This window comes from Gossypium arboreum, chromosome 11, assembly GCF_025698485.1.
Source record: "Gossypium arboreum isolate Shixiya-1 chromosome 11, ASM2569848v2, whole genome shotgun sequence".
In the NCBI taxonomy this organism is placed as follows: domain Eukaryota; kingdom Viridiplantae; phylum Streptophyta; class Magnoliopsida; order Malvales; family Malvaceae; genus Gossypium; species Gossypium arboreum.
This window is the reverse complement of record NC_069080.1, coordinates 135,237,300-135,309,388: the sequence shown is the minus strand read 5'-3', so window position 1 is coordinate 135,309,388 and position 72,089 is coordinate 135,237,300. Positions and strand designations below refer to the sequence as shown.

The 72,089-nt window shown below is 31.2% G+C and overlaps 2 protein-coding genes and 3 long non-coding RNA genes across 6 annotated transcripts; 3 read left to right on the top strand and 2 right to left on the bottom strand.

Moving 5' to 3' along the window:
- Positions 1 to 4,930: 4,930 nt before the first annotated feature.
- Positions 4,931 to 13,759, top strand: LOC128283992 (uncharacterized). The gene is made up of 4 exons (XM_053021443.1): positions 4,931 to 5,177; positions 5,293 to 5,318; positions 11,792 to 12,543; positions 13,303 to 13,759. Exons 1-4 carry the CDS (start codon positions 4,931 to 4,933, stop codon positions 13,757 to 13,759), a joined length of 1,482 nt encoding a protein of 493 aa, XP_052877403.1.
- A 9,179-nt stretch (positions 13,760 to 22,938) lies between these two features.
- On the top strand, positions 22,939 to 26,057 carry LOC108471391 (UPF0481 protein At3g47200-like). Its single transcript, XM_017773019.1, has 2 exons — positions 22,939 to 23,579; positions 25,346 to 26,057. Exons 1-2 carry the CDS (start codon positions 22,939 to 22,941, stop codon positions 26,055 to 26,057), a joined length of 1,353 nt encoding a protein of 450 aa, XP_017628508.1.
- Positions 26,058 to 42,097: 16,040 nt separating this feature from the next.
- On the top strand, positions 42,098 to 44,341 carry LOC128284080 (uncharacterized). The gene is made up of 3 exons (XR_008274395.1): positions 42,098 to 42,286; positions 43,203 to 43,244; positions 44,127 to 44,341. It is a non-coding gene; the product is annotated as an uncharacterized LOC128284080 (long non-coding RNA).
- A 6,552-nt stretch (positions 44,342 to 50,893) lies between these two features.
- LOC128284083 (uncharacterized) lies at positions 50,894 to 53,083 on the bottom strand. 2 transcript variants are annotated; one of them, XR_008274399.1, is made up of 3 exons: positions 52,944 to 53,083; positions 51,985 to 52,026; positions 50,894 to 51,101 (listed from the first exon to the last, which is right to left on the bottom strand). It is a non-coding gene; the product is annotated as an uncharacterized LOC128284083 (long non-coding RNA). The 2 variants fall into 2 exon arrangements; XR_008274398.1 differs by lacking the exon at positions 51,985 to 52,026.
- A 12,150-nt stretch (positions 53,084 to 65,233) lies between these two features.
- LOC128284082 (uncharacterized) lies at positions 65,234 to 66,641 on the bottom strand. Its single transcript, XR_008274397.1, has 3 exons — positions 66,548 to 66,641; positions 65,651 to 65,715; positions 65,234 to 65,553 (listed from the first exon to the last, which is right to left on the bottom strand). It is a non-coding gene; the product is annotated as an uncharacterized LOC128284082 (long non-coding RNA).
- Positions 66,642 to 72,089: the final 5,448 nt, after the last annotated feature.

Genomic DNA, 72,089 nt, shown 5'->3' with positions numbered 1-72,089 from the left:
AAATATTAATCAATTATATAAATATTCATAGATAAACTTCACAAACAAAAATCATCATTCATCAAATCTAAAAGAAAAAAACAACAACCAATACATTAAACAAAAACTTATCCATAACATTATTTTAAAGAATCCAGATAATCTTGTACTAAAAAATTAAAGTTTAATAAAAGCGTACACCTGAATGTGTGTTGATTAAGCTTTTAGAGATTTTATATTTTATATATTTTTAATATCATTCATATACTAACCGGATAATTAATATAGATTAGAATTTTTATTAGTGCGGAAATAGGGGTGAAGTTAGAAATCTTTTTGAGGATTGAAATTAAGTTTTAAATTTTAATAAGAGTTAAAACATAATTTTACCATTATCTTAATTAATATCTTCATAATTTTTAAATTACTAAATTAAAGTATTGTGATTTATGAGATTAAAGTATAATTTTACTATTATAATTTATACTTTTATACATTTAAAAATAAAACGATTTTCCAATTGTACGCCTGCGTTGCTCTTGGGCGGGTAATAAAATTAATTGTTTTGATTTCTTGTTGAAATAATATGTACTGATATGATTGAAATCGATACAAAATTAATCACATTTTTATCTCATTAAAAAAATAGTGTGTTGGAGCAGCCAATAGAACTGAATCCTTTGAGAAAGTGATGAGAGTGGCTCCTACCAGAGAAAAAGAAAAGTAAGACCAAATACCAAACTTAGTGACTTGACAAAGTACAATTATCATTAGTATTATAAAAATATATATTATACTTTAGACATGTTAAAGGTTGAATTAAATGTAAGAGCTTTATTCTCGACACCATATGATGTTATTGATGCTGATTCAGTTGAATTAGGAGCAATAATTATAACATTGGATGTAATAATTGAGATAGAGTGGAAGGGAACTGGTTTGATTAGGAACAATATTTTTTTAATGATGTTAAATATTTTGTAACAGAACGATAATTTAAATACTAAAGTAAATCAAAATAACTTCAGTAATAAAATGAAAAACAAATATATTTGAAGAGTTAGTATTAAGCGTATGAAATCTGGGAAGGTTAATGCGAAGGTTTTAAACCTTTGAGTATTTAGGTTCTATATTATTATTCTCAATCGTGATGTGTGAGTTTCACTCTCATCATATGCATATATCTTGTATGGATCTTATCTAGTTCTTTTTAGATTAATCTCAACATATATTTGTACTTAAACCTATATTGTATTTGTATAAGTGAAACTTTAAAAAATGACATAATGATAAATTTAGCCATTGACATTTCTTGTCAAATTGGCCTTTATTCTTTTATTATGATTATTATTTGAGTTAAATTTAGCCATTAACCTTTTAAAAAAGAGTCAAATTGCTTTTCTTTAACAGAAATGTTGACTAAAATATTAAATAGTTAACGGTGTTGGTGTCACAACTTGTGTGGCAATTCATGTGCACTTCATGTTAACATAACACTGCTTTTCTTATATGTCATGCTAACAAATAAATAAAAAAAACATACGTGAATTGTCATTTGAGTTCTCATATTTAAAATTTTATATTTTAGTCACTATTTTCGTTACAAAACATTAATTCGACTATTTTCTAAAAGATCAGTAGTCAAATTTGACACTTTCAAAAGGTAGAGGATCAAATTTAACTAAAAAGAATAAGAATCAAATTGAAAAAATTATAAATATTAAGGGCTAAATTTGATATTACACAAAAATAATATTTTCCATATGTTTATTATTTAAGCTATAGAAACATTGTAGCCATTTTGCCACCTTTTCTCCAACATCACTCACTCAGCCAAAAACAGTTTACAAAATCACGAGTTAATTACTTCGAACCGCTCAGCCTTAAAATGTCGTCCACGGAAGAAGGAGGCGGCGCCGTCGGAGCTCCCGGAGGAGTAGTTTCCACTGATCAAACAATCATAAACAACAACACCAACAACAATCCCCTACAGACTATCATTCCAATACCGGGTACGGACTTCACTCGCAGCAATGGCGAATTACGGAATCTCCGGTCATTAGACGAAGCTTTCGACGGCGACCATCTCGACCCCACAGCCCAACCATTGATACAAAGAGTCCCATCAACCCTTCGCCGTCACGAAGATTTCGGGAAATATTACAAGCCGAAAGTGATCTCAATCGGCCCACTCCACCACGATGATCCCACCCTCCATGAGTCCGAGAAGCTCAAGCTCAAATTAGCAGCACATTTCGTCAAAAAAATTGACGTCGATAAGGATACCTTGTACAACAATATGAAGACAGAGATGGATGGCTTGAAGAAATGCTATGATCCAAAGGAATTAGAGAAGTATAGTAACGATAACGAAAAACTGGCTTGGATGTTCTTCGTTGACGGCTGCGCAATTTTACAAGCGGTTTATATGCGTTACGGCCAAGATTATCATCGTAAGTCGAACGAATTGTTTATTAAAAACGATTTGCTGACATTTGTGTACTCGGATCTGTTCTTGTTGGAAAACCAATTACCTTTTCGTGTTCTTGAATTGCTTACAAGCTCGGGGGATGGCCAAAACTTCGTAGATTCAATCAAAAGGTTCATCGACGACATTGTTATCGACCCAGCCGAGGTGAAAGAGCCACAATCACATCAGCAGGACAGGTAATTTAAGGAATTTAAAAAAGAATCATTTTGTAGAGTTTATAAATATTAAAGAATTTTTATAAGTAGATTGGTGATTCAATCAATTAGAATCCCATTTTTGGATGATTAATTTATTAGGTTGAATTAAATAAATTTTAAAAAATTAAAAATCTATTTAATCACTCAATTCAATTGATTTAATATCTTATTCTAGAGTAATATTGTGCTCGATTCTTCATTCAACTAGCTCGATCAACAAGTTCAATTTGATTCTTAAAATAAAATTTCATGTATTAATTTACGATTTCGTCATTTTAAAAAAGTTAAACAAATTTTATTTTCATGTATTAATGGCTAAATGTAATTTTATTATATAAATTTATAATTAGATTAAATATAATATTTCATTTTTGATAACCTGTGTCCCTTTGAATTGGTACAATTTTTAGAAAACAATTATGATTTCAAATCCAAATTTTCAAAATGAAAAATTTATAGTTTAATATCTTTAAAAATGATAATAAAAATTGTATTTTAATTAATATTGTTTGAATTAGATTGGATTGAAAATTAATTGAAGTATTAGTCTAGAAAAGTTATTAAACTAGTTGACTTACTAGTTGACTTGAGAATCTATAAGAACAAGTTGAAAGAAAAAAAAACTAATTAAATCTGATAATAGATAAAAATTTTTAATGATTTATTTAATTAAACAGGTGGAATGTGAAAAATTCAGTTCACCTACTGAATCTACTACGAGTAAGACTCCTTTTCGACAAAGAAAAAATAAGAAAAACCATGGAGGAATTGTCTGCTCACGCTGCATCTACAAACAGAACAAAATGGCACCATTCACACACCTTTCGTAACGTAAGAGAGCTTAAAAAGGCCGGGATATGGTTAAAAGCAAGCGAAACCAGTTGTTTAACCGACATCAGTTTCAACCGTATCTTCTTCGTAGGAAAATTACGTTTACCGCCGATCACCGTCGATGATTCAACCGTATCTTTTTTTCATGTTTTGTGGGATGTTCAACATCAAAGTTGCCTATTGCAATAAGCTCCTTTCCTTCCTTAGATGCTTCCTTTTGTTAATTAATTCTATGAAATGATCTAAAACAAAGAACAAAACCCTAAAATTTTCCTTTCCATTAACTCATCCTTTGGAACTCTTCCTTTCTTCCACCATGTTTCTATCGCTTTCACTCATACACTCTTTCAAAACCCACCTCAAAACACTCATCCATTACCCCAACACCCACCTCTGCCACTGTAATTGATGCTGATTCAGTTGAATTAAGAGCAATAATTACAGCGTTAGATATAATAATTGAGATAGAGTGGAGGGGAATTAGTTTGATTAGGAGCAATATTTTTTTAATGATGTTAAATATTTTGAACAAATCGTGTAACAGAACAATAATTTAAATACTAAAGTAAATCAAAATAACTTCAGTAATAAAATGAAAAACGAATATATTTGAAGAGCTAGTATTAATATATTTGAAGAGCTAGTATTAAGCATATGAAATCTGGGAAGATTAATGCGAAGTTTTTAAGTCTTTGAGTATTTAGATTCTATATTATTATTCTTAATCGTGATGTGTGGGTTTCACTCTCATTATATGCATATATCATGTATGGATCTTACCTAATTCTTTTTAGATTAATCCCGACATATATTTGTACTTAAGCCTATATTGTATTTGTATAAGTGAAACTTAAAAAAAATGACATAATGATAAATGTAGTCATTGACAATTCTTGTCAAATTGGCCTTTATTCTTTTATTATGATTATTATTTGAGTTAAATTTAGCCATTAACTTTTTAAAAAATAGTCAAATTACTTTTCTTTAACAGAAATGTTTACTAAAACATTAAATATTTAACGTTGTTGGTGTCACAACTCGTGTGTCAATCCATGTGCACTTCATGTTAACATAACACTGCTTTTCTTATATATCATGTCAACAAAAAAATTAAAAAAAAAACATACGTGGATTGTCATTTGAGTTCTCATATTTAAAATTTACAAAACATTAATTCGACTATTTTCTAAAAGATCAATAGTCAAATTTGACACTTTCAAAAGGTAGAGAATTAAATTTAACTAAAAAGAATAAGAATCAAATTGGTAAAATTATAAATTTTAAGGGCTAAATTTGATATTACACAAAAATATTAAAGGCCGGGATATGGTTAAAAGCAAGCGGAACCAGTAGTTTAACCGATGTCAGTTTCAACCGTATCTTCTTCGTCGGAAAATTGCGTTTACCGCCAATCACCGTCGATGATTCGACCATGAACTTGATAGCTTATGATATGTGTCTGGATTTCAAAATCGATTTCACTGTCACTTCATATATGTGTTTCCTTGATTTATTGATCGATGAAGCCGAAGACGTTAAAGACCTGAGAGACGCCGGCATACTATACAACGGGTTGAGGAGTGATGAAGAAGTGGCTAGGCTTTTCAATAAGATGAACACTGATTTGGTTCCTAGTCCGATGATTTACGGTGGGGTTAAACGGAAAATACATAATCATTGTAAGAAAATGTGTATTAAGCATGCAGCTCAAGCTTATCATACTTATTTTAGAGTCCTTGGACGTTTTTGGCATTTGTGGGTGCCATTACTGCACTTTTGCTTGGTGCTTTGCAGACTTATTATGCCATACAGCAACCAAAGTAAGTGTTGTTTACTAGTCGTTTTGTAAACTCTTGTTTTTTGTCCGAATTTTGTTTGACGTATATTTTATCATCGAAGCATAGGAGCCAAAAGCCCCAACAAAACATACTTCACATCACAAGACACACAAAACAAGACACACTCAAAAGAACTAAACTTGTACCACATCAATAGGACCATGATACATACACTAAAAACAAAGATAGGTGCCTCTAACAATCTTAAAAGGCGCTTTCCTTCTTTATATAATAAAACCCTAAATCGTAATTTTTTTATACCATTCCTTACATCGAAAACACAGTCACATACCCACATACAACAATCTTTCAATATTAAAATTTTAAAACCCAAAAAACTCATTCACTACATCTTCGATTCTTCCATACAACACCAACAATAACTGAGCTTCGTTGTTACATCCATGACCTAAAAAAAAATACCCTTATCTTTCTTTTCTACTAATTTTTATTTGAACTTCTTTCAAATCCTCAATTTTATTTTAACTTAATTTTATTTTGGTATGAATTATATTTGAATCAACATATATGGCGTTTAGAAATCCTTTATTTTTTCAACCTAATCGCTTTTTTGATTTCGGAAAAAAATATGTTTTCTTTATTAATATATTGCTTCTTCTACACATTCATGGCTAACCCATAAAGGGAATGCCTAATAATAATAATTAAGACTCATAAAAAAATCGATAATTTACTCATGAGAAAAACCTTTACCACATTAGGCATTAATTTCTTTTTAACATTTAATTAGATTAGGTAATCATTCAAATTGAGAACAGAAGCTCGTTACTTTTTGTTTCCCTATAATTGAGGCCGTAGAGCTCTATCCATTTATTCACTCGACCCAACTTTGAATTCAATTTATTTTTTTTGTTCCGCACCAAAAATTCAAAAACAAATTTTTTTTTGGAATGATACCGAAAAAAAGGATATCTATATAATTGTTAGAATTTAGCACAATTGTCTTGAATTGAATTGAATCATAAATATTAGTTGTTTGGAAGTATTACAAAGTCAGCTTGTGTGAGCATTTCACAAAGTCAGCACGTGTTAACAATTCTATTATAAAGTTAGCTTGTGTGAGCAATTATTACAAAGTCAACTTGTGTGAACAATTCTAATATAAAGTCAACTTGTGTGAGCAAGTTTGTTAAAGTGTCAGCAAAATATTCCCATGTACCTAGGTCTTTTTTACCATAGTTCCATCAGAGGATGATTAAATGGTTGGAAATGGAATTAAATCTTGAATTGAAAATGAATTGATGAAATTTGATATATAGATTGCTATGTGATTATGTTTTAAATGTTGACGGGATTATGATTCAACATTGTATTTAACACTTTTGACTTGAAATGTTGTTACATGTACTATATGTAAGTGACAAGGAAAAATTAATTCGATAGCTTATTGAGTAATTTTTTATGTTCAATTGATCTAGGTAAGTTTTAGTTTCCATATGAGCTTACTAAGCATATCATATACTTATCCCGTTGTTTCTTTTTTTTTTTTCTACTAGGTTGTTACCTTGTAGAACACCTCTGTTGGATCGTTCGAAGCTTAAACTATTTTATCGTCAATTTGGTAGTTTTTTTTTCTCATTTTGAGTCAAGGATTGCGACATGTATATAAAAGTTTGTAGTAACCTTTGGTTGTGTAAAAGTTTTGTTGAGTTAAATGTGGTATATAATGAATTTGCATGTGGGTTCTTGGCATGATCTTTGTTAGTACATGAATATGAAATATTTGTTGCATTTAGAAAGTTGGAATGTGATCTATTTAAGTTGGTTTGCATATGTTGACTAAAAAAGAAAAATAAAAGAACTAATGTGATGATTGTTTGAAATGGAATGATTCATTATGGCATGATAAAGGTAATGGTAGATGTTTGTTGATATTTAGTTTAAGTTATTGAAAAGTTGAATACAATTGATGAAATGGTAATATATATTGCTATGGATTGAAATGATATGTTTGAACTTACTTAGCATGTTTTAGGTAAGTTTTAAGTAATTTAGAAATGGCATGTAATGTATTTTCTTGCATAATTTTAGTTGGAACGTTGAATTAGATACCAAATTGTACATTTTTACCAAATATAGGGTCCATGTTGCAGTTACGAATCTTGACGTTGCGGCATTGCCAAGCTAGAGAGTCCCGTCGCGACGAGCATAGGCTTGTTGTTGCAACATGACATACTGAAATCGTCATGTTGCAACGAGAAAATGTTGAAGCCATGATGTTGCTTCGAACTTTTCAAATTTTTACAGTTTGGTCCTAATTCTTTTTCGGACTACCAAACAAGCTTTCGTAAACTCGATTAAAGCTCATAATTAATGTATTACTGCAATTGAATTGTGATTGATGTTTAAATGAAAATTATCTTATCGTAATTCTGACTGTAGTTGCTTTGAAAATGACTGTAGCATCTTGTAGATCGGACCCAATGATCGAATCCAATGAAAAGTGTTACAAGAAGCATGGTTACATGTGAAAGCTTATAAGTATAATAACTTCAATAAAAAAAAAGTGGTTGGCTGGCATGCGAATAATATGTTGTTGCAAATTTGAAAATTTTCATGAGGTACAACAATAAATGCAATTAATATATGTAAAGTAGCATGGTTATATGTGAAAGCTTATAAGTATAATGACTTCAATAAAACAAATTGGTTGGCATGTGAATAATAAATTGGTTGTTTGGAATAATAAATTGGTTGTTTGGCATGTGAATAATAAATTGCAAATTTGAGATTTTTCATAAGTTAGGTAGAATAACAAATGCAATTACTATATGTAACGAAGCACGGTTACAATGTTAAATATTTGAATAGCTATTATTAAGCTAATGAAATTTAAGAAGTGTTGTAGATATAAAATTCTCCCTCTGATAGGGTCTTAGTTTCTTGGTTAAGGCGAAGGTTTTGGGTTGTTGAGTATTTAGGTTCTATAATATTATTCTCAATTGTGATGTGTGAGTCTCACTCTCATTACACGCATACATCATGTGTGGCTTTTGTCTAGTTCTTTCTAGATTAATCGAGACATATATTTGTACTTGAACCTATATTGTATTTCTATAAGTGAAACTTAAAAAAAGAAGACATAATGATTCAACATTGTATTTAACATTTTTGACTTGAAATGTTGGTACGTGTACAATATCTAAGTGCCATGGAAAAATAAATTTGATAGATTATTGAGTAATTGTTTATGTTCAATTAATCTAGGTAAGTTTTAGATTACATATGAGTTTACTAAGAATATCATATGCTTACCCCATTGTTTTCTTTTTCCTTTTAGGTTGTTACATTGTGGAACACGTCGGTTGGATCGTTAGTAGCTTACACTATTCTATTGCCAATTTGGTTTTTTTATTTATTTATCATTTGAGTCAAGGATTGTGACATGCAAATAAATATTTGCGGTAATCTTTGGTTGTGTAAAAGTCTTGTTGAGTTAAATGTGGTATATAATGACTTTGCATGTGGGTTCTTGGCATGATCTTATATTAGTACATGAATATGAAATATTTGATGCATTTGGAAAGTTGGAATGTGATCTATTTAAGTTGGTTTGCATATGTTGACTTAAAAAGAAAAAAAAGAACTAATGTGATGATTGTTTGAAATGGAATGATTCATTATGGCATGATAAACGTAATGGTAGATGTTGATATAACTTGATATTTAGTGTAAGTTACTGAAAAGTTGAATATAAATGATGAAATGGTAATATGAATTGTTATGGAATTGAAATGATATGTTTGTACTTACTTAGCATGTTTTAGGTAAGTTTTAAGTCATTTAGAAATGGCATGTAATGTATTTTTCTTGCATGATTTTAGTTGGAGCATTGAATTAGGTACCAAATTGTATATTTTTGCCAAATATAGGGTCCACGTCAGGACTAAAAATCTTGACATTGTGACATTGCCAAGTCAGAGAGTCTGCCGGGACGAGCATAGGCTTTTCGTTATGATGTGACATACTGAGATAGTCATGTTGCGATGAGAAAAAGCTGAAGTCGCGAAGTCACTCTAAACTTTTCAAATCTTTATAGTTTGGTCCTAATTCTTGCTTGGACTGCCAAAAAAGCTTTCGTAAGCTCGATTAAAGCTCATAATTGATGTATTACTGTAATTGCATCATGATTGATGTTTAAATAAAAATTATCTTTTCATAATTCTGACTGTAGTTGCTCCGACAATGACTATAGTGTCCTGTAGATCGAATCGAACATAGAGTGTTACAAGAAGCATAAAGCTTATAAGTATAATAACTTCAAAAATAAAAGTGGTTGGTTGGCATGTAAATAATATTTTGTTGCAAATTTGAGATTTTTCATGAGTGAGATACAACAATAAATGCAATTAACATATCTAAAGAAGTATGGTTATATGTGAAAGCTTATAAGTTCAATAACTTCAATAAAAAAAAAAATTAGTTGGTTGGCATATGAATAATGTGTGGTTGCAAAATTGAGATTTTTCTTGAGTTAGGTAGAGAATAACAAATGCAATTATTATAACAAGTGTTGTAAATGTAAAATTCTCCCTATGATAGGGTCTTAGCTTCTTAAGGAGTAGGTTTTGGGTTGTTCAATATTTAGGTTTTATAATATTATTCTTAATTGTGATGTGTGGGTCTCGGTCTCATTATATATATATCATGTGTGAATTTTGTCTAGTTCTTTTCGGATTAGTCGAGACATATATTTATATTTGAACTTATATTGTATTTGTATAAGTGAAACTTTAAAAAAATGATACAATGATAAATTTAGCCCTCAATTTTTATGTTTTTTTGTCAAATTAACTTTTATTCTTTTGTTATTTGAGTTAAATTTAGCCATTAATCTTTCAAAAAAAGTCAAATTACTTTTATTTAACAAAAATGGTAACTAAAACATTAAATTTTTAATGATACTGGTGTCACAATTAGGGGTGAGTAAAACTCGATTTGACTCGAAAAAATTGAAAAAAAATTGAATTTTGAGTTAAATGAATTGAGTTATTCGAGTCAATTCGAATTTTTTTTCGAATTTCGAGTTCGAATCGAGTTGAGTTTTTGAATTTGAATAACTTGAATAATTTGAATAAATCAAATATCAAACTATAATATTTTACATTTTTACCCCAAACTCCCAAACCTTTTTATTTTTCTCTCAAAACTTTTACTCTTTTCCACTTTCCCCCCAAAACTTTTACTCCCCTCCCATCCCTACCCCCATCTACCAAAATCCATTTCCCACCAAAATTTTACTCTTCCATTTACTTTTCCTCAAAATTTTTTATTTTCCCCCAAAATTTTTACTCCCTCCCACTTTCCCCCTAAAACTTTTACTCCTTCCCATCCCACCCCCATCTACTCTCTAGTAAAAATAAAAATGATCCAAAAATACCCTAAACATAAATAGTAATAATTTTATTTATATCTACTATTTATATCACTAAATTAAATTTCACATTTTATATTATTTATATTATTGAATTGTTTAGTCATATTGAATATTTATATTCAAATTGAATTATTAATAATGTCATAAATTATTCGTGTTAAAATTTTATATTGGTATCAATTTCACATTTTATCTTTAAAATTACTTTTATTAAAAAATCACATTTTTACATTTAATATATTTTTAATTCCAAAATACATAGTGAAAAGAATTTGAAGATAATTGAAACAACTAAACAAGTAAAGAAGCTAACCCGTATATAAAAGATTAATAAATAAATTATGAGGTGATGAAATTTAATAAAAAATTTGATTACGATGGACAAATTTTATTATGGTGGGTGACAGTGGTTATAAGGACCCAAAATTATTTTTTAAAATTTAACTCGAACAAATATATTCGATTTGATTCAATTCGATTTGAATTCCATCTAACTCGATTCGATTCAAGAAAATTTCAAATTAAATTAGGATGATAAAATATGATTCGTCAACTTGATTAATTCGAAATTTTTTCATTCGATTCAGTCGAACGCTCACCCCTAGTCACAATCGTGTGGCAATCCATATACACTTCATGGTTCATGCTAACATAACATTATTTTTCTTATTGTCACGTCAATAAATAATTTAAAAATATTTAAAATAAAAATTAAAAAAAAATGTACATGTGAATTGCCTTATGAATTCTCTCGTTTAAAATTTTAATATTTGTCACTATTTTTGTTAAAAAACATTAATTGAACTTTTCTTTTTTAAGATGGATAGTGATTGACTCTTTCAAAAGAGAATTAAATTTAATTAAAAATAAAAATTATAACTATAAACACGAATTACACCTTAAGTATTTCCCATATATGGTTATTATGTAAGCTATAAAATATTTGTCATCATCGTAGCCATTTTGCCACCTTTTCTCCAACATCACTCACTCTGCCAAAAACAGTTTACAAAATCACCTTCTTTATTACTTCCAACCGCTCAGCCTGAAAATGTAGTCCACGGAGGAAGGAGACCGCGCCGTCGGAGGAGTTTCCACTGATCAAACAATCATCAACAACAACACCAACAACGATTCCGTGAGCATTGATATAGAGTGTACGGACGTCGCTCTCAGCAGTGGCGAATTAGCGAATCTCCGGTCATTAGACAAAGCTTTGGACGGCGGCCAACCCACCCTCAGAGACAAACCATTGATACGAAAAGTCCCGTCTACCCTTCGCCGTAAGGAAGGTTTCAAGAAGTATTTCAAGCCGAAAGTGATCTCAATCGGCCCACTCCACCACGATGATCCCACCCTCCATGAATCCAAGGAGCTCAAGCTCAAATTAGCAGCAAATTTCTTCAACAACATTGACGTTCATAAGGTTTCCTTGTACAGCAACATGAAGAAAGAGATCGATAGCTTAAAGAAATGCTATGATCCACAGGAATTAGAGAAGTATAGCGACGATGACGAGAAACTGGCTTGGATGTTCTTCGTTGACGGCTGCGCAATTTTACAAGCAGTTTATTTGCGTTACAGCCATGATTGTGATCGTAAGTCGAAATTGTTTATTAAAAACGATTTGCTGACATTTGTGTACTCGGATCTGTTCTTGTTGGAAAACCAATTACCTTTTCGTGTTCTTGAATTGCTTACAAACTCGGGGGATGGCAAAAAGTTCATGTATGCAATCATAAGGTTCATCGAGGATACTGTTATCAACCCAGCAGAGATGAAAGAGCCACAACCACATCAGCAGGACAGGTAATTTGAGGAATTTAAAAAAGAACAATTTTGTGGAGTTTATAAATAAAGATTTTTATTCGATTAGACTTTCATTTTTTACTGATTAGTTTATTCAGTTGAATTATATAAATTTTAAAAATATTAAAGATATATTAAAAATATAAAAAAATCGATTTGACTATTCAATTTAATTGGTCTCATTTCTTATTTTGAATAAGTATTCATTATACCAATTAACTTGAGAATCTATACTGAATAGGTTGAACCGACAAAAACAATTAATTGAATTGGACAATTAAACCGAAATTTCTAATAATTTATTTAATTAAATAGGATGAATTGATCTGACCAATTAAATTTATAGATAGGTCTCTTGACTGGTTTAATTATAATTTTAAAAACCTTAATTTTAGCTTCGATAAAAAAATTGCTCCCGACTGACAGATTTTACTCTAGTAAATGGTGGAAGCTGAAAAATCCAGTTCACTTACTGAATCTACTACGAGTAAGACTCCTTCTCGACAAAGAAAAAATAAGAAAAACCATGGAGGAATTGTCTACTAACTCACAAAAAATAAGAAAAACCGAGGAGGAATTGTCTAACTCAGAAAAAATAAGAAAAACCGTGGAGGAATTGTCTGCTGACGCTGGATCTACCATCAGCAAGCAAACAAGAACAAGATGGCGCCATTCACACTCCTTTCGTAACGTAAAAGAGCTTAAAAAGGCCTAGATATGGTTAAAAGCAAGCGAAACAAGTTGTTTAACCGACATCAGTTTCAAACATATCTTCTTCGTCGGGAAATTACGGTTACCGCCGATCACCGTTGATGATTCAACCATGAACTTAATAGCTTACGAAATGTGTCCGGATTTCGACAACGATTTCACCGTCACTTCATATATGTGTTTCCTTGATTCATTGATCGATGGAGCCGAAGATGTTAGAAAACTGAGCGACGCCGGCATACTGTACAATGGATTGGGGAGTGATGAAGAAGTGGCTAAGCTTTTCAATAAGATGAACACTGATTTGATTCCTAATCCGATGATTTACGGTGGGGTTAAACGGAAAATACATAATCATTGTAAGAATATGTGGATTAATCATGCAGCTCGAGCTTATAATACTTATTTTAGTATTCGTTGGACGTTTTTGGCATTTGTGGGTGCCATTGCTTCACTTTTTCTTAGTGCTTTGCAGGCTTATTATACCATACATCAACGAAAGTAAGTGTTGTTTACTTGTCTTTTTGTAAACTCTTGTTATTTATGAGAATTTTGTAACTTCTGGATTTTCGGTTAGTCTATTTAATTTGTTGCATCCCTATTGTCTTCTTAAACAATCTTTGGATTAGTTGTTAAATAAATTTTTTCTACTTAAGATATTAAAGTTTCTACTTTAACTAGTTAAAGTTTAAAGTTGGTAAAAGAAATAGTATTTATATATATATATTTTAATGTAATTCATATACCCGTTAGTGCATAATGTTTTGGTCGGTGCAATTGACACGGATTAGATTTTCTACTAGTGTGGAAATGGTGAAGCCATAAATTTTGAAAAGAGTTAAAATGTAATTTAACCATTGTATTAGCTAATATCTTTATAATTTTCTAAAAGACTAAATTAAAGCCTTGTTATTTTTGGGAGAGTAAAAAGTACAATTTTACCCTTATAATTTATAATTTTATACATTTAAAGGGTAAAAAACAAAATTTCAATTTTAGAGGAGTCAAGGCCCCTTTTTGCCCCTTCCTTCTGTCTTTGTGCAAAAAATAAAGTTTATCTTTTCGATTTATTATTGAAACAATGTGTACTAATCAATATAATTGGGATCAATGCGAAATTGACTATATTAATTTTATCTCATTAAAAAAAGGGTGTGTTGGAGCAACCAATGGAACAAAATCCTTTGATAAAGTCATTAGAGTGGCAAGTGCACCTATCGATAAATATTATAGTTATGGTGAGTAAAGATATCATATCCACGAGGACTAAAATTACTAGTAATTACTGTTTTCTTATTATTTAACCGAAAAATTGGAGTGCTTGGTTTAAACTAAATTAATTAACTAAAGTACTCAACAAAGAATAAACCAAGAAGACAATTGAGTAATAATCAAGAAGCGAACAATACTCAGGAAATAATTCACCTAGACTTCATCTATCATTATGAATATGAATTAAACGATTTATTCACTTGGTACCTTGATCCGTAGAAATCCCTAAATTATGTTAATATCCTTTTTGAGACTACGAGTAACTGACTCTAGATTAATTAATTGAAATTTCTTTCTAATTAAAACCTCTATTATTGCATTAACTCGATCTATGGATTCCCCTATTAGATTTGACTCTAATCCGATAAACTTATGTTGTCCTATTTCTAGGATTGCATGCAACTCCACTTAATTATGCTAGATCTACTCTTAAACAGGATTTTCCTCCTCTAATTTAAGCACATTAAACATGAATTAATATTTGGGAAATATTAAAATAAGAGATAAGCACACATAATTGAGAATAAGATTCAAGTATTTATCGTGTAAAACAGAAATCAAATAATAGAATTCATCATAGGGTTCAAAATATTAAAGTTTCTACTTTAATTTAGTTAAAGTTTAAAATTGGTAAAAGAAATAGTATTTTATATATATTTTTAATATCTTTTATATACCAATCAATGCATAATGTTTTGACCAGTGCAATCGATATAGATTAGAATTTTTACTAGTGCAGAAATAAGGGTGAAGTTAGAAATTTTTTTGAGGAACCGAAATTAAGGTATAAATTTTGATAGGAGTTAAGAGCCAATTTCATCATTGTATTAGTTAATATCTTTATAATTTTTAAAGGACTATATTAAAATCTTGTGATTTATGCGAGGCCAAAGTATAATTTTACCATTATAATTAAAAATTTTATACATTTAAAAGATAAAAAGCAATTTTCCAATCCTTACCTGCCCCTTTTCCCATTGCTCTTGTGCAGAAAATGAAATTGATCGTTTCGATTTTTTATTCAAACAACATTTGCCAACAGATAGGATTGAAATGATACCAAACACTACAGCAAAATAGACTTTTAGAGGCACTTTCAGTGGCATTTGGAGAAAAAAAGCCGCAAAAGATGTACATTAGTGGCGCTTGAAGAAAAATGCTGCTAAAGGTTAGAGCTATAGTGGCACTTGTCAAAAGACCGCAGCAAAAGATCACTATTAGTGGCGCTTATGTAACAAACGCCACAAAAAATCAAGCATTAGTGGCGTTTGTTTAAAAACACCGCCATATGTGAAGCATTAGCGGCTGTTGTCTAAAAACGCCGCAAAAGTGTTAAGCAAAACGACGCCGTCTATTGGTGAGCTATAAAGGCATTAGCGGTGTTTTTTTAAAACGCTGCAATATATCGAGAATTAGCGGCATTTTTTCTAAAATGCCTCAATAGGTGAAGCATTAGCGGCTGTTGTTTAAAAACGCTGCAAAAGTGTTGAGCAAAATGACGATGTCTATTTATTAGCTATAGAGGCATTAGCGGAGTTTTTTGTAAAGATCCGCAATATATTGAGAATTAGCGGTGTTTGTTCTAAAACACCGCAAAATGTGAATCATTAGCGGTGTATAAAAACGCCGCAAAAAATTATGTTATTTTAAGGTTTAAAGTTATGAATTTTAGGTTTAATGTCTATGGTTAATTTAGAGTTTTAGGGTTTATGATATAATGTTTATTATTTTGGGTTATGGGTTTATGTTTTAGAGTTTGAGTTTGGGGTTTACTGTGTTTTAGGTATCAGGGTCGAATAATATTAATGTTCATGGTTTTAGGGGTTATGCTATTAGGGATTAAAGGTTATGATTAGTGAAAAAAATTAATTTATTTTAGGGTTTTGGTAAGCATTAAGATTCTATTTTAATTACTTTTGTCACTTGTAATATATATATATATATATATATATATATATATATATATTAGAACTTGTAATATATATTAAGATCCTATATATTTAGGGTGTAAGTTTAGGTTTAGGGTTCAAGGAAATGATACTATTAGGATGAAGAACATTTGGATTTTACTAAGATTCATGCCATTTTGTACTATACGCATATTATTTAATATAAGAATATAAACATATATATGTGTTTTAATTTGTACTACACTAACATTGGCCACACGAATTCCCAAAAATATGTCTAAGATTATGGTTTAGGGTTAACAATTTTTAGAATTTATAGTTTGGGCTTTATGGTCTAGGATTTATGGTTGGTTTAGGGGCTACTGTGAATGGTTTTGGGGTTTAAAGTTTGGGGTTAGGGTTTTTATGTTTGGGGTTTAGGGTTCAGGGTTCAGGGTTTAGAGTCTCATGTTTGGGGTTTTAAGTTTAGAGTATAATTTTGAATTTTAATTTAGAAGATAAATATAAATAAGATAAATATATATAAATTATTATTTTAAAGAATATATATCAAAATAGGTTAAATCCCAAATAGCTTAGATGAAAAGTGGTTTAGTGTGCAATTGTGTACATAAACGTAATTTAATCTAGATCTTGTAAAATATTAACACAATTATTGATATAAATAGCATCATGTTTTATTTAATTAATTATATATTGCATACATAATATTTATATTTGTTCAATATAAAATTTATTGATGTATTTTAAAATGTGTATTAAATCAAAATTAAAGTTTCAACTATAGTTAGGGTTTAGAGTGTAAGTTTATGGTTTGAGGTTTAAAGTTTAAGGTATATTGTTGAAGACTGAACCAATATTTGGAATTTTATGAGATTCTTGCCATTTTGTACTACACCTAATATAAATATATGAAATATATATTTTGTACTACACTAACATTATTTGGATATAATTTAAAAGAAATTCTAAATATATAGTTTTAAATTTTGATCAATTTTTAAAAACTATTTTTTAGTATCAAAGGTATTAGCAGTGTTTATATATAAAACGCTGCAAATGATAGGCAATAGCGGTATTTTTTAGAAAACGCCACAAAATTTAATTATACATTAAAGTAAAACGACGTTGTTTCCTATGAATATTAGTGGCTTTAGCGGCGTTTCTATAAAAAAACGCCACAAATTGTAATTGACTTTAATTTAGAACGGCGTCGTTTTGGAGTGTAGATAAAAGTGGCATTAGCGGCGCTTTGCCTAAAACGTCGCAAAAGGTCTCATTAGCGGTGCTTTGATGAAAACGCCACAAATTCTCCTTATTTGAAACGGTGTCGTTTTTTCTCCCCTAAAGTTTATCCCCTTTACTCGAAATCAGTTCAATTTTTTGCTAAGTCATTTCCCCCATTTCGGTTTTTCCTTCCTTAAATCCCTAAAACAAAGAACACCACTTTCTTTTTCCCCAAATCCTCCCCTAATTCCCCAAACCCAAAATCCCTAACATTTTCCCCAAATCCCCTTTTTTCCCCATACTTTTTCCCTAAATTTGTTCCCCCATCCCCGAAATCCCTAACTCCTTTCCCTTTCCTCTTGTCTCGCTTGCTGTGATTCACCGAAACCATTTCCGTCATTTTGCATGTAATATTTTTGTTTAATTTATTCGTCAAATCTGTTGTTAAAATTAAGCTTTTATAGTTTTACGTTTGATTACCGTGATTAAAATTATGGTTCTCCTCGTGAATACTTCCTTTATCGTTTTTGACTTTGATTACAGATTTTATGTAAATTTTTGTTATTTTATTTGCAGGTTAATAGCTTTTTAAAAAGCTTTATAAATGCTTGATGGATATTTTCCCGCAGGTATTTCTTTTTACTCATTTTTAATCCCATGTTGTATTTGATTTATGTATGTCTATAACATAAAACATAGTGATTTGGAAAAAGAAATGTTATAGTTACTGCTTCCTGCTCCTATTAAATTTTACGTTTCGAGTTTTATGTTTCTCGTCAAGCAATTGACTATGTTAATTTTCTCTTCCTTTTTTGGAACTATGAAATGTTCATTCCTTTGTAGTAGTTATGCTTAATTTATGCCTAATTTAATCTGGATTTCATGTTTTTGCCCAATTATTTTCTCTTTGAGCTGTAATATACGAAGAGATATTTTTTGCTAGTTTGAATTTGGGAAAAGCAACAGAAGCTACCATACCTGAATTATTAGTATTTTAAATGATCTCTAGCAATTGTTTTATTTGATAATTGTAATTTTGATCCGAATAGCCATTGCTGCTACCTTGCATTTATACATGCAAAGAATGATTCCTGTCATGTTTGATCTCAAATGCATATAATCGCGTGTCAGATACTAGTTTGTGTTCAAAATTTTCAAAGCTTTTCCGTATGTTTGAAGGATTTTATCTCAATCCTCTGAATATGTGCAGGGCATATGTGCCACTTTTGAGAAAACGAGAACAGTCCGTGTAACATAGCATTAAGTAGGATTGAAGTACATATTCGGTTGAACTTAGAAACATGCAAGAAGTTAGTCTTAAACAAGTAGCATTAAGTAGCATTAAACGTTAATCTTACAAGATTAATTCAAATGAACAATTCATGTGTCTGCAACTAGTGGTTCAACTGAACCTGCCATTTAATCTTCGAAGTAATATTTGGTACAGATATTGATAAAGTTTTTATATTTGCTTGAACTGAAATATATTTGGTGCTACTCTTATTATCTTACATCTTTTCTAGGTATTATCGAGCACCTAAATTAGTATTTGGTGCAACTAAATACACCATAGCCATTGACATCTGTTCTAGGTACATGTTTCGTTGCTAAATTACTTAACTTATTTCTATGCATTTTCGCTTTAACTTACTTAAGAAATACTACTTTTTTGACTCCAGCCTCTATTTGCTGGTGAGAGTGGAGTAGACCAGGTTGTTGAAAAACTACTTTGTCAGGTGAAAGGGGAACCAAACATATCTTACATCAGTTCTAAGTACTATCGAGCACGTGTTTCATTGCATACTTTTTTTGCTTATTTATATGCATTTTCACTTTCAATTACTTAACAAATACTATTTTTCTGACTCCAACCTCTGTTTCCTGATGAGAGTGGAGTAGACCGGCTTGTTGAAATTATTAAGGTACGTTTTAGTTTAAAATTCTCATCAATAATAGTCTCATCATGATGGTTTTGGAAAAATTAATCTTCTGGGGCTCCGATTTTGTACAAATTTAATTGCTGATTTTCCTTTCAAATATTGGATCATTTTACTTACTTTACATTTGCCATCTAGTTTTCTGCCTTATGTTTTCTGTTATCTGCCATTTAGTTTGCCATGTTCCTTTTTTGGTAAAATTTTATTACCATGTTCTTTTGTACAAATTAGTTGTGAACAAGTTAATATATAGTTTTGAAATGAAATATGGAAGCAGAACTGATAAAGATTTGATTATGTTATTTTATTTTTAATATCAATTATTATTAATCTTATTTTTCATATGAACGTAAATTGGATAATAACACAAATATGGATTTATTTCTGTTATTAAACCGGGCCAGTTTAGTCTTAAAATAAACTTCTTTGCCTGTTTAGTCATTTAAACATATACAATTCCGTAGCTTGCGTGTCTATTAAAATAACAATAATGGCCGATTTTTCTCCAACATTATTTTAAATATTTTATTTTATTTTTAAATTATCTATTTAAATTAAATTGTATTTAAAGTTTTATTTTGAATATGTTATTTTATTTTATTTTAATCACGAACAATATTTTGTCTACTTTTATTTTATTTTAAATTACCTAATTAAATTAAATTGTATTTAAAGTTTTATTTTAAATATTTTCTTTGATTTTAATTTAATCACGAAAAATATTTTGTCTACTTTTATTTTATATTTTAAATTACCTAATTAAATTAAATTGTATTTAAAGTTTTATTTTAAATATTTTATTTGATTTTAATTTAATCACGAAAAATATTTTGTCTACTTTTATTTTATTTTTAAATTACCTAATTAAATTAAATTGTATTTAAAGTTTTATTTTAAATATTTTATTTGATTTTAATTTAATCACGAAAAATATTTTGTCTACTTTTATTTTATTTTTAAATTACCTAATTAAATTAAATTGTATTTAAAGTTTTATTTTGAATATGTTATTTTATTTGATTTTATTTTAATCACGAAAAATATTTTCTCTACTTTTATTTTATTTTTAAATTACATAATTAAATTAAATTTTATTTAAAGTTTTATTTTAAATATTTTATTTTATTTTATTTTAATCATGAAAAACATTGTCTACTTTTATTTTATTTTTAAATTACTTAATTAAATTAAATTGTATTTTTAAATATTGTTCAAAAATTAGACTTGACTTACTTGGAAAATAATTTTTTAATTTATTTTAAGGAATTAGCCCATTCATTCTGAGTTGATTTAGCATTCATGTGACTCAATAAAAATAACCATAATTAAGCACACATGATGGACTTAATTAAAATAATTAATTAACCCTAAACTTGTAAATTTAATCTAATAACCAATTCTTCACTTTCCTTGTGTTTTCCCATCAACACAATCACAATCCCATCAACATAAATATATATCATATCTTACATAATTTACATAATTTACATAACTTACATAATACATAAATATATATCATATCTTACATAATTTACATAATTCGGATAACTTACATAATTTACATAGCTTATATAATACATAAATATATATCATATCTTACATAATTTACATAATTCGGATAACTTACATAATACATAAATATATATCATGTCATAACTTCCATAACTTAATTATACTTATAAATAAACAACTTACCCGTGTAATTTATTGTAAACTTTAGATTTCAAGAACTACGACATATAGGAGTTGGATGAATTTGTCAAGGGTAAGCAACGCCTATCGAAATCGAGTACAAACTTTTCTAAATTTTGCATTTCAAAATGCAAGCCAAGGGAATATGATTCTTTGCCTGTGTAAGAAGTGTGGCAACATCAATTGGCATTTTCGTGAAGTTGTCTACGAACATCTAATTGTTGATGGCTTTATTCGGGGTATAAAAAATGGATTTTTCATGGAGAGTGTACATCTAGTGGAACTTCTTCAACGATTAATCCAGCTTATCTTGATACTGCTTACCATCAGTGTACCGACGTAAAATTTGCTTTCGGTCGCTAATTGTGGCGATTTAGTGAAAACTTGAAAACTGAAGTTTGATTTTGAAATAAATGGGGGAGTTGCCACCGATCCTTTTTATAGGTATGATCGGACACCTAATAAATTTATTTTTAAAACAAAAAAGAAGGCCGAGTTTAGGTCTACGTCAAAATCTAGAGAAAAAGTAGGGTTCGGGAGTCGGTTACACACGAGGAAGGTATTAGCACCCTCGCGACGCCCAAAATTGGTATCTTGTAAAACACGCGTTGTCTTGATTCTCAAGAATACAAGTTCAACTTAATATCTAATCGCGATCCGATTGAAATACTAGAATTCGAAATTTTTGGTTTTTTTTAGAAGGGTGTCCCGCTTTTAGCACGAGCCAGCGAATTTCACCCAACATAGCGATGAAATCGATGACTTGATGTTAAATCGGTACATTGCCTTATTTATGGAAATTAATTAGGAGGCAAGAATAAGATTTTCGAAATAACGCAAAGCAAATTGATAAATGACAGAGCTAGAAATATATTGAAGCAAATATAAGTGTGACAAATATATTAAAATCATAAAGATATATGAGATATTAAACGTAAAGCTAGAATTAAACATGAAATGGAAACAATGAAGATATATACATGATAATGATATTAAGAATATGTATGTAAAATATATATATATGTAAATAGTAATAGTATTAGAAATATACTATAATATTCAAATATATACATGATATGTATAAAAATACAATATTTAAAAGGTATATATATACATAATATATGAAAATGCATATACAATAAAATGTTAAAATACTTATATAATATATACATACATAATAATAATGTTGAAAACATCTATTAATAATAAACATATACCTATATGTATTAAAGAAATATACATAAATTATAAGACATATACTAATATTCATAACAATAAGGATAAAATATATACGTGTAAGATAAATGTATAATAACAAAATAAGAAAACGGTGCATTTTATAAGTACATGAAAATATCTATACATATATGTAAATAATAACAATAATATTAAAGGTAATAATAGTGAAAATAGTAAGAATAATATGGTATTAAGAGTATACATATAAAATATCATATTGAGAGTATATACACATGAAAAAACACGCTAATATTAATACTAATAATATGGTATTAAGAGTATACATATAAAAGAAATATTTGTTTTCATCGTAGCCATTTTGCCACCTTTTCTCCAACATCACTCACTCTGCCAAAAACGGTTTACAAAATCACCTTGTTTATTACTTCCAAAAGCTCAGCTTGAAAATGTCGTCCACGGAGGGAGGAGGCGGCACTGTCGGAGCAGTTTCCACTGATCAAACAGTCATCAACAACATTAGCAACAACGATTCCGTGGGCATTGATATGCCGTGTACAGACGTCGATCTCAGCAGTGGCGAATTAGAGAATTTCCGGTCATTATACAAAGCTTTGGACGGCGGCCAACCCACCCTCAGAGACAAACCATTGATACGAAAAGTCCCATCTACCCTTCGCCGTAATGAAGATTTCAAGAAGTATTTCAAGCCGAAAGTGATCTCAATCGGCCCACTCCACCACGATGATCCCACCCTCCATGAATCCATGGAGCTCAAGCTCAAATTAGCAGCACATTTCGTCAAAAACATTGACTACCTTAAGGTGTACAGCAACATGAAGAAAGAGCTCGATGACTTAAAGAAATGCTATGAACCACAGGAATTAGAGAAATATAGCGACGATGACGAGAAACTGGCTTGGATGTTCTTCGTTGACGGCTGCGCAATTTTACAAGCAGTTTATTTGCGTTACGGTGATGATGGTGATGATGATATGTTTAATTTTTATGGCCGGTTGTTTATTAAAAACGATTTGCTGACATTTGTGTACTCGGATCTGTTCTTGTTGGAGAACCAATTACCTTTTTCGTGTTCTTGAATTGCTTACAAGCTCGAGCGATGGCAACAAGTTCACGAATGCAATCATAAGGTTCATCGACGACACTGTTATCACCCCAGCCGAGGACAGGTAATTTAAGGAATTTAAAAAAAAAATCATTTTGTCAAGTTTATAAATGTTAAAAGTTTTTACATTGATTAGTTTATTCGATTTAATTATATAAATTTTTGAAAATATTAAAGATATATTAAAATATAAAGAAAATCGATTCGATCACTCAATTCAACTAATCTAATCTCTTATTCTGGATTAATACCTTGTTCAATTTTCTCTCCAACTAGCCCGACCGACAAGTTTGGTCGGATTCTTAAACTTTTTCATGTATTGATTTATAAATTCATATTTTTTTAAAGAGACTCAACAAAATATTTTTTTATTTTGAGGGTCAAAGTATAATTTTATTATATATAAATTTATAATTTAATAATTTTAAAGAATTAAAATGTAATTTTTATTTTGGAATTACTCTTGCTTTGATAAATTATTTTATGGACTATTTTCACCATATCATCTATGGTGCCACTCAATTAAAAGAAGACACATTATCTTTGATTTGGAAGTTTAATTAAATATGATCATAAATGATGTGATGAAAATGGTGCATAAAACAAATTTTCCCTGCCAGTTCCTTTGGTCCTCTTGAGTGTACATTTCTTTAGAAAAAAATTTATGATTTCAAATCCAACTTTTTAAAATGGAAATTTTATATTTTAATATCTTTAAAATGGTAAAATTTTGCATTAATAAAATAATAAAAATTGTATTTTAGCCAATATTATTTGAATCAATTTGGATTGGAAATTAATTAAGGTATCAGTCCGAAGGAAGTCATTGGACCAATCGATTTGGAAATCTATATAAACAGGTTGAACCGAAAAAAAAAATTAATTGAACTGGGCAATCAAATTGAAAATTTTTAATAATTAATTTAATTAAATCGGATGAATTCATCAGACCAATTAGACTTATAAATCGATAACTTAACAAGTTGGATTTTGAAAACCTTAAATTTAGCTTGTTAAAAATTTACAGTTCCAAATAAATAAAGGATAAATTACAACAACAATCACTCAATTTTGTGGTAGCTGACAAAACAGTCATTTTAACCATTTTCCATTACAGACGTAATGGAAAAGTGACATGGCATTGAAGGGTGGGCTAGCTGTCATTTAAACAAACCCATTTAAGAAGTCTGGCCAATAGAAGAACAAAAAAAAAAAAAAGAAGAAGAATAAGAGAAGAAATGGAGAAGAAGAGAAAAAGAAGAGGAGGAGAAAATGGAAGGAATTCGTACCAGTGATTCCTAATGATCAAATTTCAAGTTTCAAGATTTTGACCCTTGGGAATCGTTGGTACGAAGCGTGTAAGCTCCTTCCATTTTCCCTTCTTCCTCCCCTGTTCTTCTTTTCTTCTTCTTCTCCATTTCTCTTATTTTTCTTTTTACCCTTAACCAATCATCTTTTCTTTTCTTTTTGACACTTTGACAACTTGTCCAACGTGGCAAGTTAACTGGTCACATCAGCTAGTTAACTGGCCACATTAAGCTTGTGATGAAAAATGTTAATGAATGACTGATTTGTCACTTTTCAATAACATTAGTGACTATTTTGTTATTTTTCGAAAGTTCACTGACTGAACTGAACCTGAATAATTGTTTTGTCAGCTACCCCAAAGTTGAGTGACTGTTAGTGTAATTCACCCAAAAAAATTTATAGGTTCGCTTCGACTAATACAGATTTTGCTCCAGTGAATGGTGGTGGGAGCAGCATCAAGGAGAGCGAATTCACTTATTGATTCTACTACGAGTAAGACTCCTTTTCAAAAAAGAAAAACCACGGCGGTGGTATTTTCCGTTTTTCATTGAACACGGATCTAGCAACGAAGCAAGAACAAAACGGTGCCAGTCACACACCATTCCTAACGTAAAAGAGCTTAAAAAGGTTGGGATATGGTTAAAAGCTAGCGAAACAAGTCGTTTAACCGACATCAGTTTCAACCCTATCTTCTTTATCGGAAAATTATGTTTACCGCCAATCCCCGTCGATGATTCAACCATGAACTTAATAGCTTACGAAATGTGTCCGGATTTCGACAACGATTTCAGCGTCAGTTCATATATGTGTTTCCTTGACTTATTGATCGATGAAGCTGAAGATGTTAAAGACCTGAGAGATGCCGGCATACTATACAATAGATTGGGGAGTGATGAAGAAGTGGCTAAGCTTTTCAATAAGATGAACACTGATTTGGTTCCTAGTCCGATGATTTACAGTGGGGTTAAATGGAAAATACATAATCATTGTAAGACTCCGTGGATTAATCATGCAGCTCAAGGTTATCATACTTATTTTAGGAGTCCTTGGACGGTTTTTGCACTTGCGGGTGCCATTACTGCACTTTTGCTTGCTGCTTTTCAGACTTATTTTACCATACATCAACCAAAGTAAGTGTTGTTTACTAGTCTTTTTGTAAACTCTTGTTATTTATGAGAATTTTGTAACTCCTGGATTTTGGATTCAATCTATTTAATTTTTGGTGTTTAATGAAATTCATTTTTTGAAAATAAAATTTAAGAGATTTAATAAAAAAATTTGAGGAAATTAAAGACAACTTTTGAAAATTTTGAAAACTTCAATACTTTTTGTGAGGCTTAATTAGGAATTTTAAAAAATCGGGAGGCCAAAGTAAAATATTAATTTTCGTCCGTAAGTTGAAGGACTTTTGATTATTTTAATGTTTAAATATATTTAATTAATTATTTTAATGTTTAAATATTTTTAATTAAATGTGTCAATTCTAACATGAATCCAAAAATTCAACTAATTAATTCAGTTTGACCATAAAAATTAGCGATTTAAACCCGTTTATTATTGACTCAAATATAAATTATTCAAACAAAACATTCATTTGAATTCAAATTAATCTGAATAATTTATACTTAAAATAACTTTATTCATAATGTTACAATCCAAAATTAAAATCTCAAACTTAATACGATTAAACTTGTGAAACCCGAAACGAACTTATATAAGTTTCTTACATGCGGAAGCTTATTTTGTGTGTATTTGTTCTGAAATGCTTTTATATTTTTTTCTTCTTCAATTTGTGGCAGCCAAGACTCATCCAATCACAAAAATTAAAGGCTGCTTGAAGACCCCTAAAGTATTCAAGGCATCAAAGTTTTGTATATTATATTTGTGTTTAATTTATTATAAATATTGAAAGTTAATAAATTTTTTGTACATTTTACCAATGCTCTTTAATTTTGTTTGTATATACAGTTTATAGTCTGGGTCAATTTGTCTGACAATGCAGAGTGATTTATCCTAAATACTTACATCACAACAGCAATATGTGTACTTAAAATTTATTTAACCTAAAAATCTGTACAGTTGTTAAATTGATTTTTAATTTAGTTAGTATCAATATCGTTATTAGTATAGAAGGATGTGGGTTGAAGCGTGCTGAAATGCCTTTATCCTTCTATTAAATGTTAAGGAGGAGTTGTGAATAGTTTTAAACATTGTAATAAAAATCTTGTACCACAATCAAGTAATAATTACAATTGAAGTAATTTTGAAACTAAATATTTCTTAAGAATGGATGTTGGGAGTTACATGCATAGAATAAGCTCCAAAAGTTCACTAGACCCAACTAATCACCAAGGTTTAAAACAAATGCATTTCTATCTAAATGATCAATTAACAATGAACAAAAATTGAGAAGGGAAGGCATATTGTATTCTTAGGAAGAAACTTCATATTTAAATCTTAGATATAATAATATTATTGGGAGGGATAACCACGAATCCTGAAAGGATTAGTTTTTAAAAATCGTACATCAAACATGAAAGATACCTTGATTATGCTAAAATTTTGAATTATTAATTTAACTAAAAATCTTGCAACCAATTTGAATTCAAAAGTGACTAGAACATTATGGTTTCACATGATCAATGGGTCCTCGACTTGTAATATTTTTGAATATATTCGATCCATTCCTCCTTTGAGATAGGCCTTATTTTTTTTTATGGACCTAATTAATATGGACTTGTGGATTTGGAAGAGTGATTTACTACAACAATGTTCTAGCCAAAATGAATATAAAGTTATTAAGAAAATCTTTATTAGGTCCCTTACTAAGCGAGATAAATTTGTGTGGCATTTTTCGAAAGATAAATTTTACAACATTTGATATGAGTACTAGTGGCTCTTTTCTCCACCTCTCTCATATGCGGCTCCTAACGGATCAAATGCTAACAGTGATTCATCCTAGAAAAGTTTGAATCATTAATGGGAGCTTAATGTGATACTAAATATAAAAAAATCACCTTAGGAGGTCCAGTCACAATGTGGTTGCTACTAAACAAAACATTGCTAAAAGGTTTAAGGAGGTGGATCCTCATTGACCAAGGTGTGGGAAGAAGTGAAATCCATTTAGCACATTATTCTTTTACCTTTCTATTAGGGTAGGTTGGGGTGCATCAGGGTTTAACTATAAACCATGAAGAGAGGGCGTTTCCGGCCTTAAGTATTTGTTAATTGTTTTATTTTTGAAAAACCCCAACATTGATAAGATTGTGATTTGGCAACAAGCGTTATATGATTTTTCTTATTCTAATGATTCACAGGCTTCGACTAGAAGCCTAGGACTCCCTAATGGTGGCCTAATCTTTTTCTCACCGAAAAAGGTGAAACTTGTTACATGTGTTAAATGTAATTGTGCTTCTTTTCTTTTCTTTTCTTTTCTTTTTCACGTTCCATGGGATGTTCAACATCAAAGTTGCCTACTGGGATCATGATAGGGAATTAGGAGACGGTTTGTTCAATCTTGACACTATAACATTTGTTGAGGTTAAGGAAGCTTTAGTTATTTGTGTTGAGTGATTGGAGCAATCGATCAAGATTAACACAAAGTTATTTGTGAGTTCAAATTTAGAATCATTATTGTTGAGAGAATTTTATTTGAATATCATCATGGCCCAAATATAATTGTGATTAAAAATATTTATACATCAAGCCTATATTTTGACTCCAAAAAAAAAACTCAAACCTAGGCCGAAGCTGATCTGGTTCAAATAACTCCTTTCCTTCCTTAGATGCTTCCTTTCTTCATCAATTCCATGAAATGATATAAAACAAAGAACAAAACCTCAAAATATTCCTTCCATCCGTTGCCCTCAACACCCACCGTCACCAGTCCTCTTCTCTTCAATCCCTGCTCTTTCAACCGACTATTCACCTCCGACTCCGAGCATGTTTAGTGTTATTTTGATTTTACTTTTAATTGTATGTATGTCTGAAGTGTAATGTTAAGCATAATTAATGTAATTCTACTCTGTTTTGTCAGTTGGCGACAAATTTAGAACTTATATGATGTGCCAATTTCTTGTGCTTCAAATGGTGGAACCTTTGGGGCTGTGATAGACCAGTAATTTTCTGCAGAAATTAGCAAGACAAAGAAGCCTGAATGTATTTTTAAAATCATATATGGGTTTTTGATTGTGTAAAAGGAAGAGAAGAAACCCAATGAAAGAAAAAAAAAAAAACATAATTTCAGAACATCTTAGAGCTTTGTATCACATGAGGTCAGCGTTCAGGTCTTAGGTTTGTCTTATTTTGGTATATTCTTCTTTAAATAGGGTTGTTCAGTGACAACTTACGTTGTCCTAATTTGTATACATGTGAATTTTGGATGAAGTGGAAAGCTAGGGAGCCAAGCTTCTTTCGTTATTAATGAAGTGAAATGCATGAAGGTGTCCTTAAAAATATACAAAAAGTACTATGCTTGAAATATATTTTATTATCATTGAAATATAGGAGCCAAGGGCCCCAACAAAACATACTTAACATCAGAAGACATACTCAAAAGAATTAAACTTGTACCACACCAACAGGTCCATAATACATACACTAAAAAACAGTACAACTTAATACAAAACACAACGACACGAGAATAAGTGCCTCTAATAATCTTAAAAGGTGCTTTCTTTCCTTATATAACAAAACCTTAAACTGTAAAATTTTTTACACCATTCCTTACAATAGAAACACACTCACATACCCACATACAACAATCCTTCGATATTAAATTTTAAAAATCTTTAAAAACTCGTTCACTCCGTCTTCGATTCTTCCATACAACACCGACGAAAACTGAACTTCGTTATTACATCCATGACTAGCAAAAGAATACCCATATCTTTCTTTCATTCAAAATTTTATTTTAATTTATTTCACATCCTCCTTTAACTCTTTTATTTCCCTTTTCAAGCCCCTCAATTCTTCTATAATTTTAATTTGCCCATTATTGATGTTCTCTTCCATGCTACATTCCATATGCTCTATCCTATGTGTCTTATCATCAATGTTGCTTAACACACGTGCTAATTTTTCAGGCAATTTAGCCCTCCCTTCTTTTATTCCTTCTATGTCATTTTGCTTTTCTTTCAATTTGATCCTGTTTGTAATTTACCTTGTGGTTTCATCCAATGTCTCTCCTATTTTTTTTTTGAATATATTTGAAAATTCTAATAATTTGGTGGATATGAATAAATTTAGCCAATTTAATTGTTTGTGTTCTTGGAATCCACCTGGGCCAGGGCCTAAGTCTCTGTAACTTGATATGGGTAAATCATTGGATTTGAGATCATATTTTTCTTGTTTCTAATTATTTTAGATATTTCTCATCCATTTTTTTTTCTATTATGGGACCTAAAATTAAAAAAAAGAAGAACAAAGCAGTGGTTAATAATAAAAGTAAGCAGGCAAGAAATTCAACCAACTTCTAAAACAGGGTAACGAATATTAGGGATAAACTAATATTTAGTCTTTGAACTTAACAATCTTTTTAATTTAGTCCTTGAACATGAATTCTGTTAAACAACTGTCGTAACCATTTTTTTTGAAAAAAACGGGGATCGACTTTTGTTTTAAAAATGGAAACGAAAATTGGGAGTCGCCACCAATCTTTTTAGGTGTGATTGGATCACCTTGTAAAAGCGGTTGTTTTTAATAAATGGTTTGATTTATTTAAACAACGATTTTGGTCCACGTAAATCAAGAAAATAGGTTTGGAAGTCGGTTACGTACGAGGAAGGATTAGCACCCTCGTAATGCCCAAAATTGGTACCTAATTGATTAATTAATGTCTTAATATCGAAAATTGAAAAGATTTAAAATAAATTTTGAAATACGATCCCTCTTTATGAAAATGCTCGAGTGTTAAAGACCTTCTCGTCTCAAAATATGAAATGTCACATCCAGTAAGTTAGGACACGACATCTTGAATTTTCAAGAACGAGCTTGCCTTTTATGAAATTTGTGTATTTTAATTTATAAAAAGGGCATTCGATCATTTAGAATAAACGAGAGAAATCGAAACCCAGTAAGTTAGGGCACTTTTTCTTGAATTCTCAAACATCGAATATTGCCTTTATTTTAAAACAAATTCTTATTTCGAGGTGACAAAATATCATACCCAGTAAGTTAGGGCACAACACTTCATATCTCCGAGAATAAACATTTTTTTTAACTTATATTGACTAAAAAGAATACTCCGTTATTTAGGTAAAATGAGAAGAAGTCGAAACCCAGTAAGTTAGGGCACGATTGTTTCGAATTACCAAATACGGAATATTACTTTTATGAAAGAAATTTTTTAATGTATTGATTAAAAATATAACGTGATTTATAGTAAAACACGAAAGCAAATTATGGTGCTAATACGCAATAATAAGTGCGACAGTGTTAATAACAATGATATGGGCAATTATAAGAAGATAAAAGCAAGGTTTAGTAATATAAACAAATACATGAAGAAAATGCAATGGTCGAATGCATAAGTTAATAAATAGAAATAAATAGAACATGGTAAAATGGAGCTGACAATGATAACTAACGATAATAATAATAACAGGAATAATAATAGTATAATGTAAATATGAAGTAATGGGGAACATAGATATGTAAAATGCGTAGTTCTAGATTAAAAAATAATATTTATTGAAAACAGTGATATATATACAATAGTAACTAATAATAACAATACATAAATACATACATGCATGTATTGAAATATATACGTAATAATAGAAATAATAATAATAATATACGTGGTATTGAAAAATATGTACATAATATAGTATTAAGAATGTACACAACATACATGGTATTTAAAATAGTATTAAAAACATAATACAATGGTAATAGTAATTACAATAAGGATGATAATGGTAATAATAATATTAAAGTAAAGTAAACAAAAATAATACTATATATCAATGTATATATATACATATAATGCAAATACACACTACTATATAATAATAATAATAATAATAATAATAATAATAATAATAATAATAATAATAATAATAATAATATAGAAATACAAAGAGCAAATAAAAATATTAAATTTAAAAAACAATACTATATATAAAAGTATATATATACATATATGTACATAAAATATACACTAATATATAATAATAATAATAATAATAATAATAAAATGCGAAAGTAAATATGATATAATAGTAATATTAAAATGAAGTAATAAAATAATACTTATATATAGAAATGTACATACGTACATATATAATAAACATACATTAATTAATAGTAAAAACAATAGAAGTGCTAATAATACTAGTATTAGAATAAAATAAGAGATAAATGCAAACATAATAATATAAATAAGGTAAATGAAACAATAAAAATAATAGGAAGGACATAATCGAATCTGAGAACAATATTTTGGGGCAAATCCGTAATAAATAAAAGAAAAGGGGATTAATTAGCACACGCAAATAACTGGGAAGGACTAAAACGGACAATAGCCCTTTGACCCAAAACGCGCAGCTTCAAGGGGACCAAATTAGAAAAGAAATCAAATTCCTGGGCATAAATTAAAAGCAGAGACAAACAAAGTTCAAAAGCAAAAAAGGCGGAAGGGCTAAAAGTGCAATTAGCCCTTCCGTGTGAAAACACACGGATCCTGAGGCCGATGGGTCGGGTCTCGCGCCGGTCAAGCGAAACGACGCCATTTTGGGTATTGAGTGTTGGCCTCAAAACGACGTCGTACCGAGGGCTTATAAAAGTCAATTTTTTTTTTTGAAATTTCATTTTTCTGAGTTTGGAAAGAAAAAAAGGAAAAAAAAAGAGGAGTTTTCTCTATAGAGAACTCGAGTGGCCTGTGGATCTGCCACCCCACCGTGGCTCACTTTGCCACCGCGTACACTGTGACCGAAAATCGCCTAGAGGTAACTTTCTTTTATTCTTTTTTATATATATTTTTAGATCTATATATATATATATATATATATATAAATATTGTTTTCAAGAAGAAAGAGTTGGAATATATAAATAAATTCAGAAAATAAAAAAATTAAAAAAGGAAAAGGAAAGAATATAAACCTTTGATTCTATCCCTTATTTCTTACTACGATTTGAGTGAATATAATGAAAACCTTTGAACCTTTTTGATTGCTATTGATATACTGATTTTTTGTTCTTGAATCTCAAAAAAAGAAAAATCCCCTTTGAATCACGAAAAAAAAGCAAAATCCCCCCTTTCTTACAATGAACATAGGGCTTTTATATAGCCCAAAATCCAAAGAAAAAAAATACAAAGAATTTCATTTTTTGGTGTTTTTCTTTGCTGTCCTTTTTTGTCTTCTTTTGCAAGTATAGAGTGGTGGAGGCAAGTGGGTGTGCTGGTGGCAGACAACTGGTAGTGGCGGGCCAAGGTGGGGAGGCGGCTAGGGTTCTTCTCCTCCCTTTTTTGTTGAAAATTGTTTAGGTTTGGGCTGGGCTTAGGGTTTTAGTCTATTGGGCTAAATTGGGTTTGGTTTAATTTTTGGGCTGGTGTGGGTTTTGTAAAATTGGGTTGTTTGGGCCAAAAATTGGCCATTACAGCTACCCCTCTTTGCTCATTGTCGTGTAACGAGAATGGAGCAAAGACTCCAAAATGGCCAATTTTTCTTAGTCTCACCAAATTTTAATTTTTTGGTACTTGATCTTCTTTAAATGGTCTCTTAACGGCTTCAATCTGCTTCACTGCAACTCAGGAAGGCGATATCTACTATCTTTGATCTGCTCCCCGTCTAATACAAAGACGCCAAATCTGTTATCTTTGATCTGCTCTCTGACAATACAGAGACACCAAATCTGTCCTCTTTGATCCCTATAAACACAGGGATGCCATGATGAAATCTTCGATCTGCTTCACTGTAAGCACAGGAATATCAGATCTGCTATCTTCGATCTGTTCCCTATAAGCATAGGGATGCCAAATCCATTAATATATAATATCTTTTAATTCCTTAAATTAATTATTTAGTTTCAATATATAATTAACTATAATCCTAATCCATCGTTACAATGTATGATTAAATTGATAATCGAATATATTTGAATTTAATTAAGAATAAAGTTTATATAGTATGAGAATTAAATTAAAATAAATTTAAACGAAATTTATACATGATATACACACATAATTAAATAAGACTCGAATCTAAAATTTTAAATTTTCAATTAAGTCAAAAATTCATTCACACTCAACTTAAATATTATAAATTTAAAATTTAGCTCATTCATATCATTAAACTAAAACTTCTTTCACAATCAAATCAAGTGTCAATTGTTTTTGAATCTAATCCAAATAATTGAGATTATTTTTCAATCTAATCCAAATAATTGAGGAATTGTAAATGTATAATTTATATTCTACTTGCATATATTTCATAGGAAGAAAATAAAAGTAAATGAAGGACAACAGCAAATGTCAGCTTCATTTTGTGAAGGCAATTGTAGAAGAAGCCAAGAATCATTATTATAGATGAAGTATAGGATAGGAGAGGTGGGGTTTGGCCATAAACATTAAAGATTCCCTAGTATATTCATTTCAACATTGCATTTATCCTAATTTTTTTTTTATCCTGAGACTCTCATCCCATATCAAATCATTTTCTTTTTTACTTCCATTTAAGTTAGCCATGTAGCACTTTCAAAAGGCATCAGGTGGATGCTTGAATACTGTTAGGATTTTAACCCGATTAAGTAACGAACAAGAAAATAGCAGAATAAATTGAGAAATTGAACACACAAATTTAACGTGGAAAAACCCCTCCAAAGAGGATAAAAAACCACGGGCAAAGATAATTTTACTATAATGGCAAAAGAACGAAGAGTATAAAAGATGGAGATAAAAACTAAACCCCGAAAACCCGAAAACAAAGAACCCACAAAACGTAAACACAAAATTCTATAAATGTGTTATGAGTTCTAATCTCTAATGGGTGTCAATTCTAAGGTTGTAAAAGAGCCTATTTATAGGCTAAATTCATAGATCAAATAATAAAATAATCTAAACTAATCAGTGTTTGATTGAAATAAGTAAATAGAGTTTAACTGAAAGACTATTTGTTAAATTTGTTAAATTTGACTAAAAATAGGAGTCATATTTAACAAATCTCCACCTTGACTCATATTTCCACAACGCCATCTTTGCCAAAGCCCGCCACGAGCCTATCTTGAACTATGCAGGGAATTAATTGAGTCGAATTTGTGCTTAGAAACTGGAAGACTTCTAGCCTTCGACTTGTACACTGCCAAATCAAAACTAACCCGGGTTTGATTTTCACGAACACAGTGCCCTAACTTTTCAAAACCTGCATCCAAAAGAGAACCTCTCTTCAACGAAACAGTCATACCTTTTTCCCTCCTATGACCAAGTTGCCTCCGCTCCAAACAAGTTGACTTCAATTCCGTAACGGACGAGGGACATCCGATTTCACCGGTCACTGTATAACCTTCCAGAATATAAAGACTGCCGGTTCTTTTACCTTTTAACAAAACGAGAGCTCCACGAGATACTTTAATACCGCTCGACTCGATGTTGATTTTGCATCCTTTCAAGTCTAAAATACTTAAGGAGATGAGATTCTTTCATAAATCAGGTACATATCTGACATCTGAGAGTGTCCTAATCGTCCCGTAGTGCATCTTAATTTTAACAGTACCAACACCAATTACCTTACTAGATGAATCGTTTCCCATACGCACAACTCCACCTTCAATCGAATTGTATGGGGAGAAGCATTCTCTATTGGGACACATGTGGAAAGAACATCCTGAATCTAGGATCCACTCGGACGTGAGCTTGGTGTTATCACTTGTTGACACTAACAAGAAATCATTCCCATTTTCATCGGCCAAATTAGCATCAGCTACATCTTCCTCGTTACTCTCAACAGCTTTTTTATTTCACAGTTTATAACAATCTGCTTTGACGTGACCTAACTTTTTATAATAGCGACACCTTTTATCTCATTTCTTTGATGCTACCAAAACAGAAGCTTGCCTATCTGTCTTGCTATCCAAATGAAGCTCATTGTCGATTTTGTCTCTACTCAACAAATGACCCTTCACATCTTTGAACGAGAGTTTGTCTCTGCCATAAATCAGGGTCTCCCTGAAAGACTTGTATGAAGGGGGTAAAGAGCACAATAATAGCATAGCCTGATCTTCATCGTCAATATAAACCTCAACATTCTTTAAATCATTTAAAAGAGTAATGAATTGACTGATGTGATCTCTAAGAAGCTCACATTCGTTCATGCGAAACGTAAATAGACGTTGTTTCAACACTAAACGGTTAGCCAGAGACTTAGTCGCATAAAGAGTTTCTAACCTTTTCCACAAGGCAGATGAGGTCTTTTCCATCAATACCTCCTGCAATACCGTATTCGTGAGGCACAACTGGATTGCAGATAAAGCCTTTTCATCAAGCTCTTCCCATTCTATTTTATTTAGATTCTCAGGCTTTTTCCCGATAACAACCTTTTTCAAGCCTGATTGAACTAGAATTGTCATCATCAGAACTTGCCACAGATTGAAATTTGTCACACCATCAAACTTCTCAATTTCAAACCTTGTTGTTGCCATCTCTGAACGGGCTGATCTATAAAAATTGAACTAGCTCTGATACCACTTGTTAGGATTTTAACCCGATTAAGTAACGAACAAGAAAATAGCAGAATAAATTGAGAAATTGAACACACAAATTTAACGTGGAAAAACCCCTCCAAAGAGGATAAAAAACCACGAGCAAAGATAATTTTACTATAATGGCAAAAGAACGAAGAGTATAAAAGATGGAGATAAAAACTAAACCCCAAAAACCCGAAAACAAAGAACCCACAAAATGTAAACACAAAATTCTCTAAATGTGTTATGAGTTCTAATCTCTAATGGGTGTCAATTTTAAGGTTGTAAAAGAGCCTATTTATAGGCTAAATTCATAGATCAAATAATAATAAAATAATCTAAACTAATCAGTGTTTGATTGAAACAAGTAAATAGAGTTTAACTGAAAGACTATTTGTTAAATTTGACTGAAAATAGGAGTCATATTTAACAAATACAATTATCTATCTCTTATTCATCGGACTATCCTCAATTGCTCAGTTTTTTAGACTAATCACTTATTGAGAGACCACCTCTTAACAGAGTAGTGTCCCCTTTTATCAAGCTATCTGCTTACCATGGTCTAGCAATTCGCTTCTTAGTGTGAAAACTCTCTTCAGGGAATATTGAAACCCACCTGAGCATAACAACCTCATATGCCCTCAAAAGGAATAATAGAATAGAGCCCCCTATACACGTCCCTTATGCACTCCATGACGATGAGAAAGGGATCTTCCCCTATTAGCAACCTTTAACAATTACTTTTAGCGTTCATATCAACCATCTTCCTTCTCTTATCATTCTTCAGCTCTCCACCTGTTTAGGTGAAATCGATCCCCTTTCCACCACAATTTTCCTCTCCTTAATTTTTCCCTTGTTGAGACTTATATCAAGAATTATATATCTTTATAAAGCCATATTATTTTGAAAATTCTATACTAATTAGTTATGCTAAGCTTTGATTTACATAATATAAAAATCTTAAATTTTACATAATATAAATTACAAAGTCAACTTGTGTGAACATGTAACAACCCGTTTTCAATAAAATCGGAATAGTGTTTCGGGACCACAAATGTGAGTCAGAAAGAAAATTTATTTTAATATTATTGTGTGGCCTGCATTATGATAGGAAAGAAGTATGAAAATTTTGATAAGAAAATTTTACTAATTTCATGTTTAATTGTTATTAAGGACTAAATTGCATGAAATGTAAAAGTTGAATTCTAGTAGCTAGAGGGATTAAATAACTACGGAATTCAAATTTTGAGGTCCTTATAAGGCAAATACACCATTAAGAGAAGTTAGTAGATATTTATGATGATTCATCCATAGAAATTTAAGAAAAGAAAAGGACTAAATTGGAAAGTGGAAAAATAAAAGATGATAATTAAATTAAAAGAGAAAATATCATTTTATATCATCATCTTCCCCAAAATTTTCTATGGAAACCCTAGCTAAGAAAGAGAACTTCAAGTAAGCTTAATTAGGTAAGTAATCATGTCTTATTTTTAATAATTTTTACATTTCTGAGATCGTAATAACCTAACCTATCTATTTTTGGGATCAATTTGCAAAGTTATTAAAGTATAAAAAATTTTCCATGGATGAGTATCTTGAAAATTTGAAATTTATGGTAGAAAATAAAAGGTTGTTGATAGATAAACAACTTTTGTAAAGGAAATTTTCATGAAATTGTGATTTAAGGACTAAATTGAAAAGATATAAAATTCATGAAAAATTTCTAATTTTTGTGAAATATATGGACTGTTATTGTTATATGAAAAGTTTGGCTAGGCTTGGAATAAGGATTAAATTGCATGAATTTCACTTTCCAAGCCTAGGGATGAAATTGAAATTAATTAAAAGTATAGTGGCAAAAGGTACTTTTGCCAAAAATGTGAATTTGATTGAATTGAATATGAATTTCATTAAATTGAGTTAAATTTACTTGTATAGATCCAAATTGACCTAGTACGAAATTAGATTGAGGAAAACAAAAAGTATCGGATTAGTAGATTCTCGTATACGAACAAGTGTCGTGGTAAGACCGTGTAACTAAATTGTGTAAATTTACATGTTTGAATGAAATGTTGTATATGTGAGTTGTATAATTGATATGTTATGAAATTAATTATAAATTTGATACTGCCTAATAAATATGAAATCCCGTTTGAATACATGAAAATCGATTGGATACAGGGCTCCCGTATTGGTTGTGGTCTTGCATATGTTGCAGACACACAATAGCTCGAAAGAGCGTCCCGTTATTAGCTCTTGTGAGCTTCCCGTTATATGGTTCTTGCGAGCTTCCCGTTAATGCTCTTCGGAGCATCCCAATAAGTTGTGATCTTACATGTGTTGTGGACACACCTTAGCTCTTATGAGCTTCCTGATCATAGGCTCTTCGTGAGCTTCCTGTTAATTGGCTCTTTGTGAGCTTCCTGATACGACTCGCTTTAACTTCTTAATATATAGCTATCCGGAGCTTCCCGATAAATGGCTCTTCGGAGCTACCCGTTATTGGCTCGCTTGAACTTCTTGAATATGGCTCTTATGAGTTTCTTGTTTTAGCCCGGATAAGCTTCCCATTTATGTGCTTTTATAAGCACTCCCGAATATGAGTTGACGGATTTACCGTATTGTACACTTTGTGTGTGCTGCCCATGTATTCATCGATATTTTAAATGATTCAACGGGTAACGTTCCGATAAAGGATAATATGAATTCAAGATGAAATACTATGAGAATACTTGTTATAAAAAAATATGATATGCACATGTTCCTTGGAAACTTGAAATGATAAACACATGTATGTGGAAATGAGGTATTGATGAGCTCATCTATATTCCTTGGCATTATTATGAATTATGTAACTAACATGTTTGATGAGGATGTTTGTTTGTTTGGGTTATTGATTACATTGAATTGGATGTATTATCTATGTTATTTTGAATGAATATGAATTGTAAGTTAAATTCCATTATACGAACTTACTAAGCATTAAATGCTTACTGGGAAGCTCATGAAAGTTGGAACTTGGTCGGAGACACATCACACTATCCCTCGGACTTCTTGGCATATAAAGCATGGTATAATGGCATGTATAAGCTAAGTTAAGCAAAATGATGAAATATTTTGTTTGTAAATATTTTGATGTAATTATATAAAGCCTTATCAAGTTTGATGAGTGATAAAATGGTGATATGATAGGAAGTATACAAACCTATTGATGAATGGTTTTGAATTAGCTTAATTGATAAAGTATGCCTGTAAGCATAAATGTGTTTTTGGTAAGTTTAAACACTTGAACATATGAGATAATATGTCATGCATAAGACTTGGTATTGGAATTGATTTAAGGGTTATGAATTGGCTTGTGAATGTGTTTGGATGATGTCGTAGGTGAAAGGCAAATTGGGTGAGAAAAGTGGCCTGAAAATGGCCAATTTTCGTCCACATGAGCAGAGACACAGACGTGTGTCTCAGCCGTGTGTGACACACAGGCATGTGGTTTGGTCGTGTGTCCCTTGCCCCTAATTTTCAAAGATTAAATTGTCCACACGGCCTAGCACACGGGCGTGTAGTTGGCCGTGTGACCCAAGTTAGAGAGTTACATGGGTATGGATATGGGCTGGGACATGGACGTGTGCCTCACATCGAATGCCCACACGGCCTATCCACATGGGTGTGTGTCCTATGCACCAAAGAAAAATTTTAAAATTTCCCGAAAAATTCTCTGAGTTCTCAATATAGTCCCGACTTGTTTCTAATGCATAAATTGGGTCTCGAGGGCCCATATAAGGGACATTATGATTGAATACGTTAAATTTTGAATATGAATAGTAAATGATACGACTTAATTATATTTGATGTGTAAACTCTGGTAATGCTCCATAACCCTGTTTCGGCGACAGATATGGGTTAGGGGTGTTATAGAACAATTCTAATATAAAGTCAACTTGTGTGAGCAAGTTCGGTAAAGTGTCAGCAAAATATTCCCATGTACCTAGATCTTTTTTACTAAGGTTCCATCCGAGGATGATTAAATGGTTAGAAATGGAATTAAATCTTGAATTGAAAATGAACTAGTATTGATGAAATTTGATATATAGATTGCTATGTGATTATGTTTTAAATGTTGACGGGATTATGATTCAACATTGTATCTAACACTTTTGACTTGAAATGTTGTTACATGTACTATATGTATATAAGTGCCAAGGAAAAATTAATTTGATAGCTTATTGAGTAATTTTTTATGTTCAATAGATCTAGGTAAGTTTTAGTTTCCATATGAGCTTACTAAGCATATCATATATGTATCCCATTGTTTCTTTTTTTCTTTTAGGTTGTTACCTTGCAGAACATGTAGGCTGGATCGTTCAAAGCTTAAACTATTTTATCGTCAATTTGGTAGTTTTTTTTTATCAGTTTGAGTCAAGGATAGCGACAATTGTATCACCGTTTGTAGTAACCTTTGGTTTCTAAAAGTCTTGATGAGTTAAATGTGGTATATAATGACTTTGCATGTGGGTTCTTGGCATGATCTTTGTTAGTACATGAATATGAAATATTTGATGCATTTAGAAAGTTGAAATGTCATCTATTTAAGTTGGTTTGCATATGTTGACTAAAAAAGAAAAAATAAAAGAACTAATGTGATGATTGTTTGAAATGGAATGATTCATTATGGCATGAAAAGGTAATGGTAGATGTTTGTCTAACTTGTTGATATTTAGTTTAAGTTATTGAAAAGTTGAATATAAATGATGAAATGGTAATATGAATTGCTATGGAATTGAAATAATATGTTTGAACTTACTTAGCATGTTTTAGGTAAGTTTTAAGTCATTTAGAAATGTCATGTCATGTATTTTTCTTTCATGATTTTAGTTGGAGCTTTGAATTAGAATTAGGTACCAAATTGTATATTTGGTTGGCATGTGAATAAATTGGTTGGTTGGTTGGAATAATAAATTGGTTGGTTGGCATGTGAATAACATGTTGCAAATTTGAGATTTTTCATGAGTTAGGTAGAATAATAAATGCAATTAATATATGTAAAGAAGCATGGTTACTGTAACGCCTCAATTTTCGGGAATCCTGTGAATGTTGGCATAGGTTTAATTATGTTAGTGGGCCTCTAGAAGGCCCAAGCTTAAGATAGAACCCGGTAATTTTAGTTAATTTTTGTTCCATAAGAAAAAGGGAGTGAAATTATGAAATAGGACCTATGTGAAAATGTTTGAAAATGCTATAGGCTAAATTGAAGTGGCCAAATAAATAGGAGTGCAAAATAGGAGGATTTGCATGATAAACCTCCCTTTTTACATGAAGTGGCCAACCATCATGTTGTTGTAGACAAAATGAACACTTGATATCCATAATTTATGGTATAAATTGATACAAATTGATAATAGGTTAGGTAAATGTTTCATGATAATAGGTTAGGTAAATGTTCCATGATAATGGGTTAGGTAAATGTTTCATGATAATGGGTTAGGTAAATGTTTCATGATAAGAATTTCATGTCTTTTGTATTAAAGAATTAAATGGATGAAATATGAAGTTTTATTAAAAGAAAAAGGGGTGAAAAGAACAAAGTTTTGTCCATCTTTGTTCATCATAGCTGAAAGTTAGAGAAGAGAAAAGAGAGGAAAAAGCTCTTGAGTATTTGGTCATTAGGAGGAGGAAAATTGAAGGTAAGTTCTTGGTACCTTGCTTCTATTTTGAGGTTCATGAATTCTTCTTGATTCTACCTTAACTTTTGAAGTATATTTTGATTTTTAATTGTGCTGTGAGCATTTAGTCATGAATTAAAATGAAGGAAATGGTTGTTGTTTCATGTTCTTTTGATGAAAAATGGAAGATAGGTGAAGTTGAGCCAAACAAATGAGCATGCATGTGCCTTAGATGCTAAGGGGAAAAATCGGCTAACATGTTGTGCTTTAAAATGATGAAATGGAGATTATACTTAAGTAAAATCATAGATATGTGATGATTGATTGGTGATATACATGTTTAAATAACAAGCATGCAAGTTAGGTGTGAAAGAGTGAGTTGGTAATAAATCTGCTTGGGACAGCAGCAGTAACGTAACTTTGGAAAATCACCATAAATTGTGGGAGAAGAATTAGAAGCTGAATAAATTATGTAATTAAAGCTTATTGAGTCTAGTTTCTAATGAAATAAACAAGAAAATATTTTGAATTCTGTACAATGAGAAATTTGATTCGTAATGAAGGGTGGTCAGATTAGTCAAACAGTGAAACATGGGAAACTTTGAGAAAATTCTGGTATTGATTGGCTAAACCAAAAATTCTGAAAATTTTATGGATAGAAGATATATGAGTCTATTTTCAGGGAAAATTAACGGAACTTGATTTGGAGTTTTGTAGCTCCAGTTATAAATGATTTAGTGACTGTTGCTCAGGAAGACAGCTTGCAGTGAAATTATGATTATGTGGTAAACATTGACAAAAATTTATTAATGAGTTGCTTATTGATTTCTTATAAGCTTACTATGATCTGTAGGTGTGGTTGGTCGAATATTGTAAGGGGTTAATACGTAGTTTGTATTTGAATAGTTAGATTAACATGTTAGTAATCCAATTGTAGGCGGTTCGTGTGTGGATCTCGTCAGCATATCGTCGCAAACAGGTGTGTAACTGACACTCTCTCATAGACTAGATTGGCAAAAGTGAAAAGTCAAAGCGCTGAAAAGTCGGTATTTTGGGAATTTTGAGTGTGCGAATGCTCGTAAGATAGTTGGGTTTGTATATTTGGTAATCTAAAGTAATAAACTGCAAAGACGCGTGCGATTTCGTACATTTTGATAATTTGGGCTTAATGGGCCAAAGATCGAGTTCATGGGCCAACTGCCCAATTCAAGAAGCATGTGCGGTAAGTGTTCTGATAGTACATAAATAGTTAGGATATGCATGAAAACCCTAAAAGTAGCTAAATTACTATAATACACCTATGTATGGAAAATTATCATTATACCCTAGGTGCAAAATTACCGTTATACCCCTAGGGTTAATTTTGACTGAAAAGCATGACGATCTGATTCTGTATGATGTATGCCATGATTATATATCTGTTGCATGGGGACATGGGTTATATTATGGAGGAAGCGTTCTGGTGGCTATGCCACAAATATCTGATCTAGTGGCTCTGCCACATATATCTGTTCTGGTGGCTCTGCCACAATTATCTGTATCTGGTGACTCTGTCACATTATCTGTTCTGGCAGCCATGCTACAAATTCTGTGGTGTGTAGTGGTTGGGTGGGTCGAGTTGTCTCCCCACACGGTGTAAGGTTGGTACGGGGGTGTATACGGTTGGATATGGTTGGGTTTCTGCATAAACATGTAATATCTGTTATGTTCTGTTATGGGCCTATGGGCTTTATTTTGAATTCTGTTCTGGGCTAAGGCCAACTTATTCTATTTCTGTGGTTTAAGCTGATATAGGCTATGGTTGGGTTAATTTACACACTGAGTTTCCCCAAACTCACCCCTTTTATTTTCATCCACGCAGGAAATCCCCAACCATAGTGGGCTTGGAGCTGTGAGGGAATTCGGAGTGGCCACCCGTTCTGAAAGTTTGATTTTCTTCTGGTGAACTGGACATCCTTTTATTTACGTTTGAAGTTTTGGGCTTTTAAATGTAATAAGGCCGCTTAATTATTTTTGATGATTTTAATATGTATTACTAAGATAGGTAATACTTATTTTAACTGTTGAAATTAGATAGCTTTAGGGCAAGTTTTCAAAAACAACAGCTTGATTTCAAAATAACACGACAACAAGCAAAGCTTCCGCAATGAAAGTATTTTTCCAAAATTAATCACTTTTCCTAAAATGACTTAATCAAATCGGTTTCTTAGAAATATCCATGACGTTAAGGTGTGGCAATGGCGGTATGCATGTCTAGGATTGGATTCGAAGGGAGCTTGGTACTTAAGTAGTCCGATGGACTCACCACCTCTTTCCGGTTTCCTACCGGTGCATGACTTCCATTCACTTTAACCCTTAATGAATTAATCTTTTGAACATCAAGTACGATTTTCTGGATTTAGAATAGAAATTTTTTTTTTTACGTTTTTGATGTGGCATGCCGGATCCAGCCATAACTTCTGGGTCGGGTTTGGGGTGCTACAGTTACAATGTTAAATATTTGGAATAAATTATGTAATATACTGATAATTTAAATATTAAAGTAAGTAAAAATAATTTAAGTAATAAAATGAAAAAAAATATTTGAATAGCTATTATTAAGCTAATGAAATTTAAGAAGTGTTGTAGATATAAAATTCTCCCTTTGATAGGGTCTTAGCTTCTTGGTTAAGGTGAAGGTTTTGAGTTGTTGAGTGTTTAGGTTCTATAATATTATTCTCACTTTTGATGTGTGAGTTTCACTCTCATTATATGTGTATATCATGTGTGGATTTTGTCTAGTTCTTTCTAGATTAATCGAGACATATATTTGTACTTGGATCTAAATTGTATTTCTATAAATGAAACTTAAAAAAAGAAGACAAAAAGATAAATTCAACCCTTAACATTTACATTTTCTGTCAAATTGGCTTTTGTTCTTTCTTTTTTATTTGAGCTAAATTTAGCCATTAACTTTTCAAAAAAAAAAAAAAGAGTCAAATTGCTTTTCTTTAACAAAAATATTGTTACATGTACTATATGTATATAAGTGCCAAGGAAAAATTAATTCAATAGCTTATTGAGTAATTAGTTATGTTCAATTGATCTAGGAAAAAATTATGCTTTGGGTGCCTTTAAAAGTTATAATTTTACATGTTAATACACAGCAAAATTGCATCTCAACCTCCAAAATGGTAAAATTTTGATCCAATCCCTTTAAAATATGTAAAATTACAAACCAATATGATTAAAGTGTATTTTAACTTGTATAAAAATATATAATTCAACTTCAAATTTTAAACTTTTATAACTTCGTCCCTATTATCAAATATTCAGATAATTAAATATTACTTTATCTTTGAATATTCGTACTTAAAAACAATTGATTGGTGCATACCTTCCTTAGATTTCGCTGGCTGCAGCTACTGTATACTTTATTATTTTCTGCCGCATGTGACGGGAAATAGGTTCATTAAAAAGTAATTTTTTATTTTTAATAGTCAATAATTGGTTGACATGGTAAATAGGTCATGCCAATTTTTTTAACTCTATCCATTTTTACTATTTATTATCTACGTAAATGATAAACAAAATATCATTTTTATAATTAATAAAAAATTTTAAGTTATTTTATAAAAAAACCCGCTCATTGAGAATTAAATTACAGCCGACACCTTTTTATAATCAAATACGACAATATCCAGTTCTGCTATTCGTAATATAATATCTCTATTTCCCCTCAAATCGTTGTCCTCCACGTACGTGTTCTGTCACTGAATACTCGTGACAGGCAGTGATTTAAAATAAAATAAGAGATGAAAACCAGTTATTCCAAAGATGCGTTTGATGCTTTCAAAGAAGTTTGCCACCTTTTTTCCAGCATCACTCACTCAGCCAAAAACAGTTCACAAAATCACCTTGTTAATTACTTCCAACCGCTCAGCCTGACAATGTCGTCCACTGAAGAAGGAGGCGGCGCCGTCGGAGCAGTTTCCACTGATCAAACAATCAACAAGAACAACAACAACAATCCCCTAGAGACGATCATTCAAATACCGGCTACGGACTTCAGTCGCAGCACTAGCGAATTACGGAATCTCCAGTCATTAGACGAAGCTTTTGACGGCGACCATCTCGACCCCAAAGCCAAACCATTGATACAAAGAGCCCCATCAACCCTTGGCCGTCTCGAAGATTTCAGGAAGTATTTCAAGCCGAAAGTGATCTCAATCGGCCCACTCCACCACGATGATGGCATCCTCCGTGAATCCGAGAAGCTCAAGCTCAAATTAGCAGCACTTTTCGTCAAAAACATTGGCGTCGATAAGGATACCTTGTACAACAACATGAAGGCAGAGACGGATGACTTGAAGAAATGCTATGATCCAAAGGAATTAGAGAGGTATAGCAACAATAACGAGAAACTGGCTTGGATGTTCTTCGTTGACGGCTGCGCAATTTTACAAGCAGTTTATATGCGTTACGGCCAACATTATGATCGTAATAAGTCGAACGAATTGTTTATTAAAAATGATTTGCTGACATTTGTGTACTCGGATCTGTTCTTGTTGGAAAACCAAATACCTTTTCGTGTTCTTGAATTGCTTACAATCTCGAGCAAAAATGGCGAAAAGTTCATGAAGGCGATCAAAAGGTTTATCGACGACACTGTTAAAGACCCACAATCACATCAGCAGAACAGGTAATTTAAGGAATTTTGTGGAGTTTATAAATGTTAAAGGATTTTACAACTACATAGGTGATAGAATCGATTAGAGTCTCATTTTCGGTTGATTAGTTGATTCGGTTCAATTATATAAAATTTAAAAATATTAGAGATATATTAAAAATATAAAAAAAAATCGATTCAATGATTGGATTCAATGGGTCTAACTTATTATTTTGGATAAGTACCTTGCTCGATTCTCTGTCTAACTAGGCCGATCGACAACTTTAGTTTGATTCTTAGATTTTTTTCATGTATTAATTTATGATTTCATCATTTTTCAAAAGTGTTGAACAGTTTTTTGTTGATTTTGAAGATTCAAAGTATAATTTTATTATATATAAATTTATAATTTAATAAATTTTAAAAATTAAAATGAAAATTTAATAATTTAAATAATTTTTATTCAAATCGGATTAGTCGATCACGTAAATTAAACTTATAAATCAATGATTTGATGGATTCAAACCTTAATTTTTGCTGGCTCCCGACTAACACAGATTTTGCTCTAGTGAATGGTGGCAGCAGCTGCAAGAAAAAGAAGAAGAGCCAACTCACTTATTGCATCTACTACGAGTAAGACTCCTCTTCAAAACGAAAAACAATGGCATTGTAGGTTTTTCATATACTTGATAAATCGCAGCGACCATAAAAGAACAAAACGGCACCATTCACACCCTTTTCGTAACGTAAAAGAGCTTAAAAACGCCGGGTTATTGTTAGAAGCAAGTGAAACAAGTTGTTTAACCGACATCAGTTTCAACCGTTTCTTTTTCGTCGGAAAATTACGGTTACCGCTGATATGGTTCAACCATGAACTTAATAGCTTACGAAATGTGTCCGGATTTCTACAACAATTTCGCTGTCACTTCATATATGGGTTTCCTTGATTCATTGATCGATGAAGCCGAAGATGTTAAGGAACTGAGAGACGCCGGCATACTATACAATAGATTGGGGAGTGATAAAGAAGTGGCTAAGCTTATCAAGAAGATGAACATTGATTTGATTCCTAGTCCGATGATTTTCCGTATGGTTAAATGGAAAATACATGATCATTGTAAGACTACGTGGGTTAATCTTGCAGCTCAAGGTTATCAAACTTATTTTAAGAGTCCTTGGTCGTTTTTGGCATTAGCGGGTGCCATTACTACACTTTTGCTTACTGCTTTGCAGACTTATTATACCATACGTCAACCAAAGTAAGTGTTCTTTTTGTAAACACTTGTTATTTATGAGAATTTTGTAACTCCTAGATTTTCGATTCAATCTATTTAATTTTTTAAATTAAAAAAATCCATCCCGAACCGAAAGCAGATAGGTTCAATTAGATTTTACCATCCCTATTGTCTTCTTAAATTAGTAAATTTATTATTTAATCCTTTTAAAATTTATGAAATTATAAATTAAAATATTAATAAATTTGTATTTTGAACCTTCAAATGTTCCCACACAGGCAAGGTCAATCTGGGTGAGTGGGCCCACACGGGCATGTGGGCCTCTAATTTTGAAATGTTCCTTAAGGTTGCAGGGGTCGTTCTGATCGACTGTGGACCTACCGTAGGGTCGGTAATGGCTAACCAAAACCTTATTTTATGTGCTATGATATTCTGATAGATTGATCTGATTAGGATACTATATGTATGTCTGATTGTACTGTTTAAGTATGTCTCCATCTGTATACGAGCATGTTAAGCATGTTTACCCTGATATTTCTGCATCTATATTATGTATCTGTGTTTGGGGTGGGAATTGTATATGTGGAGGAAGTGATCTTAATGGCGATTCTTCGTCTTTATTCTGGCAACTTGATTGCATATTATTTGTTATGTGCCGCATTTACTCTATATGGTGTGTAGGGATAAGTGGGTGTTTTTAACCCCACATGGTGTGATGGGATGGTCGGATATGGTGTGTAGAGGATGGGGTAGGATTCTGCTTATCTGATTTTGCTATCTGTATTTGTCATGGACTTAGGTCTGAATCTGTATCTAACTGTATATTAGATTCTGTGTATGTTGTATGACTATTTCTGTTAGGTTACACACTGAGTTTACGAAAACTCACATCTGTTTGTCTGTTCTGTTCAGATAATCCACAAACTTAGGTGGATCAATGCGACAGAGGCTTAGTGGTGACCACTCGACAGAGAACTATTTTTACTTAGTAATTAACAGTTTTAATTAAAATTTTGGATTTATTTGAGATCTTGTAATTTTTGGGACTATCTGAACTGTATGGTTTGAACTGCTGGTTTTAGTTTCGATTTTCTATCCTGCGTGGTTTGTCAAAATGATTTATGAAAATGATGGTTTTACGCAAACAAAGGTTTTTCTGAAAATACGAACTGGATTTCCAAAATATATCGGTTTCTAAGACTTCCGCTGTAAATTATGTTCTGGAAAATCAATTAATTGTATAACGCTTTCAGTAATAGTTATATAAATGAATATGGGTTATAAAACTTGGATGATTTATCGAACGACTACACAAAGTTTTATAGAAGTAACACTGATTTCAAAACCCTTCTTTGTAACACTCCCGGATTTGGCCATAACGTCCAGGCCAAGTTTAGGGTGTTACACTCCCCATGCATAGAATGGTCAATGTTGTCAATCCACAATCATTAATTGACAAATGAAATCAACTATGTGAAGTAACACTAAAAAATTTTCACATTATACCATTTACATGATAGGCATATGCTAAAAAAAATTAAAATATAATACGATAAAATAATGTGAAATTGGGAAAAAATAACATGGAAGTCCTTGTACATTGAGTTGGATTACATTTTACTCCCTATACTGAAAAATGAGTAAATTAGTCCCTATATGTTAGATCAAAAAGTAACTTAGTCATTTTTGTTAAAATTTTCATCTATTTGTAATGTTAAAAACTAGTGTGACTAACGGAATAACCAAATAATGACATATGATGTACCATTGTACCTAAAACTAATGTATATGAATCAATTTTTAATAATAGAAAAGGGTTAAAATTTTAATAAAATGATAAATTTACTCTTTGGCACAGACTTTTATAATACTTTTACATATGAAAATTACATCGATATATATATTATCATAATTTATCATAATTTATATAAATACATATGTTAAACATAATTACACTAGAATTGGATATTTTGAAAAATGATTTGCTGAAAATGTATTAATTTTTTTGGAAACTTGCTTATGGTGCATGGTATACATCACTCGAATGATATGAATCCTAAAACTTTGGAAGATAAGAGAAGAATGACTAAGGCAACATATCTTTCAGTAGTGAAAACTATTATGTATGCCATATTGTTCAAAACACCAAATATATTGTATAGCTTTAAGTGTCACGAGCTGATAACCAAAGTTATCCAAGTGATGGTTTTTGAAATCTTTTTTTTAGGGAATCAAGTTTTTATTTTAGAAAACGAAAATAGAGTCGCCACCAATCCTTTTTATTAGGTGTGATCTGACCATCTTGAAATTTAATCATTTTAATAAAAAAGTTATGTAGCACCCTAAACCCGGCCCAGAAGTTATGGCCGGATCCGGCATGCCACATCAAAAACGTAAAAAAAAAAAAAATTCCATTCTAAGTCTTGAAAATCGTACTTGATGTTCAAAAGATTAATTCATTAAGGGTTAAAGTGAATGGAAGCTGTGCACCAGGTAGGAAACCGGAAAAGAGGTGGTGAGTCCATCGGATCGCTATACCAAGCTCCCTTCGGATCCAATCCTAGACATGCATACCGCCATTGCCACACCTTAACGTCATGGATATTTTTAGGAAACCGATTCGATTAAGTCATTTTTAGGAAAAGTGATTAATTTTGGAAAATACTTTCATTGCGGAAGCTTTGCTTGTTGTCGTGTTATTTTAAAATCAATGTTGTTTTTGAAAACGCACCTAAAGCTATCCAATTTCAACAGTTAAAATAAGTATTACCTATCTTAGTAATACATATTAAAACCATCAAAAATAAATAAGCGGCCTTATTACATTTAAAAGCCCAAAACCTCAAACGTAATCAAAAGGATGTCCAGTTCACCAGAAGAAAATCAAACTTTCAGAATGGGTGGCCACTCCGAATTCCCTCATAGCTCCAAGCCCACTATGGTTGGGGATTTCCTGCGTGGATGAAAATAAAAGGGGTGAGTTTGGGGAAACTCAGTGTGTAAGGAAAACCCATTCAAAGCCCAAGTCAGCTCAAGCCTATTGGGCCTAAGCCTATTCAGGTAACAGTGGTACTGGACTAGAGCCCTTTTCAGACATAATAAACCGGGCCTTAGCCCTTATTCAGATAACAGTATGGCCCATAGGCCCATTTCAAAATACATGCAACATCAGTAAACATATGCAAACCCATTTGGGGAGACTACTCAACCCACTAACCACTACACTCCACCCATACCAGCCATACACTCCATGTGGGGAATAGCTCAACCCACCCATTTAACACTCCACATTCTTGACCTTCACTTCATTATCAAAGAATTGAGGCAAAGCCTCCAAGACGTGGACAAGCCACTTTCAGACTTCCTCCGTCAATATCCCAGTCCATGCATCAGATAATAACAACATGTCATGCAGTAAATAACAACAGTCAAACATGCATTTAGGTCAATTTAACCCTAAGGGTATTTCGGTAATTTACCTCCTAGGGGTAAAACTGTAAATTTTCCACTTTTAAAGGTATTTCAGTAATTTATCTATTTTAGGGTTTTTCATGCATATTCCTACCTTTCACGTACTAATGAATTACGCATCGAGGGTTCTTACCGAATTGGGCCCGTTGGCCCATCATTCCAATTTTGGCCCATTAAGCCCAAAAATATCGAGGGCACAGAAATCATGCACTTTGCAGTCCAAATTTTGCAGCTTAGCAAAAACATTAATCAATTTACCTCACGAGCATCCACACACTCACAAATCTACAAAATACCAGTTTTCGGCATTTCGGCTTTTCGACTTTTGCCGATCTAGACTAAGAAAGAAGGTGTTAGTTACACACCTGTTTGCGACGATATGTTGACGACATCCACACACGAACCGCCTACAATTGGATTACTAACACGTTAATCTAACTATTCAAATACAAACTACGTATTAACCCCTTACAATATTCAGCCAACCACACCTACAGATCATAGTAAGCTTATAAGAAAACAATAAGCAACTCATTAACAAATTTTTGTCAATGTTTACCACATAATCATAATTTCACTGCAAGCTGTCTTCCTGAGCAACAGTCACTAAATCATTTATAACTGGAGCTACGAAACTCCAAATCAAGTTCCGTTAATTTTTCTTGAAAATAGACTCATATATCTTCTATCCATAAAATTTTCAGAATTTTTGGTTTAGCCAATCAATATCAGATTTTTCTCAAAGTTTCCCATGTTTCACTGTTTGACTAATCTGACCACTCTTTATTACGAATCAAATTTCTCATTCTACAGAATTCAAAATATGTTCTAGTTTATTCCATTTGAAACTATACTCATTAAGCTTTAATTACATAATTTATGCAGCTTCTAACTCATCTCCCACAATTTATGGTGATTTTCCAAAGTCAAGTTACTGCTGCTGTCCCAAGCAGATTTATTACCAAATCACTCTTTCACACCTAACTTGCATGCTTGTTATTTAAACATGTATATCACCAATCAATCATCACATATCTATGATTTTACTTAAGTATAATCTTCATTTCATCATTTTAAAGCACAACATGTTAGCTGATTTTTCCCTTTAACATCTAAGGCACATGCATGCTCATTTGTTTGGCTCAACTTCACCTATCTTCCATTTTTTCATCAAAAGAACATGAAACAACAACCATTTCCTTCATTTTAATTCATGACTAAATGCTCACAACACAACTAAAAACCAAAATATGCTTCAAGAGTTAAGGTAGAATCAAGAAGAACTCATGAACCTCAAAATAGAAGCAAGGTACCAAGAACTTACCTTCAATTTTCCTCCTCCTAATGACCGAATACTCAAGAGCTTTCTCCTCTCCTTTCTCTTCTCTAACTTTCAGCTATGATGAACAAAGATGGACAAAACTTTGTTCTTTTCACCCCTTTTTGTTTTAATAAAACTTCATATTTCATCCATTTAATTCTTTAATACAAAAGACATGAAATTCCCATCATGGAACATTTACCTAACCCATTATCATGAAACATTTACCTAACCCATTATCATGGAACATTTACCTAACCCATTATCAATTTGTATCAATTTGTACCATAAATTATGGATATCAAGTGCACATTTTGTCTACAACAACATGATGGCTGGCCACTTCATGTAAAATGGGAGGTTTGTCATGCAAATCCTCCTATTTTGCACTCCTATTTATTTGGCCACTTCAATTTAGCTTATAACATTTTCAAACATTTTCACATAGGTCCTATTTCATAATTTCACTCACAAATGACAAAATCAAAGCATGAAATTTCGCCAACATTCACAGAATTCCCGAAAATTGGGGCGTTACAGGTTAAATTTACTAAAACGATGATTTTTGGTCTACAAAATCTAGGAAATGGGTTCGGGAGTCGGTTACGCATGAGGAAGGATTAGCACCCTCATAACGCCCAAATTTGGTACCTAGTTGATTACTTGATGTCTTAGTGTCGAGAATTGAGAATTCAAAGAAAATTTAAAGTACAATACCCTTCTTGCATGATTTTATTAAAATATCGCCAACTAAATTAAATTTTATGGAAAGAGCCTTCTTATTTTGAGTTAATCGAGAAAAAGGATCATATCTCGTAAGCTAGGGATCGAGTCAATAAGATAAAATATTGATATTTGAGCAAATATCAACAAAAATAATATTAATTAGCAACAATAATCACTTAATAATATTAATAGTATTCAATGCTAAGCCAAAAATTTTTAAGCGGTAGGATGAAATTTTAATTTATTATAGTTTATATCTATATAATTAGTAAAGGATTAAATCAAATTTTTATAATTTTAGGGGGGGCCAAAGTGCAATTTTACCTTTACTAATTTAAATTTTTTTAAAAATTTTAAGGGCCTAAAATACAATTTTACATTTTAGGGGGGCCGGGGCCCATGCTAGCCCCCTGGCTACGCCCCTGATAGTAACAATAATTAAAAATAATGTCCAAAATAAAACAATCGGGAAATTCATAGGAAAAAATGTAAATAGCATAAATTATAAATGCTAGAAATTAAATAACAGAAAGTAAAGGGGTAGGATTAAATAAAAAGGGGATTAAATCAAAACCATAACAAAATTTTAGGGCATAAATAAATAAAACAGTAAATAAAGGGTCAGATTAAAAATGCAACATAGTGCATGGACTAAAAGGGAAAATAACCCAAACCCGATACGCATCATTCCCCAAAGGGTCGATAGTCTGGGGACTAAAATGGAACAATTCAAAATTAAGTGGTGTAATTTGAAAAAACGAAAAAGAAAAGAATTAGGACCATATTCAAAAGCGCTTAGAGGAGGAAGGACTAGGGCAGCAATAAGACCCCCTCTACGAAAACACGTGGATCCTAGGTGATCCAGATCAGGTCATCGGGTCAGCCCTCAAACGACACCGTTTTGGGCGTCTGAAAGTTAAGCCAAAATGACATCATATAGTACGTCCTATATAAGTAAAAAATTCAAAAAAAATCATTTGGGGTTAGCTTTAAAAACAAAAATCTTTTTCATTTCTTTTCTCTTTAAGACCCCCTCTTGTCCGATCATAAAGGCCCGAAAAAAAACCAAGTTTTTTTTTAAAAAAAAGAAAATTAAAAGAAGAGAGAAGGCCCCTGCACATATTCGTCCGACGAAGGGCTCCCACGAAGGTAAGGGACAAAAGCGTCGCAGGTAAAAATCGAGCTTTTTGTTTTTTTTTTTATATTTTTCAAAATAAAAAGAACAATCGATAAACTACCTCTTTTTTTAAACTTTGTTGTTTTTTTTTCTTTTTGTATTCGATCTTCCCCTCTTAAAAATTACAGAGGGTTCAGCCTTTATAGCAGAACCAAATACAATATTTTATTCTTTTCTTTTTGTTTTTCTCTGTTTCTGCTCTCCGTTTCTTCTTTTGCAGGTGCCATGGTAGTGGTCAGCGACAAGGGAAGGTGTGCCCCTTAGCCATTTCGGTGAAACGATGGCATGGGGCAAACCTAAGGCATGGGTGTCTTCGAGAAAAGTGCATGCTGACGTGGCAAGGAGCAGTAGCTGGAGGCTTAGAAAGAAACTAGGGTTTATGGTTGTTTAGGATAGTTGGGCTATTGGCTTTGGATTATTGGGTATTAGGGTTAGCTGATAGATTTGGTCATTGGGCTTGTAATTTGGACTGCTAATGGACTTTTATTTGTTTTTGTTTTGGTTTTTGTTTTATTTGTTTGGGCTAGATAAAATTGGGCCTTTACAATGGTCATTGGATTGAGGTGAAATAACTTACGAAGAACTAATGATATTTTTCTAGTTTATGGAGGAATTTAGTTTCGTGTCGAAGTTTAAATAGATGTTGCATTCCAATCATATGATAATAGTAAATCGCTACATGAGTTCATATTTACATAAACATTGTTGTAGTAGAGAGATTATCTTAAAATAAAATTATAATATTAAATTCTAAATATACATAAAGCACTATGCTTGAAATGCGAAGGCATATTATCTATCCTTAGCAGGGCATCCTCCAGATCCATCCGCGCAAGAATTGCTTGCATCTTAATCTGTCACAACGTAAATCTGGTGTTGCGATCCAACAGCGGAATTTCATACTTCAAAGACGTCATTACCGTGATCAAGATGCAAAATCCGGAAGCTCCGATACCAATTTGTGAAAAATAAAATAAAGAAATAAAAAACACACAGATTTTTAAGTGGAAACCCTTTCGGGAAAAAACCACGGGCAGAGGAGAAGAAAATTCACTATGTCGAATTCGAATTTTATTACAAGAGGAATAGGCTATGTCTATTTATAGGCTTGTAAAGTCATATTCTAGTAAGACTGAAACACCTTATTCTAATCAATATCAAATAGATAGAATTTAATAAGGTTTAAAAAATCTTATTCTAAAATAAAATAAAAGAAGTGTAATTCTATATGGATTTTTCTTTTATTTTATTTTACCAACGTATTTTATTTAAATAAAGATTTGGGTCACTTAATTCTAACAAATATAGATTAGAATTTTTATTAGTGCGAAATAAAAGTAAAATCAAAGATATTTTTGAGGATCGAATTAAGTTATAAATTTTGATAATACTTAAAACGTAATTTTATTATTGTATTAATTAATATTTTATAAATTTTAAAAGAATTAAGTTAAAGTCTTATGGAGGGCCAGCCAATTGGAACAAAATCCTTGGATAAAGTCATGAGAGTGGCTTCTACTAGAGAAAAAGAAAAGTAAGATCAAATACCAAACTTAGTAACTTGGCAAAAGTACAATTGTCATTTTCATTAGAAGGTTGAATTAGATGCACCATCCCATAAGTCTAGTTTATTCTCTCTGTATTTCCAATAAAAAGGAATTTTAAGATTATAGGACCGGATTTAATTAGTTCTTTTATTATTAAATAGATTAATTTAGTCTTTGTATTATTAAAAAATCTCAAATTGAAATAAATATAACATTTATTGTTTAATGAGTTCATATTTTTAAAGTTTTTATGATTCTATAAACGAAACATTTTGCTTGGAATCGAATTGCAATTGCCAAAGAAGAAAAAAATAAAGATATTTTTTGTACAGTAAATGCTAACTCTATTGCACTTTGGATTTATTTGATTCTTTTTAAGAGTATAGGGATTAAATTGATCTATTTAATAATAGAGTGATTAATTTGATCCAATCCTCTTAATACAAGGACTTCTTAAGTACCTTAACCTAATTTTAAGTTAGGATTAGTTTAGTCTGAGCCAAATTATAGTTTAATAACTAATTTTTACCCATGCAATACACGGATTTATTGTATGTATATATTAATAAAAATCTAATATATTTTAATATCCTGAATATATTATATGAGTTAATGTTGCAAAAGAAAATTATTAAGATTAAAAATTAAAATTTTGTAAGAAAAACATTATTTATATATTTGCATATTTTAATTGTTTAATTTTAATCATGATATTTGATATGATATATAGGCAAGTATAAAATAATGATTAAATAAATTGAAATACTTAAAATTACATTATCTCCAAATAAATTTTAATAATAAAATTAATATTTTTAATTCAAATTTAATTATAAAAATATATAATTATTATTAATATATTTTTAATTCAAATTATTAAATTTTTTGTTAATAAACGAGATTTCAAAATTTTGAGTTGGGTTCAATTCCGCACATTAATGTTTTTAGTCATAATTAAAGTTTTTTTAACAATGATATTTTAAATTTTAAATTCATTGTGATATATAAATTATCATATCATCATACAATTAACCTAAATATTTAACACAATGTGTTATGTTCTTATTGACTAAACGTTCTTATTGTCTAAACGTACAACTTAATTTTTTAATGCTGTTAAATATTTGAAATAAATCGTATAACAGAATGATAATTTAAATACTAAAGTAAGTCAAAATAACTTAAGTGATAAAATGAAAACAAATATATTTGAAGGAAATATTGTTTTTTCGATGGCAAAAAAGAATAGAAACGAAATTGCATCTTCCTTGGCGATTGCAAGTATAAATCGTGAGGAAATGTTTAAAATTTAGTGGTGAGCTATTGCTTTGATGTAAATGTAGATCTGTTAGTGATTGAATGTGTTTTCTTTTGGAATGTTATAATGTTAAACTTTTGAATGTTTTTCTATTTGTTTTTTACAATAAAATAGATCAAATGAAGCAAAAAAAAAAAAAGAAGCTAGTATTAAGAGTATGAAATTCAAAAAGTGTTGTAGATATAAAATAAGTCTCACTCTCATCATATGAGTATATCATGTATAGATTTTGTCTAATTCTGTCTACATTAATCCATACATATATTTGTACTTGGACCTATATTGTATTTTTATAAGTGAAACTTAAAAAAATGACATAATCATAAATTCACTACAAGAAAACAGACTTTTAGCGGCGCTTTTAGCGATGTTTGAATAGAAAACGCCACTAAAAATTGAATAAATCGGGTATTAGCGGCGTTTTTACGAAAGCGCCGCTATAGGTCTATCTATAGTGGTGTTTTTATAAAAACGCCACTAAAGATTAAGCCGAACGACGTCGTTTATTGCGAGCTTCGGTAGCAATAGCGGCGCTTCACCAAAACGCCGCTATAGGTTTGAGTATTAGCAGTGTTTTTAAGGAAGCGCCGCTATAGGTCGACTTATAGCGGCGTTTGTACAAAAACGCTGCTAAAAGATTAAGCAGAACGGCGTCGTTTATTCTGAGCTTTAGTGGCAATAGCGACGTTTCCTCAAAAACGCCGCTATAGATTGAGTATTAGCGGCGCTTTTTCAAAAACGCCGCTAAGGATTTGGGTTTTAGTGGCGTTTTTATAAAAAAAGGCCGCAATAGATTTGAGTTTTAGCGGCGCTTATTGGAAAAACGCCACTATAGATGTAAACTATTTTAAAGTTTATAGATTATGGGTTTAAGGGTTGGTTTAGGGTTGATGGTTTATGTTTTATGATTTTGGGTTTTAGATATTGTAGTTAAGGGTTTAAGGTTTAGATTAATTAGTATTTTTAATTTATATATTAAAAATATATTATATAGTTGTAAAAGAGAAAATATTAAATTTAATATATTAAAAATATAACAAATTATTTATTGAAAAATAAATAAAAAAGTAGCAAATTGATATGGATAGGTAACTATGTATTTTGGATAGGACCAAATTATAACAATTTAAATAAGGTCTTATTTTTATTTTGATTTCGATTTTATTTTGATCATATCTGAAACTGACTTTATAAACAATATAAATTAACTACACCATTCTCTAAACCCTAACCCAGTAAACCCTTAAATTACCAAACTTTTAATCCCTAAGTCTCAAACCATAAACCCTTAAAACTCTAAACACTACCGTAACCATAAATCTTAACCCATTAACCCTGACTCCTAACCTTTAACCCCTAAACCCATAAACTATAGACCTTAAATTTGAAACCTTAAACTATAAACCCTAAATTAATGACACATAGAAAAATGAAAATAAAAACATATATATAAAAATATATGTTAAAAATGAAAAAATTATATAGTATATATTATTTAAAATAATTTTAAAGCTTTTTGGGTATATGACTGATTGTTTGTCAATTTATATATTAAAAAAATTCTTATATAATCATAAAAGAGATGATATTAATTTTAAAATATTTAATTAATTATTATTATTATAGTTTAAGGTTTATGCATGGTTTAGGGTATATATGGTTTATGGTTTATGGTTTATATGGATTATGACGAGTTAATATTTTAAGGTTTAGGGGTTATGCATGGGTCTAGGGATTATGGGTTTAGGGCTTTATGGTTTATGGGTTAATATTATTTTAAGGTTTATGGATTATTGATTGTGGATTTAGGGATTATGGTTTATGGTTCAATGGCTAAAGGTTTAGGGATTTAGGGTTTATAGTTTAGGGGTTAACATTTAAAGGTTAAGGGTTTAGGGGTTAAGGGGATATGGTTTAGGGATTAATGTTTAAAGTTTAGGGATTAAGGGTTTATGGTTTAAGGTTCAAGGGTTTAGGGGTTAATGGGACATGATTTAGGGTTTAGTGTTTAAATTTTAGGGATTAAGGGTTAATGGTTTAGGGTTGAGGGGTTGAGGGATTAAGGGACATGGGTTAAGGGTAATTAGTGTTAAAAGTTAATTAAAATTTGAAATACTATTATTTAAAATAATTAATTTTAAAGTTTTTGGGGTATATGACTGATTTTTTAATTTATATATATTAAATAATTTCAAATTTTAATGATTTCAAATTTTCAATAATTTTGAAGATTTCAAATTTTATGTAGTTCTTTTAAATATTAGTTAAATTTTAAAAATTATTTATTTAAATGAAAAAATTAAAATACTATGATCTAAAATAAAATTAAAGTTTTTTGGCTATATAACTTATTGTTTTTTAATTTATATTGTTTTTTATTTATATATAAAATAATTTAAATTTTAAAGGCATTAGCGGCGTTTTCCATAAACGCCACAAAAGGTAAGCAATAGCGGCGTTTTTCCAAAAACGCCGCAAAAGATCATCATTTTTTAAAATTAAACGGCGTCGTTTTAGTGTATTTGTTAGTGGCGTTTCTGAAAAGCGCTGCAATAGGTTCGGATGTAGCAGCGCTAGTTTATAAACGCCGCCAAAGTTGATTTTGTTTATATTAAAACGTTGTCGTTTTATTGGTTTATTAGTGGCGTTTTGGTAAAACGCCGCAATAGCTTACCCTTTTAGTGGCGCTACGTAGGAAACGCCGCAAAAGTCACATTTTTTTGGTCAAACCATCATCGTTTTGCTGCCTTATTTTTTACCTAGACAAAAACACTTAACATTTTCCCCGTTCTCCCCTTCATTTCCCCTATTTTCCTTAGTCCCAAATCCCTAAAGAACTATCGTGTCTTCTTTCCCAATTCGACGTCCGAAAAAAACTATCTTTTTCCCCAATTTGAAATCCCTAAAACTCACCCTTCCCACTGGCCATTGAATTCCCATCTATTAAAAATCGGATTAACAAAGCCACGGGTTTTAGAAGTCAGCTTTGGGGTTGAAGAAAATAGTTCAAGGTAAAGAATTGGGGTATTTACTAATATTTGTGTATTAGTATTACTTTTTGTTATGGATTTAGACATTTTTTGCAATGAACAAGAATTTGCTGTGAATTTCAGCTTTCGGGCTTTGAAGATTGGTGAGCTTTTGTGCTTTAGAAGAATAGCAGAATGGGGTGTGTTGGATCGACGCCGGCCAAATGAGACAGTGATGGTTTTTCATTTTACTTGCTCTTTTTTTTCTTTTCCTTTTGTTTTTGCTGTTTGGTTTCTGAGAAAATCGTGGGAAAATTGGAAGCTTAAAGGGACGATGACAACATCATTGAATTGATTGAGCCCAAGAAAACTTTGAGCTATTCAGTTTAAGTTTCTGATATTTTCTAACCAGCTAAAAGGCTGCACTTTTTTTTTCCATTTTTGTTTCAAAATTTTTCAGTTTTTGTGAAGTTTGAAGAGATTAACAACATTTTGGCTATTGAGTTAGATTTGGTTCTGAATAGTGATGTGCATTACTTGATGAATTGCTTGAAAACAATTCGAATTTGATCAAGTTTAGCTAGATTGGTTCATGTATTTATCTGTAATAGATGGTATCTAACAGGTCTGGAGTTAGCTACTTTTGTTGTATATATATATTTGGAGTTGAAAAAATTTAGAGATTTGTTTGGGATACAATTATCTAAAATGCTTGTCATTAAAGGTTTCGTTATTAGGTTGCTCGATATACATGTTTTATCTGGCTTAAACTTACAATGTACTATATGTCGGATAGCTTGGTTTAGTGACGAATTTAAGCAAAGCTCAGCTGTAGAACTAGAATGAAGTAGGTTATTACTGTTGTTTCAATGCGATGAAAGTACTCGGTAATGTTTTAGAAGAGAAGAAGAAGAACGATGAGAGGGAATGTTCGATAATAGGGTAAAAGAATTTAGTAAAACTCTAGTCATTTAGATCCTTTATCAGTAAGAAATAGTTGTACCATGTCTGAGAATAAAATTGGCGGTACTTCATGTTTCAATTGTTCAGTAGCTTGTTCTAGCTTTGGTTCCCTAAGAAGATAGTATCTACCTATGCTATTGATAGGCTGGGTAAAGTTAGTTTTATAAACATACTTGTTTATTTGTTGAATTGAGAATAGTTCTACAATGGGATGTTGTGGAGGTAGATAATTGGAAGATTTTTGATAAAAAGTTAATTAGTAATTTACATTATTGATTGCCAATCATCAGTGTTTAAAGCCATCATTGAGTTTGCCTATATGTACACATACACATACACAAACAAGACTCTAGTTACCTATGTATATGATGTAGGACACTTGGCATGTAGATTTTACATTCTGTCTGATTTTTGTTCTTAAAGGTGTTGCTTAAAATTGAATAACATGAGCATAAGAAACTTTTAAGCTTTGTATTTTCCTTGACAAGATTATGCCGATTGCTTAAAGGTATAATACTTTGTCATTTATGAAGCATTTGTAATGGTTTCTTAAGAAATTTACTTCTTCTTGTGAATGCTGGTTGAGGAGTGTTTGTTATGGTGTTATGGTATTTTCATAGGACTAGTACTCTAAACTACTATTCTGGCTTGGTTCCAAAGTATTTATGTTGCTTTTTTAACAGGTATTTGGCTCCTCTAGCAAAACATCCCGTGTTGACAAAAGCAGTGACATCTGCACTTTTGACTTGTGTTGGAAATTTGATTTGCCAAGTAAGTTTCTAAGTTCTATTTAGAATGACAATGCACTATGAGTAATTTCCTCCTTTTTCCTGGTTTTCCATCTGGTTTTCTAGTTTCACTTGATTTTATTTTCTTTGTTGAGTAAACACAACAAAACAATTACTTTTCCTTCTTCTTTTTTTCCAATTCAAATTGCCGTTTTTTGTTAAAAAAGTGTATTATTGACAAGTAGTGTTAAGAGTACAGTTTTATCCATGTTTTTAATAGCTTTTTGCTTTGGAAAATTCATTAATGGATCATGTTTTTAATTCTTGTTTAAACTTAGATTATTTTTTTATTTCATGGCTGTTCATTGTTTGCAGGTGTAATTCAATTTGCTAGAATTGACTCTTCCATCCAATTTACAATTTCTAAGCGGTATGTATATTTAATTTGCTAAATTATTCCATGAGCTAAGTATAAGGTAATTACAATTTCAAATAGGTATGTATATTTAATTTGTTAAATCTGCTTTTAACTTATTTTTAATGGATCATTAATGGATTTTTTCTACCATATTTTTTCAATTTGAAACCTTTTAATAATATTATACCTCTCGACATGTATGCTTGCCACGTGGATTTTTTTACCATCTTTTGTAATTTGTGATTTAATATTTCTATATTTCTATCACAATTTTTAATAAATTTATTTATTGATATAATATGTCCCATCTAATATACAAATATTTCTATCACGATTTTTAATAAATTTATTTATTGATATAATATGTCTCATCTAATATATAAATATTTCTATCACGATTTTTAATAAATTTATTTATTGATATAATATGTCTCATCTAATATACAAATATTTCTATCACGATTTTTAATAAATTTATTTATTAATATAATATGTATCTAATATACAAATATTTCTATCACGATTTTTAATAAATTTATTTATTAATATAATATGTCCCATCTAATATACAAATATTTCTATCACGATTTTAATAAATTTATTTATTAATATAATATCAATAACATCTTTTTGAAAATGTGTTAATTATATGAATAAGTGAATATTTTAATATTTATAGGAATAAATATTAAATTTATACATAAATATTGATCAAACTTATAATTTGATACATAAATTTTCAGTTGGTGTTATTATATAAATGAAACTTAAATTGCGATTCATATGTATGTATAAAACTTTGATTTATTTCAATTGTACATGTTTGAAAGAAATAAATACATACATCTTTTGTCATATTGAATTATTATAATTGTGTGTATGTAATATAATTGAATAATTATAAAATGTGTTAAGTTTGAGCATTGTATAAGTTAGTAATGTTTTAATTATGTAATTGAATAATTCATCTCGTTATGTGCACAAGTATTTAAATGTCCATGATAGCACTGGTAATTTTTTTTTTTGGAAGAGAAATTATAGCTCTAATTAATTTATATGGAGGACAAATTTGGAAATATCTGCTAAGGTAGGTCTCTCTCCATACTTGGTATGATTTATACTGTTGTTTGTTTTGTGTTATAATTTATGAGCATTGAAAAATTATATAATTGATGGTCATGCCTTTGGTAAGATCATTGTGGAGCCTTAGTCTATAAAATATTACTTTATTATAGTAGCTGCAGCTTATAAGCAATTAAAACAATAGCTGACCTTCTCTCCAACCTTATTTTAAATATTTTAAAGATTCAAAGTATATAGGCTGGAAACCTGATGGGTTGCCTTATATCGAGCTGTAAGATATAATGGATCCTCCCTAGGTATAACAACGCCACGTATGATGAATCTTAAAAATTCAAAAAGACTTGAAAAAAGTCCTATCGAGCTCATTTACTATTGAATATTTATTACCATGTAGCTTGCTTGTCCAAAGCAATTAAAACAATAGCTGACCTTCTCTCCAACCTTATTTTAAATATTTTAAAGATTCAAAGTATATAGGCTGGAAACCTGATGGGTTGCCTTATATCGAGTGTAAGATATAATGGATCCTCCTAGGTGTAACAACGCCACGTATGATGAATCTTAAAAATTACTATATTCAAATTACTATTTTTTTATATTAATAATGTTTGATTTTAATATTTAATAATTTTAAATGTCTTTAAAAGTTATAACTAATTTTTATCAAAATAGTATTAACATTGATCATTACTTAAATAAATTACATAACTTACATAACTCATATAACTTACATAGGCTTCGTGACACTTTTGAAAAAACGTCGGTATAAGTCAACATAAGCCGACGCTTATTAAAGAGTTGCGAAAGGCTTAGTCAATGCCGACCTTTAAAAAGGGTTGGGATAGACCTAGTTAAGACCAACCTTTGAAAAAGGTTGTGATAAAGCTGTCTAAGACAACCTTAAAAAGGTCAATATAGTTCTTGTTTAAGACAACTTTTAAAAACGGTTGGGATAGAGCCGTCTAAAGCAACCTTAAAAAGGTTGGGATCGACATTGTCTAAAACAACCTATAAAAAAAGGTTGGGATTGACCTGTCTAAGGCAACCTTAAACAGGTTAGGATAGACCATGTCTAAGGCAACCTTTAAAAAAGGTCGGAATAGACTCGTCTAAGGCAACCTTAAAAAGGTTGGAATAGACCATGTCTAAGGTAGCTTTTAAAAAAGGTTGGGATAGACCTGTTTAAAGCAACCTTAAAAAGGTTGGGATAGATATTATTTAAAACAACCTATAAAAAAGATTGGGATAGACACGTATAATATAATTTTTTCTATTTTTATTATTTCAATATTAATTTATTTTTATAAATATTTACAGTGAATAATGATAGGAATTGTGCTTTAAATACAACTAAAAATTTAAAATTTAAAATACAAAATTAAAATTAAAATTAAAATAAAGATTGAATATTCAATACAAAAATCGATCCAACAATCAAAATACACTAACATTTAGCTTAAATGTATATATACCACCAACATCAATGTACAAAAGTAAACAAATAAAGAAGTACCTAAGATGATGGACATTGATATTGATGTTGTAATACATAAAAGCTAATACAGTTTGAAACTGCAACTTCAATTCCAAGAAACTCTGTTGAGCTCTTATTTCTATAAAGGTAGCACTAAGAAACTTCAATTCCTTTCGTTAAGTTTTCCTTCTCATAATCCTGTCCTACAGCCTGCATTAAAGTAATAATAAATTCAACATTGTAAGCCTGCAAGAAAACCTGGTATGAAGATAAATGGACATAATTATATGAAGATAAATGAACGAACCTTGACAAAATCATTTGCAGACCATTTGCATATATAAAAAAACATTCAATAATGTTAACCAAGACCTACAAATAAGAATGCAATAGCAAGTCATTCAGAACTTGGCTAACCATTATAAAGTAAATAGAGCAGCATAGTAAGGTTCAAGGTGGTAATGGTTACTTTTCTAATCCTACAAGGAGTAATAATTAGAACAAACATGACAAGATCTATATTTTGTAGCTTGTAACAGAATTTTTTAAAAAAAAAATGTTACTGTATGCAGGTTTTCTCAGCTAGATTAACGAATTGTCTGTTTTGCCTTGTTGTAAAAATAAAATTTAAGTAACAATTAGAATCTTTTTTTAAATGTTATCAGATGCGAGTTTTCTCAGCCAGATTAACGAATTGTTAAATGACTACAAAACATTATCATGGAGAATATAAACACAAAAGAGAACTAAATGGCAATTTTGTAACAAACTGCACAAATAAAGCAAGTAAGCTGACATTATTCGTTAAATGATGATAAGTATTGATAGAGTTAGAACTGATGGTAACCCACAAATGGTTCGAAACAACCAAAAGGCACCATGTATATCAAAGCACAAAGCGGTATAATGACATCTGAATATTCTATACATTCAACTAAACTAAGACTAACTATTTAAACATCTATTTCTAGTATAGGATACATAGTCTTTTGCTTTCTTTCTCACATCAAATCTGAAGCATACCAAGAAGGCAAAGATGCAAGTACCATCAAGGTTTGAAATAATCAAAACATCCACTAGATGATGGGTACTTACCTTCCAATTTTGGGACTAACATATTCCTATCAACCTGATGGACAACGATAATAGCCTATATAACAATAAACAGTTTCTATGTTAACAGAAGGAGAAACAAATCTATTACCTTGGAGAAAGTGACTTTCTTCTTGTACCATATAAACTCTGCAAGGACAATAGATGGCGTGACAGCAATCTTAGCCATCTGATAAAATCCCACACTAGAAAATAAATTAAAAAAAGTCAAATCAAAAGGTCCTCTAGGAGACATTGGTCAGATATCATTTAAACAGATTTAACAATCTAACCTGTTGTATTTCAAGCTAACATTAGCAAGACTAGTAGATAAAGATATAACAACACCAAGAGTAAACAAAGCCAAAGGGGTTGATTTTGAGGGTAGAGATGCAGGAAAAAGAGTAAAAAAATTCAAAATTGTAACACCCTGACTTTTGGGCCTAGAAGTAGTGGGCCTTGAGTCTGGGTTCGGGTAGGAGACGACCTAAATAAATGGGATAGTTTAATTTTTATTATTATTTCGTATGTCTAGTGTAGTAATTAAATAAATTACGAAGGGTTTATGGTGGGGGGAAAAGGCACAAGAGTAAATCCAATTCGAGGCAATTCCTAAAATTTTTTATTTTGGAGAGAGAGGGTTTTGGCGATATGGGCTTTTAAGATTGAGGTGGTAAAGTAGGACACAAAGAAGCTTGTGGACTAGTGGTTGTCGCGTCATTAAGGTTGCAAGGGAGCCAGAGTTCAAGTCACAAGGTAAGCATGTTGTTACTTTTATTTTTTTCTTTTTGTGTGCATGTGCCAGGCATATGATAGAGCTTAAGTGGAAATTCGGCTAGGGCTTTAGGAAGGTTGGGTCGTGCGTCTGAATGGCCATTAGGGCAAGCTTTATTTTCTTTTTGTTTTGCCAAATTAGGGTTACCTACCTAGAGCATTCCCTTTCATTCTATTTTCTTCTCAGTGTTGCAAAAAATCGAAAACGCAAAGTTAGATCTCCTGAGTGCCGAATTCTTCCTTCTCTTCTCCTTTCTTCTTCTATTTTCTTTTCTCATTTATTTTCTTCTCTAGCCGAAACATTCCTACCATTCTACTCATCTCCTCTTTCATTCCCATTCTTTTCTAAACCTCTATAGCCGATTGCCATAAAAGCCGAAATCTCGAAAGTTGTTTCTTGTGTCGATTTCTTCTAGCCAAAATCCTCCTATTTTCTTTATCTCTTTTGGTTGATTTTCATGTCCTCTAAACCTCAACCCTGTCGGCAATACCACTACAAAACCACCATACCAAATCATCTTCCTCTTCACAGTTCCAAAAGCCGAAAACACTATAGTTTTAGGGACATATAGCCGAATCTTTAGATTTCTAAGATTCTATTTCTGCTAGTGTTTAAGGGCTGGATTTGCATCAGATCTGAGTAGAAACTGAAGTGGAATCATTTTGGTTGAAAGAACCTATGGTAAGTACTTATAGCGACGTAAAATTTTTTTAGCTCGGTCGCTAATTGTGGCGATTTAGTGAAAATTTGAAAACTGAAGTTTGATTTTTGAAATAAAAAGGGAGTCGCCACCGATCCTTTTTCTAGGTGTGATCGGACACCTATTAGATTTCTCTTTTAAAACAAAAAGAAGGCCGAGTTTAGGTCTGCATCAAAATCTAAAGAAAAAATTAGGGTTCGTGAGTCGGTTACGCGCGAGGAAGGTATTAGCACCCTCGCGACGCCCAAAATTGGTATCTTTTAAAATGTGTGTTGTCTTGATTTTCAAAAATACGAGTTCAATGTAAGGTTTAGCCGTGATCCAGTTGAAACACAAGAATTTTCAATGTTTTTGATTTTTGAGAAGGACATACCGTTTTAACCCGAGTTGATTGATATTCACCCAACATAGCGATGAAATCGACGACTTAATATTAAATCGGTATGTTGCCTTGTTTATTGAAATAAATTTGTAGCATCCCAAACCCGGCCCAGAAGTTATGGCTGGATCCGACATGCCACATCAAAAACGTAAAAAAAATTTTCATTCTAAATCCAGAAAATTGTACTTGATGTTCAAAAGATTAATTCATTAAGGGTTAAAGTGAATGGAAGTCATGCACCGGGTAGGAAGCGGAAAAGAGGTGGTGAGTCCATCGGATCGCTTAGTACCAAGCTCCTTCGGATCCAATCCTAGATATGCATACCGCCATTGCCACACCTTAACTTCATGGATATTTCTAGGAAACCGATTTGATTAAGTCATTTTAGGAAAAGTGATTAATTTTGGAAAAATACTTTCATTGGAAGCTTTGCTTGTTGTCGTGTTATTTTGAAATCAACTGTTGTTTTTGAAAACTTGCCCTAAAGCTATCTAATTTCAACAGTTAAAATAAGTATTACCTATCTTAGTAATACATATTAAAACCATCAAAAATAATTAAGCGGCCTTATTACATTTAAAAGCCCAAAACTTCAAACGTAAATAAAAGGATGTCCAGTTCACGGAAGAAAATCAAACTTTCGAGCGGTGGCCACTCAATTCCCTCATGACTCTAAGCCCACTATGGTTGGGGATTTCTGCGTGGATGAAAATAAAAGGGTGAGTTTGGGGAAACTCGGTGTGTAAGGAAAACCAATTCAAAGCCCAAGTCACTCAAGCCTATTGGGCCTAAGCCCATTCAGTAATAGTGGTCTTGGGCGAGCCCTTTCAGATTACAATAAACCGGGCCTTAGCCCTTATTTAGATAACAGATGGCCCATAGGCCCATTTCAAAATACATGCAACATCAAGAAACATATGCAAGCCCATTTGGGTAATAATGGTCTTGGGCGAGCCCTTTTGATTACAATAAAACGGGCCTTAGCCCTTATTCAGATAATAAAGATGGCCCATAGGCCCATTTCAAAATACATGCAACATCGGTAAACATATGCAAGCCCATTTAGGAGACTACTCAACCCACCAACCACTACACTCCACCGTACCACCATACACTCCATGTGGGAATAGCTCAACCCACCCATTTAACACTCCACGATTTGACCTTCTTTGCTCGATTAACGATAAATTGAGGCAAAGCCTCCAAGATCGTGGACAAGCCACTTTCAGACTTCCTCCGTCAATATCCCAATCCCATGCATCGATAATAACAACATGGCATGCAATAAATAACAACGACCAAACATGCATTTAGGTCAATTTAACCCTAGGGGTATTTGGTAATTTTGCACCTAGGGGTATAACAAGTAATTTTCCATACATAGGGTATTATAGTAATTTAGCTACTTTTAGGGTTTTTCATGCATATTCCTACTTTTCACGCACTAATGAATCACGTGCGAGGGTTCTTACGAATTAGGCCGATTGGCCCATCATTCAATTTTGTCCCATTAAGCCCAAAAATATCGAGGGCACGTAAATCATGCACTTTGCAGTCCAAATTTTCAGCTTACCAAAACATTACTCGATTTACCTCACGAGCATTCGCTTTTCGCAAATCTACAAAATACCGGTTTTCGGCATTTCGACTTTTCGACTTTTGCCGATCTAGACTAAGAAAGAGGTGTTAGTTACACACATTTGCGACGATATCTTGACGAGATCCACACACGAACCGCCTACAATTGGATTACTAACACGTTAATCAACTATTCAATTACAAACTACATATTAACCCCTTACAATATTCGGCCAACCACACCTACAGATCATTGTAAGCTTATAAGAAAACAATAAGCAACTCATTAACAAATTTTTGTCAATGTTTACCACATAATCATAATTTCACTGCAAGCTGTCTTCCTGAGCAACAGTCACTAAATCATTTATAAATGGAGCTACGAAACTCCAAATCAAGTTCCATTAATTTTCCTTGAAAATAGACTCATATATCTTCTATCCATAAAATTTTCAGAATTTTTGGTTTAGCCAATCAATACCAGATTTTTCTCAAAGTTTCCCATGTTTCACTGTTTGACTAATCTGACCACTCTTCATTACGAATCAAATTTCTCATTGTACAGAATTCAAAATATGTTCTTGTTTATTTCATTAGAAACTAGACTCAATAAGCTTTAATTACATAATTTATTCAGCTTCTAATTCATCTCCCACAATTTATGGTGATTTTCCAAAGTCACGTTACTGCTGCTGTCCCAAGCAGATTTATTACCAAATCACTCTTTCACACCTAACTTGCATGCTTGTTATTTAAACATGCATATCACCAATCAATCATCACATATCTATGATTTTACTTAAGTATAATCTCCATTTCATCATTTTAAAGCACAACATGATAGCTGATTTTTCCCTTTAACATCTAAGGCACATGCATGTTCATTTGTTTGGCTCAACTTCACCTATCTTCCATTTTTCATCAAAAGAACATCAAACAACAACCATTTCCTTCATTTTAATTCATGACCAAATGCTCACAACACAACCAAAAACCAAAATATGCTTCAAGAGTTAAGATAGAATCAAGAAGAACTCATGAACATCAAGATAGAAGCAAACTACCATGAACTTACCTTCAATTTTCTTCCCCAAGTGACCGAACATTTAAGAGCTTTCTCCTCTCCTTTCTCTTCTCTAACTTTAGGCTAGGATGAACAAAGATGGACAAAACTTTATTCTTTTCACCCCTTTTTCTTTTAATAAAACTTCATATTTCATCCATTTAATTCTTTAATACAAAAGACATGAATTTCTTATCATGAAACATTTACCTAACTCATTATCATAAAACATTTACCTAACCCATTATCATGGAACATTTACCTAACCTATTATCATGGAACATTTACCTAACCTATTATCATGGAACATTTACCTAACCTATTATCAATTTGTATCAATTTGTACCATAAATTATGGATATCAAGTGTACATTTTGTCTACAACAACATGATGGCTGGCCACTTCATGTAAAATGGGAGGTTTGTCATGCAAATCCTCCTATTTTGCACTCCTATTTATTTGGCCACTTTAATTTAGCCTATAGCATTTCCAAACATTTTCACATAGGTCCTATTTCATAATTTCACTCCCTTTTTCTTATGGAACAAAAATTAACTAAAATTACCGGGTTCTATCTTAAGCTTGGGCCTTCTAGAGGCCCACTAACATAATTAAACCTAAGCCAACATTCACAGGATTCTCGAAAATTGGGGCGTTACAAAATTAGAAAAAGATTTTCCTTTTAGATGTAAAGCAAATGGATATGAAATAAAATAAAAGACAGAAATACATAGAAGCAAATAATGAATATGACAATAATATTAACAAGAACTAACTATGCATGCAAGATTAAATGTAATTATAGTATCAAATACGAGAACACAATGAATATACATATGTAAAAATGACATTTAGAGTAAGTTACATAAAACACATATATATAGATAGTGATAATGCTAGAGATATACTATATATAGTATTTGAAATAATACTTAAGATAGTAAAAACATAATTTGTAATGTTAAAATATATATACATAATATATACATATACTTATATAAAATAAATATTGAAAAATGTATGCACATAAGAAATATTCACCAATATATATACTAATATAATAACACGAAAAAGAAATAAATAATACAAAATATTGAAATGAAATAATGGAAACTACTATATATACATATACACGTATATGATGAAATATATAAT

Coding starts and splice junctions, on each gene's coding strand:
- LOC128283992 (XM_053021443.1), top strand. CDS start 4,931: ATGAACTTGATAGCTTATGATATGTGTCTGGATTTCAAAATCGATTTC. Junction 5,319..11,791: donor TATGCCATACAGCAACCAAA/GTAAGTGTTGTT, acceptor CTGAAAATGTAG/TCCACGGAGGAAGGAGACCG. Junction 12,544..13,302: donor CAACCACATCAGCAGGACAG/GTAATTTGAGGA, acceptor AACCGACATCAG/TTTCAAACATATCTTCTTCG.
- LOC108471391 (XM_017773019.1), top strand. CDS start 22,939: ATGTCGTCCACGGAGGGAGGAGGCGGCACTGTCGGAGCAGTTTCCACT. Junction 23,580..25,345: donor GAGAACCAATTACCTTTTTC/GTGTTCTTGAAT, acceptor CGACTAATACAG/ATTTTGCTCCAGTGAATGGT.